Source organism: Poeciliopsis prolifica, unplaced genomic scaffold (assembly GCF_027474105.1).
Source record: "Poeciliopsis prolifica strain line A6 unplaced genomic scaffold, Auburn_PproV2 SCAFFOLD007, whole genome shotgun sequence".
Lineage (NCBI taxonomy): Eukaryota > Metazoa > Chordata > Actinopteri > Cyprinodontiformes > Poeciliidae > Poeciliopsis > Poeciliopsis prolifica.
This window is the reverse complement of record NW_026562382.1, coordinates 9,718,285-9,778,795: the sequence shown is the minus strand read 5'-3', so window position 1 is coordinate 9,778,795 and position 60,511 is coordinate 9,718,285. Positions and strand designations below refer to the sequence as shown.

The window sequence follows — 60,511 nt, the reverse complement described above, 5'->3', positions numbered from 1 at the left end:
AATGACCATCGGACCATTCAGTGGTCCAGTTGACCTTTAAGTGACCTCTTCCTGGAGTGTTTGAAGATGAGCTGGGTCCTGTGCAGACTGGCAGAAAGTTCATGGAGGCTTCTTCTGCCTATGGTGCTCACGATGAAGAGGCTTTGTGTTGGAGAGCCCCCGGCGACAAGTAATTAAGACTTTCTGACACAAAGGAATGTTGCACTCAATGACAGTTCAGGATAAAAAAAAAACAATCCCTCAATATTTTTGTTCCACTGACAAAGATCAAAAATGTACATGTAGGGCTTTTTGTAAGTATTTTTCTGTTCCTTTGTAGGCATCAATGAATTACCACCGATATTTTTGTGGTGGCAACATTCAGCCTTGTTTGCTATAGTTCCAGGTCTTGTATTTTTTCATAAGGGGTTATGTATTTTCCAGGAACATAGTGCCATTCTGTAGCACAATTAAGTAACTATGTTACCCTCAGTTGTGCTGTGTAAATCAAACATGATCTTGAAAGACATTTTACTTCTCAAATGGACAAAATTGCGCTTTTGTCTCTTTAAGAAGCTCCTGTATTTACGGACACAGTATCACAAAAATGTTCACCCAATAACAATATAACATGATATATAACTCAGACACATTAATTCTACATAATACCACACATTCGAAGCTCCTCTGGCAGAGGAACATTCATGAATGTGATTTTCCTTTAAGACTGCGAATATTTGTAAAGTTTCTTATCCAGGAACAATGAATCATACTAAGTGGGTGTTCTATTCCCATTCTTATTAAAAAGTAGAAATTAAATAAAAACATATCGTGGTACAAAAAATATGAGAAAGCATTTATTATGTCTAAGTTAAGTAAACATTCTTTTTGAACGATATATATTTTTTTATTAGGAATTAGTAAGAAAAAAACACTGTCATATACATAGTGCAGAGTTTCAACCTATAATATGGCGAAGTTTTTGATTTAAGTCCTTCTCCTGTGTCAGCAGGTTGTTGCTGTGTTCCTTGTAAGCATCAAACTCCTGTAGAAATACCACACAGTCAGCACTTTGTTAGCCTTAAATTAAAGCTTTGTGGTAAAACCAACCTTGTTCAGCTTCTGCAGCTCTGCCAAGGATTTGTCCAGAGCAATCTGGAGGGACTTCACTCGTGTGTCTGCATCCACTGCTTTTGCATCTGATGCAAACCTGAGGACAGTTAAGATTACATTAATAAACACACCTCAGATAATAGAGATGGAACCATAATAATATGAGGTCTCAAAGATGATTACATATTATTTCTGGTTTAACAAGATGGCATGAGAGTCTTCATATTGAGAGGATGTATTGGGAAATTCTATAAAGATGCAAAAATGGGATTCCTCTCTCACCCCTAAAGTGTGGGCCCCTGCAGCTCCTCTAAATATGCCTCTTGGCTGCTTTTCTGATTAATGCTCTCCTTTAGTCAGTTTGGGCAGACAATCACATCTCTGTGGGTTTGTGTTTGTGTTTCTTCTATTTTCAATGAATTAAATACAGTCTGACTCGGCTTACTCATTTATTTTCTACTACCAGTTGTATACACTTGGTTTTATTTAGAAGTTACGGAGGGATGAATACATAAAGTTTCAATAAAATTAATTGCAATTTGTGATTTTATTGTGAGAAATGCTCACATAAATACTTTTGCAGGGCACTGTATAGTACAAACACAACATTAACTCACTTATTTCATTGATCTAGTGATAAACCAGTGAACTTCAGCAGAGTGGAAACACTGAAATGAATTTTACCTTTCCAGTGCTTCAATTTTGGCTTTTTCCTCATTTTTCCATTTGGTTTCCAGCTCACAGATTTTTTCCTGCTTTTGCTGTATGGAAGATGAGTTTGTATGTAAAGTGAACACTTCATGATTTTATTTGTTGCAAATATTAGTATTTTATTCATAACAAATAATCTTAATTTACCTGGATTGATTTGCCTCTTTCAATAGAAATGTCCAATAATTTCTTTCTTTCACTATTTAGATGTGCTATGGTTTCTTTTAAGCTCGATTCCTTCAAAGCGTGTTCTTCTAGAGCTTCTGAAAGTTTTAGCTTCAAATCTGGACGTTTAGACAAAAACAAACTTTATACAAGTACTGTTGCATTGCTTGGACTTTAAAAATGAACAGAGTTATGTACCTTTACAACATTCCTCAGCATTTTTGTGCTGATTTTGAGAATCAAGCAACTGTTCTAGAAGAGACATCTCTTTGACTTTATGCTGGATTGCTTGTTCTTTCAGGTTTGACTCAATTTCGGCGATTCTCTCACTTTAGATTTAAGATGATATGTTCAGGGATAGCAATAAAGAAGAGCAGGTCAAATAAAAACAGCATAAAATAGATGATGAGAGCTTAAATTATTATTCCCCCCCATCAAAAAAAACCCAGTTGTTTAGTTGTTAGAAACTACAGACCATAATGAATTAAGTCAAAGGCTCCCTGTTTTCATAAATCCACATATTTTACCTTTGCAATGAGAGAGAAAAACATACATTATGCTTTAGTAGGCTGGGGATGCAAATCATTGATATATATTTTATGAATCTGATTAATTTAATGAGAAACAAGCAAAAAAAAAATACCTGAATTCCTGTTCATCAGAGGTACATTTATCGCTCAGCAGCTTATTTTCTTGTAGCAGGTTTTTAACCAACATTTCTTTATCATGTAGTTTCTGTGAGAAGAGTGAATCATTTTCCAACTGCAGCCGCTTGTTTTCCACCTTTAGCTCCACGTTCTGGTTTTTGTGCTCCTCCATGAAATGAATGATTCCCTGATTATTGGCCGCCAGATCTGTGAATCTACTTTTTAACACATCTGCTCTTTTTCTTTCATCCTCTAGTTCTTTCTGGCAGAGGGCTAGTTGGTCCTCAAGTTCAGAGTTAATTTGCTGAAGTGCTTGATATCGCAGAAGCGTTTCATCGGCTCTTTTTTTCAGTGAGTAGATCAAGGTAGACTGCTCGTCTATCCTGGACCACAGCATTTCACTGCTGTCTTTGACGTCAGAATTTTGTGGATCTGTATTTGATGGCTGATTACCGTCTACATTCTGGGGAAAATAAGAAAAACAACCCTGGGTTAAAAACATGTCAATAGTATCCACATTCATGGTGATTCATCTAAAGACAGACTATTTAATTATTGTTGTTACTTTTCCAAAAAGCACTGAAATTTGCATTCTTTAGTAAAACTACACATCACATTTTTCTCTTTTGGCTATTGTTTTAAGTCTAAATAATTTACACTTAAAGAACTGTGGAAACAAAATGAACTAGGATAGAACAGGGACTTATTTTATTAGGTGCTGCAGACATTAAAAACAAGGGGACCTGAGGAAAAATATAGATTTTATTGATGCTCGTTTGTTTTCTTTTGGTGTTATTTTTGCGTTTTTAATTGATATGCTGTTCTAATACAGAAAATACTTGTACTAGATGTTCTAACTGAAAACAACATCCATTTTCCTTGTGTGGTGTTTTCCCAACAGCTCTTTTTGTTTTGTTTTGTTTGTTTGTTTTTTCTTTCAAGTTATACACTTGAACATCCCCACAGATAACGTTTAAAACACACTCAGTTTGGAAGATAATAATTTAATCCAATATTTGATATTTCCAGATTTCACAAACACAGGAAAGATTCCCAGGTATCTTTAACTGAAGAACTGCTTTGGCAACTGTTGCTAGTTGTCGCTCACTGCTCATCAAACTACTGTTCGCTAATATTGGTTTGAATGGACCTTTTTACCTACCTCCATATTGATTTCGCTCTTCTCTAAGACGCCTTTCGAGCTTTTATGAGGACTCGTCACGATATGCTCCTGAAAAAGTCTAATTTTATGCTAGATTTTCCCTCAACTGGACTACAGCGAGTTCACCAAGTGCACGGTTGCTGGTAGCAACCGCTCTGTTTTGTTTTAATGGTAGATTACAAACTGGTTTGGGGAAATACCGCCACCTGTCGGACCCGAGAATGTAGGGCAGAATCTAACGCGTCGCGTCACAAAAATATCAATCCTACAAAATGTAATTTAAAAAAAAAGCCGGAATTAATTCAGTTTTCATGGTAACTTCAACCTCAAGACTATATAGAACCAAAGTTGTCGACAGATGGAGAAATTATCCCGTGAAAATAAAATAATCCAACTAGTTCATTCATTCTTTCTTAATTTCATCCGTCCTTTCGTCATTTAGTTGCAGCGGTATTTCCCAGGTTCCCTTTTGTACTTCTCATCTTGCGCATAACCAGTTTATCTGGACTTGCGTTATTGTTCCCATCAGATTAAATATTTTTGTTCATTTTGTCCCATTGTTCAAAATGGGACGTGAACTTTCCGCGTGTCTTCTTATAGGCTCCGATCCAATGTCTTTAAATGTAAGTATGTACATCATTTTACCGATTGCTTTAAAAATGTTCTGTTTCTTGAAGAGAATGTCAAAAAAATTTAAGAGTTGTGTTAGACAAAACTATTGAGAATAATTATTCTGCATATTTTTGACATGTTATTTTTGTCATTAATATATTAAATTACTGTATTACAATTTTTTATTTTTTTTATTTTCCCCCAAAATTATACATATTTATTAGTTTTTTTTTTAGCAGACATAAAGCATCCACCAGGAGCGCGGATGATTTGTTTGTTGGCTTTGCCATTTGTCCGCACGGTGGCGACGTTGAGCTTCTTACGATTAATCTTAGAAACAGCAAAGGGCCGAATTTACTTCCTCTTGGGTTTAATCGTATTGATTTGAAATTTTGTTGTAAGGATTTATTCATTTTCGTTTCTAATTGTGAAATTAGAAATCAATTTAATAAAATAATAATAATAATAATAATAATAATAATAATAATAATAATAATAATAATAATAAACATTCACGTTAATTCTGGTTGTTTTGTTTATCCCCAGTTTCATTTATGTGTTAATTCTGGCTCCTCAAGTTTGTTTTCCCAAGCATGAATATACAGACCCTCTGTTTGTTCTCAAGCGTGGGGCAAAATTATAACAACGACGACCCGCTGAGAGTGTAAAATCACTGGCTCTCAGGAAAGCTCGGACCTGCATGGCATTATGCAGCTTCCAGGGCCTACAAGGGATTTATCCAACGTGCCGAGGGCTGGGCTGGTAGCTGGGAGGAGGAGGAGGAGGAGGAAGGGACGGCGGTCCTGGCCTTTGTGCACGCCCCTTTTCATCAACTAGCGGGCCGAGAGGGACAGAGGAAAGCTACAGCATCCCAGCCTCAGTCCTTACAGCTCCTCCATCTGCAGCGCGGAGCTGGACGGGCCAGCCAGAATGTGGAGAGCACCGCCGCTTCAACTCCTTTTCTTCTTCATATGCTCTGTTAGATGGTGCCATGCTGAAGGTGAGTTTTCTAACTCTGTTGTTCCTGCTACTTCCAGTTTCTGTGTGATTTAGTTGAATGAGGACCTGGAGAGTTACATGTGACTCCTCAGCCTGTGCACTTGTTGCTCATCAGTACAAAGCAGAGGAATTCTAGCTCAGCAACTAAATACACACACACCCACAGAAACACAAATTGGGCTCAAGGATTCAGCTGCCACATAAATATACACGCATATGTATTCGATAATCCTGCTACATATCAAAAATATCTATAACAGGATTATTCAATTTTTGTGTTTTTAATGGAACCACTTCCAGACATTTAGAGCTGCAGGTTTTACCTCTTGGTTGTAGTTTAAAGGTTGAGTACAAAGCCTCTCTCAGGCAGATTGGAGAACTTTTGCCTGAGCTTTACTGTTGCTAGGTAGCAGAAAAGAGCATGTGACTTACAGACAATCTGTGAGGACTGAGAGACTGCTGGTACAAATCTCATTCAGTGGAGCAGCCCACCTAAACTTCACCAAATAATCTCTGCTTTTTCTCGCATATAAAAGTGAGAAAATGCCAAGAAGCCACTCTGTAAATGTGACAGCCTCACACTTGTGTATGTTGTTTGCAGCACAGCTAGATCCTGCTTCTCGGATTGTAATCTGCTTTCTTTTTGCTCAACTCTTAGTATGTAAGCTCCTTAGTGTGAATCAAGCAACTAATTACACTGCAGCTGCTGCAAACTGGAATCATTTCTACCTAGGGGCGTGCTCAGAGTTGAGAAGGGTCACTTGTATTGCTTGTTTTAGCAAAAAAAAAAAAAAAAAAAGAAAAAGAAAAAAAAAGTTAATCTATTTCCTCAAAGAAAATGTGTCAGATGTAAAGGGAAATATGTGTTGGCTCGCACTTCCCTTGGCATTTCCTTTGAAAGTGGGCAGTTACAAAACTATAAATGAAATTTTGCTGATGGCAGCTGAAGGTTACAAAGTGATGACTGAAGTAAAAATATCTGGATATCATCTGGCTTTGTCAGCAGATTTACATTGATTATTAACTTGATATTTATCCCTAAAGAGTGTACTAGTTGTAGCCTATTTAACACTGGTGCTTCACCTCATATTCATCTTGGTCCTGAATTCTGAATATAGCATTTAATTACAATAAATGCTAAACAAAGCCTACTAACATTTGTAAGCGATTCCTTGAAGCTGCATGACTTTTTCCTTTCTACTGTCACCACATGGTTGTTCAGCATGAGGAATTGCTTCAAACTTAATACATCAATGGAGTCAGCTGTTCTCTGTTGCTACTTGGATTTTCAGGAGGGTTTCCTTTGATGTGAACGTTTTATGAACTTGCATTATAAGCTTGAGTGGATTTTTTTAAGACTAAGATCAAATTGAAATGCAGGTAGCTAACTTTAAATTGGTCGATGTAATTGGATTCAATTGACTATATAACTTTATTTTAGTTTATTTGTCCTTGTTTTCAAATTATATTATGACTCAACAATCCCATGTTGCTATAATTGTTTTAGCAGGTGATCATGATACATTCCAACATCTAGAAGTCTTGTACCCCAGCATATATGTACAAGACCCCACTTATATCTCTCGGTACCTTGAATGATATATATATTTTTTTCCCATTTGGTCTCTGAAGAAAGCAAGGGGTGTTAGTTGTTGCCATCCCTGCAGGTGGAGTTCCAATACACTCAAATGTTGTGAATTAACTAAGACAAATGAACTAAAATTATGTTCTTGATGCTGTAAAGAATAAAATTTTGTGTTCTTTTCTTTTTTTTTTCTATACCATTTTCCCACCATTTTCAGCGAGCTTTAGCATCTCAGCCCCTAAAAATATGCATCTGGTATCATCAAGTATAAATAGATTCTGTCAAACTGGTCAAATATTGATAGTACTTATATATCATCCCAATAAAAACTGCATCCAAGCAATCCACTGCAGTTGTGATTTTGCAAACACTGAAACTGAAACGATGAATGTGACTCGATATATATATATTTGAAGAATGTAATTTTAAAAAAAATCAATAAAAAAAATTCTTTGTCTACTATTTCATAATAGAAATAGTTGTGGCAATTCTTACTTACCTAAAAGAGGAAAGGTTTACTTTAATGGGTATTTGTCTTTTTTAAGTGAATATACATAAATATCTGGTTTCATCTTTAGGTCAGGTTTAATAAACTGCTGCTGCTTTATGCTATTAACCATAGAAGCAAGGTAGTTTCTCTAATATTCTCTATTATCCTCCACAGAAATCCTTTAATTTGATAGTTATTTCTTCCTTGTACTTTATGCTGCCTGCTTAACAGGCTGTCAGACTGATGCTGCTACTTGATGCATACCTTGACCTTAATGGCTAATGTGACACTTCTTCTAAGTGTCATGGTACTGAGTTTGTAATCATCCTCTGATGGTTTTGCTGATGTAGACATGTTTAGTTAGTACATGAACTTGTTTTCTCTGGTAATCATTTGCTAGGAGGATCTTAAAACCCCCCAAAAAGTACACAGTAAGTGCATTTTTATGCACTCATGTGGAAAAACAAAAACCTAAGCAACATCTTGGTCCGTGTTTTGCACTAGTGTGTTAGAAAGCAGCAGGTTAAAACCTGACTTGTACAACTAAATGTTTTTGTTTACGTCTGAGCTTTTTCTAGGCCGGCACATTCATAAATAAAACCCTGCACATGGCAGCTTCTTTCCGGAATGAAGGCCTAAAATCCTTGTGCAACAGTAACGTTTCACTAAAAACTGAAATACGTTTGGCTCACTTTCTCAATTTGTGAGTAAATCCTTTTGTAACCTCACCAACATCCCCATAGACCCACCCCCGTTCATATTAGTTGAGCTTCGAGTCGCTTCTGGTAAGCTGTGACTCACTGTCTTGAGGAAAAATTAAGTTGTACAGTATCCGTAGTATTGCGTTCTGACATTACATTCATGTTTTTTTTCCCTCCATTCATTCTTCTGCTCCAAACTGTTGAGCATTTCTCCCTCCTAACCAAGCCTCGGCTCTGTTCTTCTATTTATGCCTCCCTTTTGCTTCCAAGCTGTTAGGTTTTTTTAGCAGCTTTTGAGTGTACTACTGAGAGCCAAAGTCACTTGTTTGGCAATTGATGGCATTCTGCTGCATTGATTTCCATATGAAACAGGCAGCAGCACTTTGGTCTGACAGCGTGGACGGGTCCTGCGTCTCACGCTGCCAGCAGCCGTCCTCGTAACTTTTCATCGCACACATTCAGTCCAAGGCGACAGCTGTGCCTAAACAAGACGACATTGATGAAAGCTTAAAAACATCTTTTAGTTCCTGTATGCATGCCTCGAAAGGCTTTCTTCACTTTAGTTTTAACTAAACTACACAACGAGTGTTTTAACTTAAATATCTTCTACAAAATTGTTTTATTTTTACATTTTGCTTGATGGCTTTTGTAGTTGTAATTTTGAATCTCATCTGACCCATTTTGTGCCCAATTGTAATTTTCTCAGTAGGCCAGGGTTTAAGAGAGTTTGGGTGCCTCATTCTAATGCGTTTCTTTGTTGGTATGAACTTCTTTTCTTCACTTACAGATGGAGCTGAGAAATCTCCTGCTGTGAGTTTAAGTTGTTAACGAAGGAACAGGAAAACATTAATTTCTTAAAGTACTTATGTTGAAATCATTATCAGTCATTTTTGTTGTTGGTTGCACTGATATTTATTGACATAGTTTCAGGTTAAAGGCAGACATCTGACGGGCTGGCCCGTCCAAAAAGGACAATCGTCTAGAAATTGGACTATTAGATAAATCCTTTAATACATTCATTGAAATAAACTTTTAATTCTTTAGTTTTGTTCTAATATATGCTTTTATTTCTTTTTTTAATTTAATTTAAATTTTTTTTACATGTAAAACTACTTTGAAAAAGAAAACTGGGAATACTCAAAATCAGAATCTATGGATCAAATGGCAAAGAATCAGTGTGGACCAGAAATAAATCCTGGTCGGTGCATGAAAAGCCCTCACATTATATAGTGCCTTTTAAAGGTTCAGCTTCCGAGTGCTGGATCTCCCACCTTTCCCAGAGGTAATGGTGTCAGGGAACACTGTCTGCATTTAATCCCTTCTAGCAGATTGTTTTCCCTTTGGCAGAAATGCTGAAAGCTGTCAACCTAGGTCTGGATGTACAGTGTAAAATGTTTTATTCTCATTTTCATTGAAACATATGTTTTACTATAATACTGAGCAAACTGCAGATGGGAGATGTCTGTGCAGTCATTTTCAGACCTTTTTAGAGATGATCACATTAAAGTCTGGACTCTGGCTTTACCACTCCATGACATTCACAAAGTGATTTTGAAGCCACTTCTTTGACATTGCTCTGCTTAAAAATGAGCCGTCACCCCAGTCTGACACCAGCAGCACTCTGGAGCAGGATTGTATCTAGGATTGGCCAGTTTGCCCTGTACCATGATGCTGCTACCACCATGCTTTACTATAAGGATGGTATTAACCTGGTGATGAGCTGGTTTCCTCCAAACATGATGCCATGTCATTCACACCAATTTTTATCTCATCAGGTAAGATAATTTAGTTTTTTATGGTCTGAGAATCCTCCAGGAGCCTTTTATTAAACTCCAGACAGGTTTTCATGAGCCTTTTATTAATTAAGAAGTAGCTTCCCTCTAGCTTCTTTACCTTTCAGGCCTGATTGGTGAGCTGCTGCAGAGAAGGCTCTTCTCTTTCTCCACAGAGAAACACTTGATCTATGACAGTGACCATCTTGTTCTTGGTCTCCTTCCCGACTATGGCTCTTCTGGCCTGATCGCTGAGTTTAGATGGCCAGCTGTAGGAAGAGTCTCGCTGGTTCCAAACGTCTTTTTAATAATGACGGCGACCACTGAGCTCAACGGAACCGCTGATTTTTTTCTGGATCTGTTACTCACGGCAATCCTGTCTCTGAGGTCTGCAGATAATTAGTTTGATTTCATTCTTGGTGTTTGACCTCTGACTTGCAGTGGGACCTCGTATAGACAGGTGTGTGGCTTTCCAAGTCAAGTCCAATCAACGTATTTTACCACAGGTGAACTCCATTTAAGGATGATCAGAGGAAACGCTTCAATTCTGAGCTTCATATGTATAACAAAGGCTGTGAATATTTGGTCTTGTTTATTTAGTGACTTTGCAAAAAATAAAAAAATAAATATAAAGAGTTTTCAGGGAAGAGATTAATTAAACACAACTTGGAATTCGGTGATAAGATGTCACAATGTGAAAAAAGTGAAGCACTGTTAATATTTTTTGGATGCACTCTAAATATGCATCTTAGTTTCCTTGCACAACTTATGTCATAAAAAAAAGTTTTTGGATTTTGTTCTCCTATTTCTGGCACTATTCAGGTAAATTCACATTTATGCACAGAAAAACCCTCATTCAGTAAAAAGGAGTAATCCCAGCATTTAGCAAACTTAGAAATGGATTTTATCAAAAAAGAATTCAGAAAAAGATTAATTAGTAGAGGCAGGCAATTGACAGACAATGGACCCCAAGCCAACACAACTGTATTCTTCCTGTGGAGAATGCATGTTGAAATGGCTCTTGTACCACCTAGTACCACTATTTATTCCAATTACATCCCAGAGCGGACAGGGGCAGCACACACCATAAATCAGGCTGTCAAAGAGACCGTCAGAATTGCACATTCCTCTTTGATTGGGCCTGATTGAGTGCCCTCCCTCTGAACTGTGCTGCCTGAATCAATCTCTGCTGGATAACATCAGGGAAGGTAGAGCGGTGGTACCTTATCTCAACAGATGCCACTCTCTGGAAACATCAAAAGAAAGCTAAAGAAGAGTGAAGTGCTGGTTGTAGAAATGTCTGGGGGGTGGCTGGCACGCTTGTCTCTGAGGCTTGTCAATGCTGTTAACAGCATGTTTCCTCAGAGGAAAGCTTCCTGTCCTCCCCTGTTTTCCTCTAAGTTCTTTAAATAATCTTATTTTAAGGAGTTTGTTGCTTGAAGTAAGCAATTTGAACTAGTGTGAGAACAAAAGGGAAGGAATTGAAATGTGAAAAATCTGTAATTGTGTGCAGGATGTGAATTAGGGCAGTTTCGGTGTGGGACGGGTCGATGTATACCTGAGGAGTGGCACTGTGATGGGACATCAGATTGCATCGATGACACCGACGAACACGACTGCCGTAAGTTGCGGTGTATCACTATATCTATAAACAGGATTAAAATATTTAGCTATTTAATTGCTTAAGAATGTTTTAACTGTATATGTGTCGCACTCAGGCGTGGTAAGTAATGATACGTCTGTGTGTAATCTGACAGCTCAGGTAACATGCGATGACAGTCATTTCCAGTGTCTGAGTGACGGCGAGTGCATCCCAGATGTATGGGTGTGTGACAATGAGGAAGACTGTGAGGATAGCTCAGATGAGAGACACTGCCGTGAGTACACTTTCCTGCCGTCATTTATCATTCAACATTTGCTATAAGTTCTAACCACATACATTGTTATTTTATTAAGATTTTATGTGATCGATCAACATAAAGTAGTACAAAATTTTGCAGTGAAATGAAAAAGCTATGTTATTTAATTAATAAATGAAAGCGAAACAAGTTGACTGTAAAAGCCTGCTGATGGCGAGAAAACAGAGTAAAAGGTCTCAGAGGTTTACTAGTATGTTGCTAAATAAGTTTTCGGTTGGGTCTCAGCTGGCAGGACATGCACCAGTGGCCAGTTCAGCTGCAGCAACGGGGCATGCATCCCGGGAGAATACCATTGCGACCACCTGGCTGACTGCTTAGATGGATCTGATGAGAGAAACTGCAGTAAGTCTGAGATATTTTTTCTTCTTCGTTTTATCTTGGGCCCCTGTGGCATTTTAATCAATTTGTTAAGATTAAGAGGCTCGCTGACTGACACAACAGGCCACAATATGCTTCTTGTTGTCAGAGGTTGATTGCAGATTCCTTGGTGGATTAGTCAAGCTGAAGTTCTGCTGCTATGCCATTATTGTGCCGGCATGCTAGTCTCACAACAAAACAGACTGTGGTAATCTCACAATTGCATAAAGATTGCTGTGGCAACTGGTGCTGTTATGGTAGTGCTTCTGATTTTTAGTCTGTTATCCTTTCCATTCACAAGGCGTTTCACGTGTTAAGAGCTGTGAAGGGCACATTTGTAAGGTTAATTTCAGTGCGCAATGCTGGCCTGATGATGGTTTAATCTTACAGATTACCCTCAGTGTACAGAGATGAGGTGTGCCAATGGGGCCTGCTACAACCGGACCCAAAGATGTGACCATTTACTGGACTGCCGAGATGGCTCTGATGAAGCAAACTGCAGTAAGAGATCCACTTTTCTAATTAATGCATGTAGTAGAATTTGACTAAAGCATCGTCAGGGAAAGCATTTCTACCATTTCTGTGTTCTGTTTTTATTAGCACAGCACTGCAACACAGGGTTCCACCAATGCCACAATGGGCTATGTGTTCCTCAACGCTACGTCTGTGATCACGACGATGACTGTGGAGATCGGAGTGATGAAATAAACTGCAGTATGTGCAGCCATTCCTCTCTTATTCTATGTTTTTAGCCTGAGATAGCCTGAGTTATGTTTTTTCCTGCAGCGTATCCTGCTTGCAGAGGGAATTACTTCACTTGTCCCAGCGGCCGCTGTATTCACCAAGTCTGGCTTTGTGATGGAGAGGACGACTGTGAGGACAATGCTGATGAAAAAGGCTGTGGTATGTATACAGTGGCAGGAATTCAGTCCTGATATATTAAGTTACTTTGTGATTTTGGAGCCAGAAGGCCTGGATATTTAGCAGGTTAAATAGCTCTAAAATAGGCAGGAATTGAAGCCGCGGAAACCTGATTCATCTTTGGTCTCCATGGTTGGTTTGGTTTGTCAAGACGCTATGCCTGTGCTCCTTTAAGTGTGTTATTCAAATGCCTCTTTGTGGCACAAGATTGTGCAGCCCCCCAAAGGGGCTTTTGAATCCCTCCACATGGCTGGGAGGACTGTGTGTTTTTAAAGGAAGGGCTGCAGAAGCCTCTCAAATGCCCCCACTGCTCCAGTACCCCTGCATCAGTTTAAAGTAACAATGTCTTAGTCACAATTTTCTTTAGATCAGGATTCCTGTGGAGACAATTTAGCATGCTCTCAATACGTGCCACAAAAGGATGCTAATTGTAATTTTCAGTTGTTATACAGCAAACCTGAAACTTTCTGCTTTTATTCATTCTAGGTTTTACATTCCTTTGCTTGTCTTGGGAATTAGTTGTTAACCATTTTATGTTACCGTATATATAATTCTAGATAACAATGATATGGTTTGGAAAAGCATTAGAACTCTCCAAGTATTGCATTCATAAATTCTATTTTGTGTGAAGAAAAGAATATTGTTTTTAAATTATTTCTAATTATTTTAATTACAGTTTCAAAGTTATTTTATAGTTATCAGTAATCTTAGCAAGTAAAAGTTAATTTGTTTTTATTTTAGCTTGCAGCTATTTTAGCAATTGTTATATATCTAATTATGTTTTCATATTTTTTGTAGCCATAGTTTTAGGAATTAACAATTGTAATTTACTAAAAGGTTTATATTTTATTTGTCTTATTTATATTTTTAGAGTTTTTTCTGCATATTTATTGATTTATTTTGATCCCCACTAAACCACATGGTTGTTTTTTTTCTCAGATCCTCATACTTTAATTTTTAAAAAATTTATTTATATGTTTTGTTTGGCATGGAAGTGCATACTTAGTTTTATTATTACTAATATGTCTTTTATTTTTGTTTGCCTGTTTTAATCTTCCGTAAAACCTTCCGAACTACACTTGTCTTCATGCTAAGTGATCCAAAAACACTTTTGGTGTTGATTGATTGATGTGTTAAAAATAAAAGATGATTTCTTTTTAGATAATGTACCACGGGAGTGTTACCCAGGGGAGTGGCCCTGTCCTTCGTCTGGGCTGTGCATCCCTATGGATAAGCTGTGTGATGGGAAGGCTGACTGTCCTGATGGAGAGGATGAAACTAACACCACTGCTGGACACAACTGCAGTTAGTTCCTTTACAGTTATTGTTCCTTTCTTCAAATTGCTGGTAGAATTGAGGTAGAATTCCCATCGACAGTCTGATTTCTCCATTATTCAGGCATCTGGAAGTGTGCTTCTTTGAGCTGTGAGCATCACTGCCACACCTCCCCTGATGGAGGAACATGTGTCTGTCCTTCTGGCTATGTTGTCAACAGCAATGACAGTCGCTCCTGCATAGGTATTTACCCCTTCCTTACTTTCACAGCTAATAATGCAAAGCAGCAGCCACATTTTCCAGGGTGCCTCATATCCTCACATGTTTTTTCTGAAGGGAGAAAAAAAATTTCTTACAGAAGAGATACAGTTGCTGTGGCTTTCAAAAGTATTCTTACCTTTTTCTCTATTTAGTTATGTTGCAACCACAAGCTTGATTATTACATGAGACAACAATATAAATAATTGTGAAGGGGAAGAAGATTGTTATATGCTTTTCCACAATTTCAAAATGTGACATGCATTTGTGTTCTGCCCCTTTTATTCTGTTGCTTTTGAGTAAAATCCAGTACAGCCCACAGAAAATGCTTGTGTGTAATTTAACATCTATTGTGAAATGACATCAGAACGTGGCATTTTATGTAGAATTTAAAAAAAAATTTTGTAAATTTTTCAGCATGGCTTTCCCTGTTTCTGATCTTGTTTTGTTTTAATTCCATCTCGCTGAAGACTTTGATGACTGCTCCATGTGGGGCACCTGTGATCAGCTGTGTGAGGACCGGATCGGCTCCCATCGCTGCAGCTGTAGAGAGGGCTACACTTTGGAGCAACATCGATACTGTAGAGCAGACATCTCCAGTGAGTGGCACTTTCACGGCTTGTTTTATATACCCTACATTCAGTTTGGGAGCGTGTTAGTGATCCATCCAAATGAAGTGCTTTGGCATGGTCTGTACTCTGGCTTTTTGGCTTCCTCTGTGTGGAGGGCGTGTTTTTCTTTCTGGTGCATTGTTGCATGTTAAATGTTGCTTTAGTAAGTCTCTTGACTTTGTTACACATAGAGCGTTTTTACACAAACAGTGACCTCTCTGAATTTAGCTCTGGTAAAAGAGGGCTGGAGTGGTGCTGAACAAAATCTTTATGTCTCCTGTTGTCTGAGGGAGGAATATTGTTTCTGAGTGACAATTCTAAAGTTTCAGCGAGAAATGCATAATGTTAAACAGAATACTGCTTTTTGTTGTTGTTGAGGAGCAACAAAAGATCATAGATCATAAACCTAATTTATTCATGCCAACTTTTGTCTTTCTGTGAATCATTTTCCCACTGCAGCTGGAGTTCCTTCCTTAGTTTTCTCTAATGGCAGAGATCTGGTAATAGGCGACATCCACGGCAGCAACCTGCGCACTTTGGTCAGTTCACAGAACAGAGGGATTGCTGTAGGAGTGGACTTCCACTATCATCTCCGTAGGGTCTTCTGGACAGATACCATCCAAAATAAGGTGATTTTTCTTTTCTGTCTTCTCAATCATTTTGTTTCATCACAGGCTTCACATATTGTAGTAAGTTGGCCAGTTTTTTGTTTTTATAAATTCTTGCTTTAGATTCCCAGTAGCCAAATTCTTTTGGTTATCTTTTAAAATATCAGCAATGTTGATACTATAATAATGGAATAGCTAGTGGCCCCATGGTGGCTGGCCCATAATGAAGGGAAACAGAGATGTAACAAAATCCAACTGGCTTAATCTTGAAACCTGTCTGATAGGCTCGTATGATGTTCACATACCAAGACCTAATTTTTGTAACTCGATCTCGTCCGAACTAATCATGCTGTATTCATTTTCATTGGTGCCGTCCATTTATAAGCATTCTTTTGCAAGCTAAAAGGGCTTTGTTCTGGTCAAGTCTGGGTTTCTTTTGGTTCAAGCTACTATGGTTTGGCTAAAAGGCTGGGACATACCTCTGACTAGGTATTTCTGCATAATTGCCACGCCAATGGCAGCATCTCAGATTAAAAGTAGAGACAGCACAAACAGGGCATGCGAATGCAATAGGAACTATTCAGAGGATAGTTCCTCTGAACTATCAGGAACTATTTCCACATCTTTGGTTTCTCTTTAAGCAAGTCAGTTGAAAACCCTGCTTTTTAGATGTCTGGATCTGGTTACAAAAAAATAGCAGAGCCGCTAAAAGCACTTCCTCTCAGCCAGCTGCATAGTGCCAAGGCTTGCAGACTGAGCAAACGATTCCATCGCCGTGATACAGCAGATAATTCAGGAGCTGAACACCTCAGTGTTTATGCTAATCCTAGTGAGGTTTTTGTCATTTTCAAATCTATAATTAGCAGTTATGAGGTTGCTCTTAAAAGTACATGATATGTGTCTCCCAGTTTCCCTTGTCCTTGTTTAATATGCAGTATTAAGCATTTTACTCAAAAGTTGCAGTAATCATAGGTATGGGCTGCTGGGAGATTCTCACAGCATGAAGAGCTTGAGTGAAAATGTTTTACAGTAACAAAGTAAAAATGCAAGGCAAAACTAAAACTAAAATTGTTGAAAAAAATCTAATTGATATTATACAAATGAAAATGAAACAATAATTCACAGTGCTGATGAAAATCATGTGCCACTGTGCAGACCTCAATAATAAAAACTGTAGCTTTAAGTCATGTTGTATTTAAAAAAATACACTAAATCAAAAGTATACAATGAACACTTGCTAAATTTCATATGATTTTTTGAGTTCTGATTTTACAGAATATTATAGTTTTAGCCATTCAATTAAATGTCTTTCTTTTATAGCAGTCCTGTTTCCTGATAGGAAGTACACAAACTCCCACAGCCACTTTTTTTGATCATTTGTAATTGACTCATGTTTACTTTGCATGTGGAGATAGCAGTCACAAACAATTATTAAATATTCTAGATAATTAATGTTCTAAGCTTTTATTAGAAACCAATGTAAACCTAAGGATGTAAGTTTATTTGTTCTAGGCTTAAACTTAAGTGATTTTCTGACTAGGAATAGCCACCAACAGACTAGTGAGGTTACTACAATGGCATCTTTTATGTACAGGTGTTTTCGGTGCAAATGGATGGGTCCAACATGCAGGTGGTTTTAAATGTATCAGTTGACTACCCTGAGAACCTGGCGGTGGACTGGGTGAACAATAAACTGTATGTGGTGGAGGCCAGCGTCAACAGGATTGACATGGTGGACCTGGATGGAAGCAGCCGGGTTACACTCATCACTGAAAACCTCGGAAACCCTAGAGGACTGGCGGTGGACCCCACTGTTGGGTAGGCACATGTCCCTTTCTTCATCATTTAATTAATCCCACCATCCCCAGTCCCCACATTCTGCTGTGCTCCATTGGCATGGAATGACGGGGGTGGGTTGTTTGAGATTAACAGATTGCCATAGGGAGATTAGTGAGGAGCAATGTAAGTGATGACCCTCATTGTAATCCTATAGTGTGTAGTTCAAGAGAGAAGGACAGCCAGGTGGCTCCAGAGGAACTGCTTATCTCAAATTATTGCACAGCTCTTTGGTGGGTGCAATGCCACCCACTTAGAGACACATTGTCCTTCTGTGGATGCCTAATTAAAAACGTGAAGCGCCTCTGCTAGTGCCTCTTTAAATCAAGCAGATGTTTGAGGAGTAGACTTCATGGGAGTGAATTGAGACCTTATTAAACTTCTTTCATTTTACAGGTACATGTTTTTCTCAGACTGGGAGGCAGCAAATGGACAGCCGGGTCTTGAGCGGGCCTTCATGGATGGTACCAATCGTTACGGGATTATTAGGAGTAAACTCGGTTGGCCCGCTGGCATCACACTTGATATAGAAGCCAAGCGCATCTACTGGGTTGACAGCCGCTATGACTATATTGAAACTGCAACCTATGATGGTCTGCATAGGTAGTTTATGTTTTTTATTCTTCTTTAACCCTGAATTCTTAAAGCCTTAATATAAATACTACATTTTAAAAGTTATTTGAGATCCATGTGTGCTTGCGACTACCTTTTTTTGTTGCATTTTCCTTCTAACAGAAAAACTGTAATCCATGGGGGGACCGTGGTACCACATCCTTTCGGAATCAGTTTGTTTGAGCACAATGTTTATTTCACGGACTGGACCAGGATGGCCGTAATAAAAGCAAACAAGTTTACTGACAGCAACCCGCATGTGATTTACTCCACGTCTCACACTCCTCATGGAGTAGCAGTGATACATCAGTTAAAGCAACCACAAGGTAAGCCCGTATCACCTTGCAGTTCTTGAAAGAGATTCCTTGAAAAGATATGTGTGGCCCATTGGACACACCTGCGTCTCTGGAGGTATTTAATGAGAGATGTTGTGACTTTCAACGTCTTTCTGTTCCTTGATTTCCCAAAGCAAGAGTTGTGTTCAAAATTCACAAAGTACAACTTATTGAACTTCACTAGGGTCACCACTGTTAGCGATCCTTGTGGTGTTCATGGGCAAGATTTCAAGTTGAAGTCTTGGAGAGGAGATTATCCAGCTGAGGGAACCTCTTCTTTTTGCAGTAGTTTTTTGGCTCTGTTGGATGCAGGAGTTTAAGTCTTTATGTACGGATTGTGATTGTGGCATTGAGTGGGAGATGGACGGAAGAATCAGGGGTCTGTCTGCAGTAATTTGCACTTTGCTCCGGTCTGCTATGTAGAGATAGACCCAATCCAAAACGGGAAGCTATAAGTGATTCATCTATGTTTTAACTCTCACCAATGGTTAGTTGATTTGGATAATGAGTGAAAGATCAAAGAATAAGCTTCCTCCATCCAGTGATGAATATAGGCTTAGAGAAAGGATGAGGATGGTGCTCTTGAAGTACAGAAACTACTCCTCCATATCAAAAGGAGTCAGCTGAGGTGGTTCAAGCATTTCATCATGATTCTTCTGGATGGATGGCTGGGTGGATGGATGAATGGATGGATTCCAGCTACATAGATTCAGCCTGTCAGTGATGCCCACTGCTGATACAGATTTTAGTGATGCTATGCCTCAGTGTTATAGAAACTGCTTGTTTTCCTGATATCTTGAAGCTGTAATTAACAGGCTTAAAAATATGTCTTACTAGCTTCCTGTGAGTGATCAGCAATTGTTTGAAAGCAGTCACTGTGAAATAGAGCTTTATTATTTTTGAAAAAGAGGACAAAATGATTTAGATCTTATATTTTAATCTATCTTCAGCATTTTGTATTAGCATGAGTAGTCATACTTGCTTTACTAATTGTGAATAACAGTCTGTCTGCATGTCTATTCATCACTGAATGTAGAACATGGTACTCTGAGATTTCCAAAAAGATTGTTTCAAATCCAACATGTTTTATGAGGTTGAATGCGCAAACAGAGCAATTTTCCGGTAAAAGATAAAACCTTCTTGTTATCTGCTGAAAGTCATTTATCGCACTTTCTTTCAGCCTCACTGAACCTCCTCTGGCTTCGTTGTCAGTCAATATCTGCTGGGTTGTTTTGCTCGTTTATACATTCAACAAAACCTTTCCAAAAGGATACAAATCAATGACTTTCGGAAGACAGTTCCTTTATGTGCCTGAAAAGTTGCGCTCAAATGACTAAAACCGCAAAAATATGAAACGGCAAGAAGTGACAATTGTGTCTGATTCTCAAATCAGCCTGAATGTCTCTGAAGAAAATATGATTTTCTTTTAAATAACTTCTAATACTGCTTAAGCTGTCCCTTTAAACACCCAATCAATGCTAGAACTTTGAATGTTCTTCACTCAGTATCAGCGTCCATTTTGAAGAGTGTTGTCAGCATATCCTACTAGTGAGTAAATGGTACATTCACCGACCGAAAGAGAATTGGTGTTTTTTTAGTTTGTGACCTGGGGGGCTCTGACTAGCAGATTACTTAGCACATCTGTAGTTTTTCTTAACACCTCTTAAACGTGCCATTTAAATTTTACAGCAAATTTAAGGAATATATTTTAAAATAAGCATTTGTCTCTTATTTTGGATTTTTGTACGATTTTTCTAGTGCCAAACCCTTGCACTTTGGACAGAGGTGGATGCGAGCAGATTTGTGTTCTCAGTCACAGGAGCGACAATGGAGGACTTGGTTATCGCTGCAAATGTCGCATTGGTTATGACCTTCATGCTGATGGTAAACGCTGTTTGGGTAAGTGAAGGTTTCTCTTCATTATTTTTCTGAAACTTTCTTATTTTTCATTTTTTTCACAAAGCTCACTCTCTTTGGCATAAATATCTGTTTGGCTCATGGATTCTTCTATCGTCTTTCTTACAGCTGTGAGGCAGTTTCTGCTTTTCTCCAGCCAGCTGGCTGTGAGAGGAATCCCCTTTAACCTCTCCTCCCAGGAGGACATCATCCTGCCCGTCACCGGATCGCCCTCCTACTTTGTTGGAGTGGATTTTAGCGCAGAAGATGACGCTATCTTTTTCTCTGACACAGCAAAAGATATTATTTACAAGCAGAAGGTGGATGGAACAGGTGAAAATCTTTTTTGCTTCTCTTAATATAACATTATAATAACATGGAGTGTAAACTTTCAACACACACAGTAATTTTGCTGCCATTTTTGTTCTGCTGTACTATGCCGCTTACTCAGATATTTTGGAAGTTAAGGGAGTATCATGATGAGGCCAGATAGAAAAGGAATCATCTTCCATTCCCTAAAGTGTAGAAACAGCCATGTCTGTGGTTGATGTGCATGTATTCAAGAACAGAAACACCTCTGCTCTGATCATCAGTTGTTTTAAGAGTTGCTCTAGTTCTTCTGTCCGACCCCTGAGAGGAAAATGCAAGCTGACAGCCTATTTATTTAAATGTGTTCCTCTTTCATCTCTGAGTAAAACAGTCCTCTGACTGCTTTGATCTGCACAGGCAGGGAGATACTGGCAGCCAACAGAGTGGAGGGAGTGGAGGATCTGGCTTACGACTGGATTTCCAAAAACCTCTACTGGACTGACCCTCGATACAGGAGCATATCTGTCATGAGGCTCGCAGATAAGTCCAGGAGGGCCATTATTCAGAACCTGAACAACCCCAGGGCCATCGTGGTGCATCCTCTGATTGGGTAAAACATAACAATCTCCAGAACATTTTCTGAAATGTCGGTAATGAGGTCCCAGACATGTCCACTACATAACTGTGTAATGTTGTAGTCCTGCTGAGTTCACCTAAAGGATTACACAAAAAACAGCATTTTAAACGAATGTTTAGATTCAATATAGATCTTGATCCTGTCATTTTCAACTTGGGTGGTTGAAAATGTTCAACTTCAGTGTTATCTAGTCAGCTTATATCTGCTGATTGATCCACATTTGTTACACAATGCCTATTGAGTTTAAGGAGATGACTGTGTACAAAATCAGCTTTTTATATTATGTTAGAACAAGCAATTATTTCCTACAGTCTTAAAGCCATTAGGCCTTTGAGATTAGCTCTGTATGAAGGCCAGTATTGAAGTTAACACTGAGAAGCTGGCTTAAATGTGAAAGCTCCACATCTCAAACATGTTGAAGACAAAGTTAAAATTAATAATACTGTTAGTATGAAGATTTATTAAATCAAATATTCAAATAAGACTTTTTTTTTTTTTACTAATTCTCTTTTACCAGGTATATTTTTTGGACTGATTGGTACCGTCCTGCAAAGATTATGAGGGCTTGGGGTGACGGGTCACATGCCATGTCTATTGTAAACACCACCCTGGGCTGGCCAAATGGATTAGCAATTGACTGGAGGTGAGCCAAATGTTTTATGTCCAAGTATCCAGGACAGCTGCACCACAAAACAGTTATAACATTTTTTCACTTGGATAAAAGAAAATACTGTTTTTAGACATGAACAGAAAAGGTAACAGTCCCAGTCATGTTTCTAGTTTTTGGTGCTTCCAAACATCATCTGAGTTTATTATTATTATCACATAATCACAACTTATACTCATAAGTCTCCATTTTCTAAATGTAACATTATACAGTAATTTATTATAGCTAAATAAGGATCATATGGATCTGTTTTTCTGAATCGACAAGTTATTTCTAAAAGTGTGCACAGTGGACACACTGTACATGAGACAGAACGTTGTTGTTGCAGAACTCTGCTGTTTGAAAGTGTATTTCTAATATTTTGAATAAAACAAGGTAATTACAGAGTCAACAATATAAGCTGTTTTTAGCATCTCATATTTCATATTACTGACTAGTATATTTAGACTAATTAAATGCATTTTTCCTGTTGAACGTTACCTGAACTTAAACGTCTGAAATAAAAGTCAGGCTAGACTGAATTTGTCTTTACATCATGCCTGAATGAAGCTATAAAACCCATGTCATCTGATGTGCTACAGTAAAAAAAATACAGATTCTTCTCTAGTTTTTTCAACTTTTGTGTTCAAATGAGATATTTTAAAAAAATCACTGAAACTGACAACTGCTAAGTTTAAGTTTTCTTTCTGCAGTTAGAACTGCCACTCTGAAGAGGGCTTCATAGGTTGTTCACTGATTAGAAATGGTTGGATTTTCATATCTGGAAGGTCAAGAAAAGTTATAGACATCGTCAAATGTGACATCAGTCGATTCTTGTTATCAGCTGACTTTTTTCTGTGCATCTCTAATTGTTATAATTAGAAATCATTTCAAATTAGCATCCCTCCTCTTATGATACTTATTTTTTAAATAATTTATAATACTTTATGTCTCTTTGTTTTGATCACTGCTCAGCTCAATGCGTCTGTATTGGGTAGATGCCTTCTTCGACAAGATTGAGCACAGTAACTTTAACGGACAAAACAGGCTTTCCTTGGACCGCATAACCCAGATCTCCCATCCTTTTGGCCTTACCATTTTTGAAGGTAAGTTGTTTACGTCTCACAAGCTTGAATATTTTTTCTTTAGCTTTTATCATAATCATGTCAAAGAAGTAATTGCTTTTTGCAGGAGGCGATGAAAGATACTGTAGCATATTTCATGCTCTGTTGCTCCTTTCAGGCTTTGCGTATTTTACTGACTGGCGCCTGGGTGGCATTGTCCGTGTGCGAAAGACCGATGGTGGGCAGATGGTAGTTATTAGGAGAGGAATCAGCCACATCATGCATGTCAAGTCTTTCAACTCCAACTCTCAGATCGGTCAGTAGATTCATCTTCTATTCCTCTGACTTTCTTGTTCATGCTTGACTTCACCTTGCTCTCATCAGTCATATTCCCAGTAATTACCCCTGACTCTCCCTTCGCAGGTGCTAACCTCTGCAACAGGCAGACAAATCCTAACGGAGACTGCAGCCACTTCTGCTTCCCAGCTCCAGACTCTCAGAGAGTGTGTGGCTGCCCGTACGGCATGAAGCTGTCGCCAAACCAGCAGACGTGTGTCGAGGATCCCTCCAACGAGCCTCCAACAATGCAGTGTGGAGCCAACTCCTTCTCCTGTGGCAACGGCAAATGCGTCCCAAACACCTACAGATGCGACGGTGTTGATGATTGCCATGACAACACTGACGAACTCCATTGTGGAATAAACAGTAATCTGACTTATTGAAATTATTTTATGTCATTTTTGGGTTGGTGTTGGTTCATAGAAAGACCGTCTTGTTTCTGACTTGTAGACACTACTTGTTCCCCCTTGGCCTTCACCTGTGCCAGTCAGCGCTGTGTGCCAGCAGGGTGGCGCTGCGACGGGCACAATGATTGCTTTGATAACAGCGACGAGATCAACTGCCCCACACGGGCGCCAGGAACGTGCCCCGCCAATCAGTTCACATGCGCCAACCACCGATGCGTTCCGCATACGTGGCGCTGCGATACAGATAACGACTGCGGAGACGGGTCCGATGAAGCACACTGCTGTATGTATCTTTGAAAGCCCCCATCACAGTTATTGCCACCCCCATTAAACATGTGTAGAAACACTCACTGTAAATTAATAGAAGAAAATTGAAGAAACTTCCAACGGTTCTTGAAATACAGCTTAGAAAAATATAAGATAATCATTGGCACCATAAAAGTTTCTGTAGCAAAAATGTAACAGAAACTTTTTTAATTGTCAGCTCAATTAAATTTTAATTAATAAGTATTTGCGTTTGCCTTTGGAAAACAGATAAGACCGAATATCTACAGGTATTGTATGTTTTTTTTTATTATAATCCAACATTAAAATAGATTAAGCTTTTCTTGTTTAATGTAATTTAGGATGACCAAATGGATCTATTTTTACAACATACTAAAATAATGAAATATTTTTAAAGAAATTTTTACATTTCTGAAAAAGTTTCCATACACTGATGTTACTATAGATATAATAGTTTTGGGGAAGCTCAGATTATGGTATTATGGCTTTGTATAACTCTGATACATTAATTAGTCTTTAAGTATAATTGGAGGCACACTTGGATATATTTGAAAACCTCAAACACTCTCTTTCCTTGTATTGTGTTACAAACAAATTTAACAAAAGGGCTAATATTTGTGTTTTACAATTATGTCATTCAGACCTGGGTAGTACATGCCACCCAGGACAGTTTCAGTGTCCTGACCACCGATGTATAGACCCCAACTATGTCTGTGATGGAGACAGAGACTGTGTGGACGGAGCAGATGAGCAGGGATGCAGTGAGTAGTTGCTGATTGTGTGTTTCAATTATTCAAAGCACGTAATATTTCCCATTTTCAGCATAATTATATATTTAAGCAGATTTCACTTTAATTTACTCAAATCTATAAACCCATTAAAGGACATTCTCCCTAAAGCTTTCTCTATAAGCCTTGCATTCTTTTATTGGATCAGAAACACATTTGCAGAATAAATTGTAAAAGATCAGTCCCTTTGCACACTTCAGTATCTGCTTTTTAACCTCTGTGAGATGTATTAAAGAGATTAATTATCAGCACTGTTACGGATTTTTCAGTCTACAACTGCACTGTGAGTGAGTTCAAGTGTACCAGCGGCCACCAATGCATCAACTCCTACTACCGCTGCGATGGGGTCTTTGACTGTAGCGATCGCTCTGATGAGCAAAACTGTCGTAAGTGTTTTGATTCTCCTAGAAGCCATAAATTATCTTGCTGAGTTATTACTCAGTGTTACACATTTATAAGAATATCCTGATCAAATATTTTTTTTTAATCACAGATATTGGTCCCTGTCATTCATAGACAGACTGTTAAAGAATCCACATGACAATGCTTAATCAAGTCAAAGCTAATAAGGATGTAATGGGATATTGCTCTAATCTCATGAGTATTAAGTGATGCCACTTTGTGTTGTGATTGTGAAGTTTTAATATGGAACCCTTAGTCAAACATTAACATGTTTAATCTTTATTTTGGTATAACTCAATAACTATTTTTTCTGTGCTGTTCCAGTTAATCATGTGTACTCAAAACTTACTCAAAAAGATGCTCTCTTGCTTCATTAAGTTGGTATTTTTGGTTAAAAGTCTTAAAATCGAATGAAAAGATGCCCTCCTGCTTTCTGCTGGAGGACATCTGAGCAGCTGAGAGTTGATTAAATTACATAAACTTTATTGTCTTCAAGGGGCAATTTGCTTTGCATAGAGGAAGAACAATTGCAGATGATTACATAACAATAGTACAACATCTACGTAGCACATAGTACTATCACACACCATAGCAGTTTGTTTGGCTCTTAAATGATTAATCAGGCCGACACTAATGGGGATAAATGCCATCATCTCTTTTAATAGTAATGTTATTACAAAAGGTGAAAAATCCTTAGATTGTAAGGGGAAAACGCTGACTCTGACTCACAAAGATGTTGTTAATGGTTTGAAAAAATCTACTTTCTATGACACAAACATAGCCAGTGACCCAACCTCAGTTAAAAGAGTTGACTTTTGTCCAGGAACTCCAGTACCGATCGTTTTAAAAGCCATAATCTGGACGTCCTGCCAAAAGTTGGCATCAATGTTGGAAATCTTACTGTCAAACAATTTTGACCCATATCTTTGCTGCGTGTCCTGATTTGTTTTAGCTACCAGGCCCCCAGGGATGTGCCATCACGAGAATGAGTTTCAATGTCAGTCAGACGGGAGCTGTATCCCGTCGTCATGGGAATGTGACAGCCATCCAGACTGTCAGGATGGCAGCGATGAACACCACGCCTGTCCTCCCCGGACCTGCCCATCTTCTTTCTTCCGCTGTGATAACGGAAACTGCGTCTTACACAGTTGGATTTGTGACGGAGACAACGACTGCAGAGACATGAGTGACGAAAGAGATTGTCCCACGCCGCCTTTCCGGTGTCCAAGTTGGCAGTGGCAGTGCCCGGGTCATAGTGTTTGTATCAATATCACCACAGTGTGTGACAACACACCCAATTGTCCCAATGGCGCTGATGAGTCTCCGCTTTGCAGTAAGTTGCATCCTCAGCTTTTTTCACCTTATACACAACAATGATTTTTTTGTCATGTGTCATGATATTTCATAAGCTGTATATAACATTAGTAGTTGTATGAAAATTTAACATTTTAGAACTAACGTGTTAAATGAAAATATAGAAATCATACGAAGAACTTCCAAAAAAATTCACATCTGATGGATTTTGTTGGCGTTTTACTAATTTTGTTGCGATCTGGCTGTGTGTCAACATGTTCGTGCTTAGTTATGGCACACTCACTAATTTTAGTTTTGACCAATAAACCAATTTTGATTTCTGGATGCACTTTCAGTACTGATTTATTTTACACTTAGACTTTTTTTTGGCTCAGGGTAAGCCGTTTGTTGTTGATCTAATTTTTAATAACAATTTTAATAATAATTCTTGTTTCAGTTTGAGAAAGTCACAAAAGTCTTGTTTAAAGAAACCATTGAAGTATTTTATTTCTCCTGAGTGAATCTAATTAATTCTGTAAGTTATATGCCAAAGCAACCATTTGTCTGTCCAGCCCAGTTAAAACTAATCACATCCTCTCTTTTAGCCATAATTTGAAGCCATTTTTAAACATGTGATTGCTTGTGCTTATTTAATCACAATGATTGCTTCATTATGGAAGAATGACCTAAAATATAATTCATATTCTATCTATGTTTTTGTGCTCATTTGACACAATAGTTCTTTGACTGAAGATGTTTCTGGTACATTAAGACATGATTGTTTTGTTTTTCCAGTAACATTCACCTACGTAATGACAAACTCAATAACAACCTACTTTAAGCTGATTTTGTTTAATTTGACACTTTTCTAATTGTTGTAATATTTTAAAAGCAGTTGGTTCATATCACAGAAAAATTGTGTTCAATGTCACTTGCTAATGTTTGTGTTCTTGTGTTTAAATCAAGCATGTCTGATTTGTCCTGCACTGACCTGAAAATTATCTGTGATTCCCCCCCCACTCCCTCCTCTTGCCTCTCTTCCAACTTTCAGACGAGCCTTTACCAGGTAGGAAGAAACTCTCAATCATTGGTAGAAATGCTGCCAGTAGCTATGATTCGTTTTTAACAGATGCAATGTCATTGGTAATCAGTTATGTCACAAATTTCCAACAATCACCATTTATAACCTAGCTTTGGCTCAGGACAGCAATTCTAAGGATGTGCCATAGTTTTTGCTTTGTTAATGTTTTTCCACCATCGTTAGTGCAGCATGTACTGAAAAGTCATAATTTTAAGATGGTCTCTTCTTAATCATCCCTTTCTTGCTTTTAGACCAAGAGAGCTGTTCTGATAACAACGCTGGCTGCACTCATGGTTGTATACAGGGGCCTTTTGGGGCCCAGTGCACGTGCCCTGTGGGTTATCAGCTCAGCAACGACTCCAAAACGTGTGAGGATATAGATGAGTGTAATCCCCCAGGACTGTGCAGCCAGCACTGCTTTAACGAGAGAGGCTCCTTTCGCTGCCACTGCCAGGATGGTTACACTCTTGAAGCTGACCAACGTACCTGCAAGGCTTCAGGTGAGGGGAGAAATGTCTCTGACCTTTGGAGTATAGAATTTCTTCATCCCTTAAGACTTAAATAACTTGAATAATTTCTTTATGAAAGGAAACATCAGCTCTAGTGTGAGCTTGGTTTTAGCATTTTTCACCAATCAAACATGTATCTGATTTCTACACTCGTCCAGCTGGGGGGGGGGGATAAGAGGAACTTGGCCCCGAGGCCTCCAGACAGACACACTGTCTTTCTTCTTTCTTGTGTTTCTTTGCTGCTCAGATTTCAAAAGATAAGGCAAATAACATATATGTCAGTCACTGGCCATCGCTGCAGTAATTAGGACATAATCACAAACAAAGGGCTGTTTATAAAGGGAGCGTGCCTGACATGAACTCTTCTTCCCTCACAGATAACTGACTGAAAGCTTTTGCAATACAATAGGACATTATTTGGACAAAAGTGCATTCCCAAAGGACAGACATTTGAGTAGGGTCTAGTTAAAAGTTTTCTTGTGTGGCTGCTGTCAACACTCACTCACACACGGAATCTGATAAGTGCTTTTATTTGCATTCAATAAACATACAAAGGTAACTGGATTTGGTTGTGTGTGTGTGTGTGTGTGTGTGTTTTTTCTAGATTCTCGTCAAGCCTTTCTACTTGTGGCCAGTCGAAATCAGATCATCCAAGATGAAATAAGCGCTCAACCGAATGTGATCCGGTCACTGATTCGAGACGGACGCAACGTCGTGGCTATAGATTTTGACTCTGTGTCGGACCGTGTGTACTGGTCCGATACAAGCCAGGACAGGATCTGGAGTTCTCACATAAATGGCAGTGAGAGAACTGTGGTAAGTCACATGGAAATAAAACATACAATAAAGTCTGCAAAACGATAAATATGTAAAAACAAAAAAGAAAAATTGGGGGAATATTTTTATTTTCAGATTTTATTCCCTGTTCTTTCTCTTCTTCATTTTTTGTGTCCTGCATTACTGTATTTCATAAGAAGTAAAAGTGAAACCCCTTCAGCCAGATATCTTAGAATCTTAGGCTATTTTATCTAAGAAATATGTAAATTTAAGATTATATGTTATGTACAGATATTTGACAGTGGAGTGACTGTGACAGAGAGCCTTGCAGTGGACTGGGTGGGCAGGAATTTATACTGGACTGACTATGTCCTGGAGACAATTGAGGTGTCTAAACTGGACGGCACACACCGAACTGTCTTGCTTAGTGAAAATGTCACCAACCCTCGAGGTCTTGTGGTGGATCCCAGAGACAGGTCAGCAACTCATATTTTGTCCTTAAACATTTTTACATTTTGTCACACCACCAACACAGACATCACACATGACATATTTGTGAAGTGGAAGAAAATCAAAAATTTAGGCTAACAAAAATGGGATTTGAAGTTGTATTCAGGCGATTCAATGGTACATTCTGCACAACTTGACATAAAATTGTATTCTTTGCATTATTTTTTTGTTATTTTGGCCATTTCTCATTTTCTGCAAATAAATACAAAATTTTTGCCTGGGATTTCAGAGACATGTTGTCAGTTGTTCATAAAATAAAATAACAATGTTCATCTTACTCAAACATATACCAATGAAAAGTGACTGATAATTTTGCAGTGGTCTCTTAATTTTCCAGAGATGTATAGGTGTGACAGAGTAAACGAGGTAAATATATATGCACTTACTTTTCATTTGTAAAAGAGTTTCATTTTATTTGTGAAATAAATTCATAAGCTGTTCATAATTTTCCTTCTACTTCACAGTTATGTGCCTCTCAGTGTTGATCCATCACATAAGCCCCCACCTAAATATTGCTGAAATAATCTGAAAATGTCAGAAGTGTACAAATATTTTTGCATGGCACTGAAAATATTCAGCTTTACAGCACAGAGAGAGTCAGCAGTAAAAGATTGTTCCTGTTTTGCAGCGCTCACCTGATGTTTTGGACTGACTGGGGAAGGAACCCCCGCATAGAGAGGGCAAGCATGGATGGGAAACTCAGGACAGTCATTATAAGCAGCAAACTGTACTGGCCCAATGGTTTAACCATTGACTATCCAAATAATTTGCTGTACTTTGCTGATGCCTATTTGGACTTCATTGATTACTGCGACTACAATGGCAACAACAGAAAACAAGTCCTTGCCAGCGACTTGGTAAGTGTAAGAGGTCATAGTCTTTCTCTTAAGGGGAACATGTGCAGAATACACTGAGCACATATTTGAATAGCATGTGTAAGACACCTTTTTTTTTCTTTTGCTGCTCTCTGTGAAAAGGTACTGCAACATCCCCACGCAATTACCATTTTTGAGGATTTTGTCTATTGGACCGACAGATACATCAACCGAGTGATGCGAGCTCATAAGTGGCATGGGGAGAACCAGACAGTGATGCTGTTCAACCTCCCTCAGCCAATGGGTCTAGTGGCAGTGCACCCAACCAGGCAACCAGCAGGTATGGCAACAATGTCCAACATGCCGCTTAAACCAGATGTGCGCTTTCCTTATGATGTCATCTGTTTTGAGAATTGCACCAACGCAACACCATGCTGCCACAATTGTACTTCACAGACGTGAAATGGCTTCTTAGATTTGCTGTCTTCCCTCTTTCTACTCGAAATGTAACAGAGCTGATTATAGCGAGACAACTTCAATTTTTGTTTTATCACACAACAGAACATCTCTCCAAAATGTGAAGCTCACTTGTGTATTTGCAAAGTGCAATTTACTTTAGAGTAATGGCTTCTTCCTTGCTCAGTGGTTTTACAGTCCATGTCAGTAGCTTTCCTTTAGCTAATCAAAACATTTTCAAGCCATCCTAGACATGGCTGAACTTTGCTAGGCTTTCTCTGCTTGGACACACACACCCAGCTTCAGGTGTCTGGAATCTGTATCTACCTAACTAGATATGTGGATATCAAAATTGGTGAGCCTCTGTATAACTCATATGGTGTTTATTAATCTATCAAAGTCTTGTCAAAAATTGATGGAAAAGAAAATATTTGATGGTTAAAATGACAAATCACTTCAAATTTTGTTGGATGTGCTTTGGTTTTGGATAGATTTTTTTTATGTTTCTGCTGTGATTTATACTTAAAAAGTTATATGTTTTGATTTTTTTATGTATTACAGTGATTTATGAAGGTGTAATTTAGTTTAATATAATGTGTAGGACAGGCATAACTATAAATCTTGTGCTCCCGTCTTTAGCTTTTCGGTCAAGTTGTTTGAACTGATATCGTTTTTTGAAGTGTGGATCAATTATTTGATGAAATCAATCAAATACGAATCTTACAGAGCTGTAAGACTTGGGCTTTCCCAGATCGCTTAACAGCAAAGAGATTCTGAATGCAATCTTCTGATTTTGAGGTGCATAATTAAAAGTATGTCTTAATTATTATTATTTTTTTAATTATTGTGTCGGTTAGCAAGTAGAAATATTCGTAAGACTGTAGGCCTTTCTCATGTAAAACAGGATTTAGATTAGTCTTAAACTTAATATCAGACAGTGGACAAGAAAAGGATTGTGTGTGCCTTTTTAAGTAGAGTATGTAAATATCTGCTTTTGACTGCATCGGCTGTGCATTAATGCTATGACTACGTATCAGCTGTAGCTAATATGTCTTTTAACTTGCGAGAGCCAGCTAAGATCACTCTCTTCAATTTGTAGGGAGAAATCACTGCTTGGGGAGCACCTGCACTCATATCTGCCTACTCTCTGCTGTGGGACCAAGATACTATTCATGCGCCTGCCCCTCCGGCTGGACTCTGGCAGCGGACCAGTTCACCTGTGCCAGAGGTATGCAGGCTGCCAACAGGAGGGAAACACTCATCACTTAAATTGATAAAAAAGGAAGTGTGGTCAAATGTTGCTGATAAGTTGAAATAGTCATCAAGTATTCATCTCAGCGGTGATTACTCTCATGAGAAAGCAAAACTCTTACTCCCAATTTGATTCTTGCAAGCTTTCTGTGCATAGAGCTGTCTTAGTATTTGTAAGAGGAGAAATCTTCTTAAACAGCATATCTGCAGCATAGATTGAATCAGGTACCTGTCAACAACCTCCCATTTAGGCTTTCTTGTAACCTGCTGCTCAGGTCATAAATATTAAGACTGATATGAGGATGTCTTTTATGGTCTCAAGAGGACAAGGGACCCTTAATGCAAGGTCCAAGGAATCCACCTCAGGTCAGCAGCTTAACTCATCTCAGGTTTCAGCCCCAACAAGCCAAGCAGACTGCAATCTCTCCCTGAAGCCAATGATTATCCAAGAATGAAAATGCCCTACAACCATTCTTTGACTCTAATCTCTGATGACAAAGCAAATCAGATTGTGGAACAGGCTTTCACCAGTCAATCCTCTTTATAGATAAAGGTCCTCCAGCTTTAGATCCCTAATTTGCACCGAATATTTATTTAGAAAGCAACTGTACACCTATACAGAATTTTACTAAAGGATATGATTAGTAACTTTTTTTTCAGCTTATTTCTTTTTGCACTTAAATTGTGTTCTTATTTGTGAATAAATGTGCATCTTTATAAATATTATTTCTGGCTGAAAAGTTTGAGTAATTGTTTTGTAATAGTTTTTCAACACAATCCTTTTGTTCTAGTTATAGTCGACTGACATCTATAGTCACTTGTTTTAATCTTGTTTCTGTCAACTAGATTTTAAATTTTAGCAGTCTTAGATGTGATGCAACATCACATTAGACCTGTTTTACCTGAAAAATGAATATAAATACTTCCAGTTTTTCTGTGACTACCATATTGGTGCTAAATATTTAAATGTATGTAGTTTTTGTCTTGTTTTCTTCAGGAAAAAAAAGGTTGTGGTGACAAATTTTTGTTGACAAAATTAACACTAGTTTTTATTTTCTGCTAGTGGAGGATCCCTTTCTGGTGGTTGTGAGAGACAGCATCATCTATGGTATTCCACTAAACCCAGAGGACAAGAGCAATGATGCAATGGTTCCAGTAGCAGGTCTTCACAACGGCTACGACGTTGACTTTGATAACAAGGAACAGACCATCTACTGGGTGGAACACCCTGTGAGTTTATCTCAATCAACATGACAGACTGAAAGACAAACCAAAGCATTTTCTGTTCATTTGCTCAAAACATGCTGTGCTGTGGTTATATTCTAGCCTGATCCAAGCAAGCCATTAATGCTAAGCGATTGATGAGGTTAATATGTCTAATTTTGTCCAACAGGGTGAGATCCACAGGGTGAAGTCAGACGGTACAAACAGGACGGAGTTTGCCCCCGCAGCCATTCTCGGCTCTCCTGTTGGCCTGGCCCTGGACTGGATCACAGAGAATCTGTACTACACCAATCCAGCTACACAGTCTATTGAGGTGAGATTAACGTATGTAGTCATTCATTCATTTGTTTATCTGTCTTCTTACTTGTTTGTTTTGGCTTGGCCAGGTTTTAAAGTTGAGAGGAGATGTACAGTACAGGAAAACTATAATCACAAACAACGGCTCTCCGACCGGCGCTGGCAGTCCTGTTGGCATCGCTGTGGATCCAGCACGTGGGTAAGCCACATTTAACACCATCCTGGCACTGCCGCTCAAATCCACTGCTACTGAGCCCTGACAGCCTCCATCTGGTCAGCTTCAGGAGACATCTTAACAAGACTTGCTGCCATCTAAATCGCCACAAGCTTATGGTCAAGAAATAAGAGCTTTCCTTTCTCATTATGGGTTAAATAACAGGAGGAAAATGCTCATATCAACATGAATCATTTTTCTTTAAAACTGAACATATCAAATTCAGGTATGCAGGTGTGAGCAGATATGATAAAGCAAAAACAACTCAGTGTCACAATAAAGGAGCATTAACACACTACACATTAACGACATAGCATGCTGATTATTCCAATTATAATAATACATAACATTTATTTACTTGAAAATGTATTTTGACACTTAAAATATAAATATAGAATAAACATATAGATTTTGCCTTCCTGGACTTTATAGATCAACACTGGGAGTCTTACTACTTATTAGATGCTTTATTAAGTTTTCTGCATGTGTGTATAGCTGTGGACAGTCAGCTGCTTTATTCACATGATGTTTGTAGTTTTAGAGGAGTATTACCTTAAGTGTGAAGGTGAGAATAAGCAGCCAAATTGATTTGTGGCTGCTTGGAAAGGGACCAACGGAAAGGGAAAACACGAGTAGTTCTCCACATGTTTTTGTAAGAAAATGTGTAAATCGACCCCAGGACAAGAGGGAATAGTCATTGTGAAAATGTTGACTGAGTATGGAAGAATGTCAATATCCACTGGAAAAACAAAATTTCTTGTTTGACCAATCTAAAGTAACAAACTCTAAATTTATTTTAATGTTATCTAGCAAACTTTACTGGACAGACCAGGGAACAGAAAGCGGCATCCCTGCCAAGGTGGCAGCTGCAGACATGGATGGCATGAACCCAGTGACGCTCTTCACCAACAACCTTGATCACATTGAGTTCCTCACTGTGGACATCCAAGAGAACAAGCTGTACTGGGCTGTCACAGGCACTGGGAAAGTCAGTTTTTATTCAGTTTCCTTTCTCTAAACTTTTTATAAACTGTGCTTGGTACTTTTACTTTGACATAAACACCCATTGAAAACATTTTACCTGTGTTTTTGATCAAACTGCCATAGATTGAGCGCGGGGATCCAGATGGAAGTAACCGCATAACCATAGTGACGGGTCTCTCCCATCCTTGGGGTGTGGCAGTCTACCAGAACTACCTATTCTTCAGCGATCGTGACTTTGAGGTCATCGAACGAGTAGACAAGTCCACTGGTGCCAACAGGGTTGTGATGCGAGACAACCTGTCAGGACTTAGAGTCCTAAAAGTCCACTTTAGAGATAGTGAGTGACACACTCTGTCAGTTTATTTCTCAGTTGAAAAGAGATGCATTATAGTTTTGTGGCTGATTTCTGATTTTGTGTTTTGGAAAGCTTTAACCTGCTAAAACACATTTAAACCCGATTTATTTGTATAAATTTGTATTGTGACAAAAGAACTTCTTTCTGCACACTAAAATGTTTCATATCATCAATCAAGGCACTTTATTTCTAAGATAGTGCCTTGGATAGATCTTTTCTCTTACTAATTTGATTCACAATTTGAGAAAAGTTTCCTATTTTTGCACAGGTTATCACATCATGTGTGAGAGAACAGTCACTGTAACAGTTCAGATGAAATGATTATGGAGTCAGCGTTTTAAGCTGTCCTTAGCAATTAGTGCGATGAGCATTATTAAAACGATGCATTCCTTAAACCCTTGCCCAGAGATTGTCAACTTTTCTAAATGCTCCATATTTCATCAAAAAAGTTTAAGGCTCAAAAGGACAAATAGTTACCTTGATGCTGAAAGTCTTGCTCTCTCTCACTGTGTTGCAGCCTGTGATGATGCATAAAGTCTATGTCATAGGAAAATCTCCCTTTACATTGCTTCTTGTATCTGTGTACTTTGTCTGATTTCATTGTTAAACATCTCATTAACTGTAAAAATAGAAAATCAGAATAGTGCATTCACTAATTTGAAAAGTTGTCTGATTCTTAACGAGCTGATATCTCAGTGCATCTCTATAGTTAGTATTTGATTGGAATGGCATTTTGTCTGTGGCACAATTCTAATATTGTGTGTTTTTTTTCTAAACTCAGCGTCTGCAGGCACATCTAATGGCTGCACCGACAATATGGGAGCGTGTGAGCAGCTCTGTCTTCCTCGACCACGAGGTTTTTTTACCTGTGCATGTGCGACAGGTTTTAAACTAAAGGCAGACAACCGGACTTGCGCCCCTTACAACTCCTATGTCGTCATCTCCACTCTATCCGCTATAAAAGGCTTCAGTCTTGAAGGCTCAGATCACTCTGAGGCAATGGTCCCTGTGGCTGGAAGAGGTCAGCAACTTTCATCATGTTGTGAACATAATGTGTGACCTGCGCAATGTGCTTTAATTATTCTTCTATTAAACAACAACTGAATTGCTGAATATTGAAATCTCTCCATACAGGTCGCAACGCGCTCCACGTCGATGTGCACATGGCTTCTGGTTTCATTTACTGGTGTGACTTCAGCAGTACTGTGATGATACAAAACGGGGTCAGACGTATAAAGCCAGACGGTTCGGGATTACACAGTGTGGTCACATCTGGAATAGGACACAATGGGATACGAGGCATTGCTGTGGACTGGGCTGCAGGTAAGCTGCTGTGTTATAATTTGCACCTGGCACCCTTTCTCAGATTTTCTGTTTCTTAAAATCAACTTCAAATTCTGTTTTACCTTAAAGACAGAGCTCTATTAAACTAGAGCACCTTTATTTACCTTATTTGTCCAGTTTTTATACAGCACATTTTCATAAATTATGACTTCTAAACCAATATTACCATAATAAATTTGAAACTTTCCCACTTCTTTCCCAAGGTAACCTGTATTTCACCAATGCCTTTCTGACTGAGACTTATGTCGAGGTTCTTCGTTTGAACACGACTTTCCGGAAGGTACTGCTGAAGACGCAGGTGGATATGCCGCGGCACCTTGTTGTTGATCCCAGAAACAGATACCTGTACTGGGCTGACTATGGTCAGCACCCCAAAATTGAGCGTGCACTCTTGGATGGAACCAACCGCACAATTTTAGTGTCTTCTGGGATAATCACCCCACGAGGCCTTGCTCTGGACTGGCATACTGGATATGTATACTGGGTGGATGACTCTCTGGATATGATTGCTCGCATCAGCCCTCATGGAGGAGAGACAGAGATTGTTAGGTACGGCAGCCGCTATCCAACTCCTTATGGAATCACAGTGTTTGAGAACAGCATCATTTGGGTGGACAGAAACCTCAAAAAAGTTTTTCAAGCAAGTAAAGAGCCAGGCAGGACAGAGCAACCGGCTGTAATTAGAGATAACATAAACATTCTGAGGGATGTGACTATCTTTGACCAACGTACACAGCCCACCAATGTGCAGGAACTGAACTACAACCCCTGCTTGGAAAACAATGGTGGCTGTGGCCACTTCTGCTTTGCCCTTCCAGACTCTAGTCAGGGCACTCAAAATAAAAAGTGCAGCTGTGCTTTTGGTGATCTTGGCACAGATAAGGAGAGCTGTGAGATGTCAAAGGAGGATTACCTCATCTACACTACTGAGAGCACAGTCCGCAGTCTGAGACTTGATCCTGAGGACCATGCTCTGCCTTTTCCTGTTGTCAATGTGCCTCGCACCTCCATCGCTCTTGATTTTGACCTTACAGACAACAGGATTTACTTCACTCAGAGCTCAGGTGCAGGAGCCAGCAAGATCAGCTATATCAGCCTGCCCTCTCCCACTGCAGCTCCTGTTGTAGTAGCTGCAGGTAAGTTCAGCGCTCCTATAGTTTGAGGATTTTTATCATGAGGTAGGAATTGTAGTAATTGTGTTGTGGTTGTGACAGATCTTGGGGCTCCTGACGGGATAGCCTACGACTGGATAAACAAAAGAATTTACTATAGCGACTACGCCAACCAGAGCATTAGCTCAATGTCTGTGGATGGTGACCAAAAAACAATAATTGCCCATGTGTCGAGGCCAAGGGCCATCATGTTGGACCCCTGCAGAGGGTAAGCATTACATAGCAAACCCTACTGATGAGTCTAACAGTCTCTACCTTTTTAAGCTGCTTCTTTCTTGTTGTATAGATACATGTACTGGACAGACTGGGGAACTCATGCAAAGATTGAGCGAGCCACCTTGGGAGGAAATTTCAGAACTGATATTGTGAACAGCAGTCTGGTGTGGCCAAATGGTCTGACTTTGGACTATGAAGAGGAGAGACTCTACTGGGCAGATGCAAGCTTGTAAGACCTCATAAAATCCACTTTTGACATTTTTAATTTGCATGTCTTGTTACTTTCAAAGTTTCTGCCATTGCCATATTTTTGATCTGCCATCAGACAGAAGATTGAGCGATCCTCTCTATCTGGAGCCAACCGTGAGGTCATTGTCAGCACAGCCATCTACCCGTTTGCAATGACTATGTTTGGTCAGTTCATCTATTGGACTGACTGGAACACCCGCAGCATCTATCGGGCAAACAAACACGATGGCTCTGACCAGAGGGTCATGATTCAGAATCTCCCATCCCGACCAATGGACATTCAAGTTCTGGCCCGCAGGAAGCAACAGCAGTGCGACAGTCCCTGTCAGCAGTTCAACGGAGGCTGCAGCCACATCTGCACTCCAGGTATAAAAGACCAATTTGAATTGTGGCAGATAAACTTTTAATTCACCTGAACCTCCGTGTAAATGTCTGGTGATCTTGCTTTTATCAGGACCTAATGGAGCTGAGTGTCAGTGCCCAGCAGAAGGTCGATGGTACCTGGCTGACAGCAAGTATTGTATTCCTGACAACGGGACTCGCTGCCAGCCAGGCCAGTTCACCTGCATGAATGGCCGGTGTATCCGACCCCAGTGGATATGCGACAATGATAATGACTGTGGAGATGGGAGCGACGAGCTGGAAAGAGTATGTGGTAGGTTCTTCAGAAAAGATCTTGAATTAAAAGTTTTGCTTGGTTATAACCCTCATATCAGAGTCTTTTCTGTAGTTTTAACTATTTATCATCACTAATACTAACAAATTAGTTATTTTTTTTCTTTAACAAATTGCTTTCTTAGGAGATAGACCGATCTTCAGCTATGCTGGTGTGTATTCTTGCACTGTGTGAATAAACTACTAATCCCCCGTTAATAGCAGTAATCAATACTAACATAATTTAATGTACTTACCTTTACATGCAGTCCCACAGCTGCTCTCTTCCTTTATTGCACTGTCAGGTAAAATGAGCTACTGGTGAAAATCGATTTCCTTTGCACTCTTTCTCTTTTGAGTGAAGATCTGACCCGTTGTTGATTCTGATCGGCAGCCTTTCACACCTGCGAGCCCACCGTGTTTACTTGTGGCAATGGGCGGTGTGTTCCCTACCACTACCGCTGTGACCATTACGATGACTGTGGAGACAACAGCGATGAAGTTGGCTGTTTGTTCAGACCTTGTGACCCCAGTACAGAGTTTGCCTGCAACAATGGCCGCTGCATTGCAAAGGACTATGTTTGCAACGGCATCAACAACTGCTTCGACAATGGGACCACTGATGAGCAAAACTGCCGTGAGTTTCTTTAACAAGATAATGTGACAGGCACAGTTGAAGCCAGATATTTACTTACATTACTGAAAAAGACTCACAAACTGATTTTTCCTGTCTTTGACCTTAAATCAGACCAAACATTTCCTAAACATGTAATGTAGAATGGCCAAAATTGTCAGTGGGTGAGAGCTGGGCAGGTTGCCAGTCCTTCACAGGGAAGCACAACCGCCCATACACAAAGTCATGCCCAATGCGCAATTTAAAGACGTCAATTAACTTAGCAGTCATGTTTTTGGACAGTGGATGGAAGCCATTGTAACCAGAGAGAACCCACTCTTCATTGGGAGAATACAATGAGAATACAGGATGCACCCCAATCAGGATTTAACGCTGGAAGCTTCTTGCTGCAAGGCACCAGTGTTACCAAATTGTCAGCAAGCTTTATCCTGCTGATAAATATATTACCAATATTTATCAGATAGAAATAGCCTATTATCTTAGCTGACCTAAAACAGGAAAGGTCTGGTTTGATATAATGTCAGAAAAAACAAAAAAGAAATAGTTATTCTTTGACACTGTGTACTAAAATTTCTTGGTTTTACTAAAAATACTCTGTTTATTTTATTGTGCTGACTGTGTTTGAATGTGTGGTGATTCCAGCTGAGAGAACCTGCCAGCCAGAGCAAACAAAGTGTCAGTCTACCAACATTTGCATCCCACGGTCATACCTATGTGACGGAGACAATGACTGTGGGGATATGAGCGACGAAAGCCCAACACACTGCGGTGAGCAACAGTTTTAATGCATGTTTGGTCATTCAGTGATCATTCATGCCTCTAATCAAAAAGTTGAAGTATTAAAGTTTTTATGAACACCAAGATACACTAAAACATGTAATCCAACAGCTTATCTTGTTGTATCTGCTTGGCCAAGGTCAACTAAATTATTAGAAGTAGCATCACTGGTTTGCTCACCCAAAAAATAAAGTTTACCTTTGATTTTTTTTTAGTTACATTGATTTCACAAGAAACCCTAACAATATATATGTATTAAATTTGTTTTTGTGTAAAAACAAATTTGCACAGAAACATTTTATATCCTACTGGCATAAAATTTTGATTTATTTAAATGTGTTTATTCAATGAATTAAAAAATGAGCAGTAAATCCAAACTGCCCAAGGTTCAAATCATTTGCATTAATGCGAGTCTTTTTACATCGTAAGCAGAATTTTGTTTTGAAATTAGCTATTGGATATTGTTGTATATTTTCAAGTATCACCTTTTCCAATTTCATTGTATTTTTCTGGATATAGCAGCAATTATAACAGACTGTTATATTTTACTAAGTCGAGTCTATTGGCTTTTAACACAATTTTTGGTATTTTGCAAGAATTTATTGTGTTCAAAAAGCTATTGTCACGTGAAATGATCTCTCCTATGCTATCTTTTATCTTTTTTCTGACCCGTTTCCTGTCTGAATCTTCTACACAGCTGCAGCCACTTGCTCCCAGAGTGAGTTTCGTTGTTCCAGCGGCCGCTGCATCCCTGCCCACTGGTACTGTGACGGAGGAGCTGACTGCTCTGACGGCTCTGATGAACCCCTCTCCTGCAGTGAGTGCTCCTCAACTCTCTCACACCCAGATTGTGCCAAAGCCCCACACGGCCCCACACCCCAACCTTTTATCAGCTGCTCACTTATTGTGTGAAGGTGTCTGTTAGCCAATCTGTGCAGTGTGAGAGACTCCTGTGAGTGATGTAGCGGAGAGTGTGAGTCAGTGGTGTATTCCTTTGTTGATGATGTGATCAGCCAGGCCTCCTATTGTGGGCTGCATTCCTCTGTGGTGACGCCCCTCAATGTCCTCAGACAAACAGCACCTCCCCCTCTCTTTATCCAACCAGGGTTACAGAGCCTCACTTTGGCTTTTGTTTAGATTGCTCACCATGCATGGGAATGTGGAGTTGCCATGACTATTTTGAAAGCTTTTCCAGTGCTGTATTGTGTCCCATTTCAAAAGTTAAAAAGCTACAAGAGAACTAATAGGAAAGATGTTACAAACAGACAGGATAGACACATCCTAAAGGGGATGGCATCAAGAGTAGATACAAATTGGATGGGATTTGGTGTATAACCTCTTTGTTTCTTGCTGTGGTATGTGACATCTAATATGTATTGTCTGTCTCTGCAGTCACACTGGTCAGAACCTGCAATACAGATCAGTTTCGCTGTGATGATGGCAGGTGCATTGCTTTATCATGGATTTGTGATGGAGACAATGACTGTGGTGACATGAGCGATGAAGATCAGAGACACAACTGTGGTATGCATTTCTTATATGTACTAATTTGCTCTATCTTTTATCACTTATAGGAATCAAAACCTGCAGAGGTGGGGTAATGTAGCCCCCATCCGTTCAGTTGATAAAAGCGAAATCATTTCAGTTTTTCTTTTCTTCCTGATTAATCTTTTCCAATTTGTGATGAATATGTAATACACTATTACCAAACTGGTAGTCAGTTGGTGCTTGTTGGTTCCCAACAAAAACGATAAAAACCCGGAAAATTTCACGTTATGCTGCTGACATTTAGTAACAACTCATAGACGGAAGTAAGAGCGCTGCCCAACACAAATAATGATCCTGCAGGTGTTATAACACCGGAACACGATTTGCTAAATAATAAAACATAATTTAGCGAAGCTTCAAGAAATTTTAATAATTGAGGTACTTGAGTGACTGGAGGAATCGTTACAGCGGTAGATTTCATACACTGATATTGCAATGATAATGACAGTTGGTGTTGCCGTCAGTGTGTGTAGCTTTATTCTTCGAGCAATGACACGTTCACATTTTCCCGGTATTGCAATGAATATCACAAACTGGAAACAAGGTGAATGTGGGTAGGAATGTACCAAGGGTTCTGGTTGCAGTACTTGTTTGCCATTATTGAGCTATTTGAGTTTTTTTTTTCACATCTTCATTAATTTTTTCTTTTATACTCCCCTGTTTTGCAATACTATTTGACTTTGCTGCCTCCTGCTGCCCACATGCCATTCCTTTTTAGGATTTTGGCATTCTTCAATCATAGTGTTGTTGGGGGAGATACTGGCAGCCAGTCCCAAGCATCTTAGTCTCCAGTGGATCTCCAGTCCAAGGAGCTAGCATTCCTGATTTCTCCTGCCTCACTCGTTACTTTGTGCTTGCCTCCTCTCGATGGCTTCCTGGCTCAGGATGGATCAAGATTCTTGTATGCTGCTCCAAAAATAAGATGCCTGAAGCTAGGGACTTTAGCAGAGCTTGAGCCTCAGCAGGAGACTCGTTTCAAACAATGCCATCACGCTTGTGCAGTTCGAAATACAGATTGGAATGTTTGGATTTCCAAAAGATGTCACCATTGTTGTCCAGGCTCTTGCAAATCCTCATGTCTGATTTTATTATTTTCTCCAGCCAATCGCACGTGTTCAAGCACAGAGTTCACTTGTGTCAATAACCAACCACCTCAACGGAAATGCATTCCACGTGACTGGGTGTGTGATGGAGATGCAGACTGTGCAGATGCCCTAGATGAGCATCAAAACTGCACCCGCAGATCCTGTGGCATCAATGAGTTCACCTGCAGCAACGGTCTCTGCATACGCAGCTCCTACAGGTTGGATTTATAACCTCAAAACTATTGACTTTGTTCTCTGACATTGTAAAAGTTGAGGCTAACTGATGTCACCTTTCAAATCAGATGTGACCGTCGTAATGACTGTGGAGACAGCAGTGATGAACAAGGTTGCACTTACCAGCCCTGCCAGTCACACCAGTTCACATGTCAGAATGGTCGTTGTGTGTCTAACGACTTTGTCTGTGATGGAGACAATGACTGCGGGGATGAGTCTGATGAGCTGCAGCATATGTGCCAAACACCTGAGCCCACCTGTCCCCCCGGAGAATTCAGATGTGAAAATGGACATTGTATTCCCTTTAGGAAAGTGTGTGATAGGAATGATGACTGCTCCGACAACAGCGACGAAAAAGGATGTGGTGAGTGTAAACAGACACTGGCAAAACTTCAGAAATCAGAGTCTAAGTTCAATGCCTGCAATTGTGTTATAACCAAGCTGAATGTAGAAAATCACAAATTCTGCTTTACTACTAAAGTCTTGTCAGAAGTTTATATAAACAATCAGAAGTGGGTAGAGTAGCCACAAGACTATTCTACCTCGTAAAAATAGAGTTACTTAAAAACATTGATTAATGCATTATGAAGTATTGAACAGAAAGAGAAAATTCTGGAATGCTGAAATGGAGAAATTAAAGAAACACTTCAGTGTAAATTTGACCAGTATGCAATTAAAAAAATCTACAATTTGAAACTTTGTGCCAAACTGTAGCTTTTATCACTTAACATTGAAGATGCATGTTGTGTGGCCACTACGCCCTGTAATATTGCTGATGTCGAGTGCAGGTAAATTTTAAGACACTTGCAGGAAACTGGAGGTAGTGTAGCAAAATTGACGTTGTTGGCCTCTTCTCTAACTGCAGGTATCAATGAGTGTACAGACCCATCCATTCACCACTGCGACCACAATTGCACTGATACACCCACCAGTTTCATCTGCACCTGCCGTCCAGGTTACCGCCTCATGTCTGACCGCAAAACCTGTGATGACGTCAACGAGTGTGCAGAGACACCCAGCGTTTGCAGTCAGATCTGTGAAAACACCGTCGGCTCCTACGTATGCAAGTGCTCTCCAGGATTTCTCAGAGAGCCGGACGGACGCAGCTGCCGTCAGAACAGCAACATCTCTCCCTACCTCATCTTCAGCAACCGCTACTACTTGAGGAACCTGTCGACAGACGGGCAGGCCTATTCTCTTATTCTGCAGGGCCTGACCAGTGTGGTCGCTCTAGACTTTGACCGTGTTGACAAACGCCTCTATTGGATCGATGTGAGTCGCAGAGTGATAGAGAGGATGTCTTTTAACGGCAGCAACCGGGAGGTGGTGGTCAATGGAGTTCTGCATGGAGAGGGCCTGGCGGTTGACTGGATAGGAAGGAAACTGTATTGGGTGGACAGCTTCCTGGATTGCCTCAAAGTGTCCGAACTGGACGGCCGTTTTGTCAAGAAAGTGGCTGAACACTGTGTTGACGGGAATAACACCTATTGCTTTGAAAACCCCAGGGGTATTGTTCTGCATCCCAAATATGGGTGAGCAATTCAATATATTCATTCATTCATCCATTCATTCAGTTGTGTTCTTTGAAGAACGTCAATTTGCTCCCACTAAAATACAGCATGTTGACTATTATGGTCATTACAAGTTTGCCTGCTTTTTGTAAGTATAAATAATTAGTGTTATACAACATATTGAATCACAATCATCAATCGGTGCAACAACAACTGTGTTGCACCTGTCCTTTGTTCCAGTCACAATATAGGATAGGATCATATTTAATATAATAATATTTAAGTTCCATGGTCAAAGATTTTGCAGGTCAATAAAAATGTTTTGATATTGGATAGACCTTGACTTATGCCCAGACTTATGATAGAACTTTTTTATGATTTTGAAATTGTACAATTTATATACATTTATAAATTAACCATACATTTAACCCCCCTAGCATCATAGCTTGCATTGTGTACAACACTCAAAGACACACCAAAGTCTCTTAGAAAAAACCATTGAAGCTGTCAGATGACTGGATATGCTGCATACCTAGCAAGCAGTTAGACATGTAAATATAATTATGACTCCAAATATGCTGCTATTAACAGTTTAATTTATGCATCGCAAGGGTGTAGATGTTCTTTAATTTATTGTATGAAGATAAAACCTCATACAAAGCAAAATATATATATTTTTTTGCTATAAGTGTTCAAAACCATTGAACTCATAATTGATGCCAATATATTTTTACCAGTCATACACATATTGATGGAGACTGGGTTTTAATATGTGTGCAGAAGTGGTCTAAGTTTCACTTTCTTCTGATTCCTGTTAGATATGTCTACTGGACAGACTGGGGAGAAAAAGCCTTCATCGGTCGTGTTGGGATGGATGGAACCAACAAAGCAGCAATCATCACCACCAAGATAGAGTGGCCCAATGGCATCACAATCGACTACACCAACGACAAACTCTACTGGTCAGATGCACATCTCAACTACATTGAGTAAGTTCATCAGGAAGTCGGTGAATTTTTTTCTCGTAGTCAAAAAATATTTGAAATTTCATTTTATTTTCCAGATATTCTGACTTGGACGGTCAGCACAGACACACGGTGTATGACGGAAACTTGCCGCACCCTTTTGCCCTGACTGTGTTTGAAGACACTGTGTACTGGACGGACTGGAACACTCGCACTGTGGAGAAAGGCAACAAGTACGATGGTTCTGGTCGAGAAGCCCTGGTTAACACCACACACAGGCCGTTCGACATTCACGTGTGCCATCCTTACCGCCAGCCGATTGGTGAGTCTTCACAAGCATTGCACTCATCACCTGCTGGTCTTTATTTACTAAGCTGTGGTCAACTGACCTTGTTTGTCTGTGGCTCCTGCTTTGACAGTAAACAATCCCTGTGCTGCGAACAATGGGGGCTGCTCTCACCTGTGCCTAATCCGTCACGGGGGGCGAGAACACACCTGTGACTGCCCCGACCATTTCCTGGCTGTTCAAATAGGAGGTGTGACCCGATGCCTGCCCATGTGCACCAGCACCCAGTACAGATGCACAAACAATGAACGGTTTGTCACCATTTCTTTAACGCGCAGCAGTTCTTTGAGAGTTTATGAGCACTTTAAATACCAGAGATCTTCTACCAAACTGAGTGGGAAACTACCAAAAAGGAGCTTTTTTTTTTAGATGTTTATGACACCAAAACCTCTTCTTCCCTACTTTCCCAACATTATTTTAAATAAAATTCCCCTGCAAACAAGAAATAGTTTAATTATTGAAGATAATTAAACTTTTTTATTTTTATTTTTTTTATTTTGTAGACATTTACTTCGATACAGATTTGATCTGATTCTGGTATCTCTTTGAGAACTGTGACCTGGTAAAATATAAAAACAAAGTATTTTTTTCTACTCATCCCGCTGTGATCAGTAATACACTTTTATTTGGAGCAAAGGTGACGTAGCACTTTGTGAGAGAAATCGTTTGAAAATAAAAGTTCTGAGTAATGGACACTAAAACCTTGTCAGACATATACTGCCAGTTTTGGCTGGCTATATAAGCCTGTTAAGCTGAATTAACAAAGGGCAACTTTTCCACCACCAATGAGGATGTACTTAATAACATGATATGACATATTTTCCCTTCAGGAAAAGGAACTAACTGATAATACCTTCACAGAGCTCGGACTAACCTTTCAAATCTGTTCATATTACCCTGTAGTTGTGTATGTTTCGGATGATAAAAGCAGAGCTTGTTAGTTTTGTGTTATTCAGTACGTTTTGGTTCACACTGGTTTGTCCTGCCTCAACAGTTGCATCCCTATTTGGTGGAAATGCGATGGTCAGCGGGACTGCAGGGACGGCTCAGATGAGCCCTCTACCTGCCCTGTTCGCCACTGCAGCCTCGGCCAGTTTCAGTGCAACGATGGAAACTGTACCAGCTCACACTCTCTGTGCAACAGCCACCGGGACTGTCCCGATGGCTCGGATGAAGATGTCGTGCTATGTGGTAGGTGGTTTAGCTGCTAGATGTACTACATGAGCCTGTTTATATTTTTGACTCTCTTGACTGGTTGTTGTTTGACTTTGCTCCTTCCAGCTACACACCAGTGTGAAAGCCATCAGTGGCAGTGTGCGAATAAGCGATGCATAAGCGAGTCTTGGCAGTGCGACGGTGAGGATGACTGTGGCGATCAGTCAGACGAGGACCCTGTCCACTGCGCCACCAGGACCTGTCGCCCAGGACAGTTCAAGTGCCGCAACGGACGCTGCATCCCACAGAGCTGGAAATGCGATGTTGATGATGATTGCGGTGACAATTCAGATGAGCCCCTGGAGGAGTGCAGTAAGTAGCTTACAAGAATTTACCTCGTTGCTTTGTCCTCTGTTTCACATTAGAGTTTCATTAGGATTTTATAAGGAAAGTGGTGCATTGTGAAGGGGAAGGAAGAGGTTTTAAAAATACTAGCAAGTGCAACTTTTTTGTGTCCTACATCTGGCTTGTGGCAATACAAATGCACACCTAACTTTTTATATTTTTATTTGTAAAGCAGCTTGAAAACCACATATTATTTCTCTTTCACCTTCACAATTAATGTATTTTTGTTATGTATTTAATGCAAAACTCTTAGGCCTTTATCTTAACTGTCTCTTGTTGGGGTTTTTTTTAAGTGGGTCCAGCGTATCGATGTGACAACCACACAGAATTTGCCTGCAAAACCAACTATCGCTGTGTCCCACTCTGGTCCATCTGCAATGGCCACAACGACTGCAGAGACAACAGCGACGAGCAGAGCTGTGGTGAGTCTCTTGAACAACCCGCCTTCCACAATGAGAGCTCTTCTTGAGTTCCCTGGTTTCTATTTTGCATTTGTTGTTGTTTTATCAATCTTAGATTACCCTAGAGCATTCTTTAGGAGTGAATAAAGGCAATTAACCAAGCAGTCAGCCTCCTGTGTAACTGGTGCAGGGAGGTGCTGATGGAGATCGTCTCATCACTCTTCCTCCCCCTTAATTTACCTCTCCCTGAAAGCACCGCAGATTTATGAGCTGTCCATTGGTGTGAGACAACATATATGTGAATGTGTGCTCTGTCCTTGCGTGGGGGCAGGGTTCATATATGTCTCTTTGTACTTGCTGCGGTCCAAATACACTCGGTTGCGGCCCTCCCGTCTCTTATCAGAGACCCTCACTCCATTAGTGCCATGCCTGCACAGGAGGGGAGATCTGCGCTAATCTTCCTGTAAGAATGCAGAGGATGGGCCAGGTGGAGGTCTAGGAGGCTGCGCTATCTTTGACCCCCCTCTCCACCCTCCGGCACTGTGTGGTAGAGACAGCTCAGACCAGCTCTGTTTCACTCCTCTGCCTTCTGTGGTTCTCGTCTCCGGCAGTCTTATCGTCCTCAGACGTACGCTGTACTGGCATGAATAGAGCTCACACATTTGTCTGTGGCATTCTGCCCTCCTCCCTTTTAGACCTTTGCGTTTTAATTAAAAAATAAGATGTCTTTCATTTCAAGCTGACACTTCTGCTGAGAGTACAAGCCTGGACTTTATTCTGACGTGCAACTTCCAGTTCATCGCTGAAGTCTTCTGTTAGCTCTGAATGATTTGTGAATATGAATGACATTTTAAGTTTTGAAATGTCTATTTGTCAGTGCTTTCTTAGTATAATAAATCACTAGTTTTCCTATAGTAAATGTAGTTACATTTTAAATTTGTGTGATTGTTTTTAATTTCTTCTGGCTTTTTTGGAGGAGTTTGTTTTTCTTTTAGTATTTTTTTTGTTCAAAAGTACATGTACCATTTATAAATTTCAGCACCTGTATTTCTGCCTCAGAAATACAGGTGCTGCAATGCTTTGACAAAGCTACGAAGTTCATGATATGTGGCAGAAAACAGCCCTGTTTGAAATAATTCAAAACATAAAAAAATTACTGGTAAAAAGCTGTAGCAGCCTTTTTTCAGCCAGCTGAGTGACAACGTGCAGCAACAGAACAAATTCTCTGTAGCACTTTGTATCTATATAAGACAGACTGAAGAGACAGTGCAATTTTAGCGGTTTAGAATATGGTACGTTTTAAAAACCTGGGTTCACCTTGATATTAGCCACTGGCCCAACTTTACATTCAAGAGACGGGAACCTCGCTTGTTTCTTTGTGGACTTGCTGGGATCAAAGTGGTTGGAGATCCAAAATTGTTTCTCTGATAAATTGTGTTTCTTGTTGACAGCTGAGTTTCATCTCACACGGTAAGTTTAGGAACCTTTTGTTATGCCTGAGGAAGTCAAAGGTCAGCTAAGACGCTTAAAACAACATTCCTCAGAAAATGTGCAGTTCTTGGCCTGAGAAATTCAGAGACAAATCCTTAAAAAAAATAGATGAAAAGTACATTTAATTTTTTAACTTTTTATTTAAACAGTGTAAATATGTAAGGAGTTGATGAAAATGCAGTACCATTTATTAAACAATAATATGATGAAAATGCAGCTGCCCGTTTTTTGTTTTTGTTTTTTTTTCTTAGTTCATCAGTATTTTATTTTTGGTTATTGGATTAAGTTTTATCTTTGTTTATAATTGGATTTGAGAAAACATAGGACAGTTCTAAACAATAAATCTCAGTGTGCAGCTCCCCCATGAGGCAAGTGCACAAATTTGCAGCAGTCGGGATTCATTTATAGTTTGCTTAGATCATGCTATAAACATTTTTGCCTCCCATTATCTCCACATGTTGTCATTCTCCCCATGTCAAAAGAAAGCAAATACATTCTCAAGATTGCAAAATTAATGTGGTAAACTTTTCAAGCAAGTCTAAATGTGGGAATCTAAAGAGCCCTTTGATTAGGGAAATAGTCATCCATTCACTCGTCCGTCCGTCGAGAGGGGCGAGAGGGGTGCAGGCGAGACATGGACATGTCACCCTGGACATGTCGCCAGTCTGTCACAGGGACATAGTCAAACAGTCATAATTTTCCATTTTTTCACAGAAATAATATCTATTCAGTGAGCTGTAATGGGCAGGAAAAGCAGCAACCTCTTCTGTCCTTTCAGAGGAAGTGACCTGCGATCCTACTGGGGATTTCCGCTGCGACAATCATCGCTGCGTCCCGCTGAGATGGAGATGTGATGGAGCTGACGACTGTGGAGATAATTCAGACGAACACAACTGCAGTGAGTGATTCTGTAACAAACACACACATTCAACATCATTTCGATACGTGTGATGGATCTTGTGGGGATCAAAGACTCTACATGGTCATATAAAGTCTAGAAAAGTACTGAATTTGATTTAGTCATTTTCCAAAACTTGATAAGTATATCAGCATGAGTTATGAAACTGGCTGAAAAAAGATTAGCATTCTAGACGTTGTTTCTTATTAGAATTTTTAAGAATAAGGAGACTTTTTACATTTTATTTAGTTTGTTTCCTACATCAAAACATTCAACCACCTCATTTACCTTTTTTAATTTTAAGAACAAACACAGGAATTCAAAGTACAAAAAAGTATATTTCACTGTTTTTTGTTTTTTTTTTACCTGCAGCTTGGTTTCTACATTTCATATTGTTTGTAGTTTTGTGTACTGATGCTGATAGTGTTTGCAAACTATGATAATCCAGTTCATATTTTCTATCCGTTATAAATTTTAAGAGATCTTAATGCAGATCCATAAATCAACCAAACAAAAGTTTCTGTATAGTATTGGCTCTGTGCTGTTTTATAATAAATGAGAGGAAAAGGGGGAAAAAAATCATCACTTTTTGAAACTTTGGCAATAAAATTTCCATTATCTCATCAAAACTTATGTAAAAATGTTATTTGGAAAATGTGCAGTTCTATAGCTCCTGCTGGGCGGATTGTTTGAGTGAGAAAGGATGCTAATGGCAAAGTACAGTTTTGCAGATATTTAATCCAATATCTGGGGAAGTGTTTGAAAAGGTTCAAGGAGTAGCAGCGAGAAAGGTGTCTTATCAGCACCTAGAGAAACAGGATGTCCTCTGTGTGTAAAAAGGAGGGAATGAAGGAGTCTTGTACCTTTTGTCCTTGGCAATGTTAAACAACCAGGCTGATAAGTCTAACACAGCTTTTTAAGTAAGGATGATGAACCTAAACTTGCTGCGATTGCAGGTTTAAGGTTTCCTTAGACTTACAATTAACTTAAAATATAGTAATTCAGCTCATTTGATGCAAGACTGAGTTTGAAGATGATGACAAAACTTGAAACGGATTTTTGCAGACTTTCAAAATGTTTTTTTTCAGGTTACTAAAGTTTTGTGGTGGCACGGTTCTGTTTCCTTGTTTTCTCCCAGCGCCACGCTCGTGCACCGAGAGCGAGTATCGCTGTGACAACCTGCGCTGTGTTCCCAACCGTTGGGTCTGTGACCATGACAACGACTGCGAGGACAACTCGGATGAAAGGGACTGCGGTAAGTGGAGGCTCTTTGTTTTGGCCCAGGATCCGGCTGTTTGTGAGTAACGGAGGGCCGCGCTAAACAAAGAAGCAATAAAACTTGGAGTCTGAAGGCCAGACGAGCTGGACCACCAACGGTCGGTCATTGAGGAGGAGATTATACAGTCTGCTGCAAAGCAAACAGACGTACTGTACACTGCGAAGGGGACAGAAACATTTCATCTCACATCCCAGGAAGTTTTATGGAGTAAAACAAAACTTAAACACACAGCTACAAAATCTATCTCGTCACTTTTATGCTTTTGTTTATGTTTTTGGTGAGCAGAGCTGCGGACGTGTCCCCCTGGCTACTTCCAGTGCGCGAGTGGACACTGCGTAGCTGAACGTTTCAAATGTGATGGCAACGCTGACTGTCTGGACTACACGGATGAGACATCATGCCGTGAGTGTCACATAACATTATTTCTTTCAGAATTGAATGCATAGTTTTAAAGTCTAGCAAAATTACTTTCACCACTTTCATATTTGTTCATGACTCAACTCCAGCCTGCAGCAGCAGAACCGCTTCATGAAATCAGACAAGTGAAGCTGTGTACAATAAAAAAAAATCTTTATTGGTTTTTGTACCAAACTTGACAATTAAGCAATTTTTAACTGGAGATGAGACTCCAGTTGACAGAAATAAGAAAGGTATAACAAAACAAGTACAAAACTAAAACAAAATAATAGACAAAATATTGCATTTATTCAACAAGCCAAAATAAAGCAAGCCTAAAAATAATATATTCTGACATTACAACAGGTATTGTGGTGTAACAGAAATACTCTTTCTTCCAGCAACCCGCTTTCCCAACGGAACGTACTGCCCGCCTTTCCTGTTTGAATGCAGGAACCACATTTGTGTCCAGCCTCACTGGAAATGTGACGGAGACAATGACTGCGGAGACAACTCTGACGAGGAGCTGCATCTCTGCTGTAAGAAATAACATTGGAAAAAGACAAAGTTCACCTCTTTGCTGCTTTTGAGTGAAATAAAACATCGCATGAAAGTTTAAACGTTTTTTTTTTATGCAGGTTGCAGAAATTATTTTATGTGCTGTTAAATTTAATTGGAGGTACTTTGGTTCTGTTTGTTCGTAGTGGATATCGAGTGCGAGGCTCCGTTCCGTTTCCGATGTGATAACAACAGATGCATCTACAGCCCTGAGCTGTGTAACTCTATTGATGATTGTGGGGACGGTTCGGATGAAAGACAGGAAAACTGTGAGTACGGTTTCATGACGGCTGGCATAGCTGATAACGTTATTCTTTTAAGCTACAATATTTAAATGTTTACATTCAAATGAAAATTGAAGTTTATACGTTCTTGTTTTTGTTTTTCCATTGCCTTCATGTAGGTCAAAAGCCCACACACGGTCCTTGTGACGATGAGGAGTTCAAATGCAGTAACGGAAAGTGCATCCCTCTGCAGTACGCCTGCGATGAATATGACGACTGTGGAGACGAGTCCGATGAACTTGGCTGCCGTAAGTTACAATATGAAATAACATAAAATGGAAAAATGCATTTATTAATTTTACATGCATTTAAGTGACATATTTATTTAATATTACATGTCTCATGTAATATTGCTACATGAGACAAGCTTATTCTATTTCTCTTTTGCAATTGAATTACGTTTTAGTGATGTTCATTTAATGAGATAACGTAAATTCATTTAATTACTTCGGAACGGTTGAGCAAAATAGAAATATTTTTTTTTCTGTTTTGCTAAGAGAAAGGAATCTTAAATTTCTTTCTCTTAGCAAAATGTGTCCATTTGATTTGCCATCAAATGTGTTTTAATTATGCAAATTCTAGAAACCTTTCTTGTTACTTGCTGGCCTCTTCATTTACCCGCCACACCTTTGGGTCATCTTTTTTCAGATGTAGATCATGGACACACATGCAGTGCAAACATGTGTGAACACAACTGCACCGACCTGACTCAGGGAGGCTTCGTTTGCTCCTGCAGACCCGGTTACAAGCCCAGACCCACAGAGAAACACACCTGTGAAGGTGAAGAAAACCTTCATATTTACTCAGCAGAAGTTTGAAACGTGAAGTTGTAGTTTTGACTCTTGCTATCTCCTCGTCTCTTGGGGCCAGATGTGAATGAGTGTGAGATATTTGGGACATGTCCTCAGGACTGCAGGAACTCAAAAGGCAGCTACGAATGTTTCTGTGCTGAAGGCTTTGTGTCTTTCGGTGAGCTGCATGGGACTGAATGCGCTGCGCAAGGTAAGCAATTGCCCAAAAATAAAAAATTTCTTGTGCTTTCTCTAATGATAAAAAAATAATTACCCCAAATCAATTTCTATGTAGGAAATCCTCCAGTCCTGCTCTTGCCGGACAACATTCGTATTCGACGTTTCAATCTGTCCTCTGAGCAGTATTCGGACTATGTGGACAATGCAGAGCACATTCATGCCTTGGATTACCTGTGGGATCCAGAGGGCGAAGGCCTCAGTAAGTCTGTTTATATACAACACTGGTCCCCAGCTTCAGTCCTAGTCTGTCACCGTCCTTCAGCGTTGACACCTGAAGAAGTGCTGGAGCATCAAACAGCTACTGAACATTCGCTCCCAAGGGCTGAAGTTGGATGCCTCTGCTTTTGAACATACAGTAAATACAAAGATCACAGAACCTCAGGAGGTAAAAAACATTTCCTTTGTGGTCTGTAGGTGTTGTTTACTGGACAGTTCTTGGTCGGGGTTCCCAGTTTGGCTCCATCAAGCGTGCCTACATGACTACATTCAATGATTATGGGAGCAACCCAGTGAAAGAAGTGGACCTGAACCTGCGGTACATTGCCAAACCGGAGGGCATCGCTGTAGATTGGGTTGGCAGGTAACCAAACATAATTATGATTGAATATTTTAGTTAGAGATGTTACAGTTTATCTTGTTTAAATATTCTGAGTGATCCTACATCTCTCTCCACAGACATATTTACTGGACGGATTCAGGGACCAACAGAATTGAAGTGGCGAAGCTGGATGGACGATACAGGAAGTGGCTGGTTCACACTGACCTTGATCAGCCAGCAGCTATCATTGTCAACCCGTCATCAGGGTAGGAAGTGTTTGCATGGCAGCAACTTGGTGTTCATGTCCACCTTGTCATCACAGACATGTTGTTTTGGGACTGTCTATGAGCAGGATGATGTACTGGACTGACTGGGGACAGAATCCCAAAATTGAGGCAGCGTGGATGGACGGACAGCATAGAGAGGTCTTGGTAAAGGAGGAAGACCTGGGATGGCCCACTGGGCTGGCTCTGGACTATGTGAACGGAAACAGAATCTACTGGTGTGACTCCAAAGAAAACATTATCGAGTCCATGAAGCCTGATGGGACAGACAGGAAGATTGTCATCTCAGGAGGTCAGAATAGTGAAGCTTGACTTTATTGATCAAATATCATAGCAAACTCAAGTTTACAAGATGAATATTTGTTTGTTATTTTGTTTTCTGTGTTCCAGATATCGGGAATCCCTACAGTCTGGATGTCTTTGAGGGAAACGTGTACTGGACAACTAAAGACAAAGGAGAAGTGTGGAAGACGAATAAGTTTGGGCAAGGAAATAAAGTCAAGGTCCTTACAATCAACCCTTGGCTCACTCAAGTCCGTATTTACCAGCAGTACCGGCACAACCAGTCAGGTGTGAATATCAAAACAAATATCAGCTTCTTACTCAACTTAAATGAGTAATATTTCTTTCTGCAAACCTAAACATGCTCCTTAAAGCTTTAAAATCTTATCACAATTTAACCAAAAATGTCTTTGTATTTTATTGAGTTTCTCTGTGATAAATCAGCACAAAGTAGCACATGAGTTCTGCTGTCGTTGTCAGTGTCCAACCCATGTAAGAACGTCTGCAGTCACCTCTGCCTCCTCCGGCCCGGGGGCTACACCTGCGGCTGCCCACAAGGCTCCCCTCCACTAACTGCTGACTCAACAGAATGCGACGCAGGTGAACATCAGCGCCCGGATTGCTCTCGCCATCCTCGGCCTTGTGCTCGCAGTGATGTGGCGTCTTATTTTGCATTCATACACCCATTCTTGACACGTGCCGCTTGGCTGCTCGTGTGTGTTGTTTCGTGTTGAGTCTTGTGATTCCATTGTTGTTCATCCACTGTGTGTGCTCGGCTTTTGCTTCTGCAGCCATTGAGGCTCCTGTTGCAATGCCTCTTGCATGCAGATGCATGAATGGTGGAACCTGCTACACCGATGAAGGGGGTCTGCCGAAGTGCAAGTGAGTTTAGCTGTAGGAGCCGTTTGTTTGTTTCAATAGGTTTTTATTAGAAATGTCTGGAATTAAATTGTCTTCAAATATGGATGGAGCTTTGTCCTTGACTATTAATTATTAATTGTGTTGTTTATTATCATTCATTTGTAGATGTCCATATGGCTATACTGGCAGCTACTGTCAAATGGGGAAATCTAGAGGTGCACCAGCTGGGACAGGTACAACAACACAATTTTCATTTAACTTTTAATATCATGTTTGCAGCTGTATGATATAGTATTAAACCTTGTTTTCTATTAAAAAGTCCTGCATTCAATGACATTTGGTGGGAAAGCTACACACGTACTGTTTCATTGACATTAAGAAATTATTCACTTAAAGCAAACTCCTATTCCTTGCCGAAAAGTTACTTAGAAGTTATTTTTGTCCTGTTTCAAGTGTACTAAAATGTTTACACTAGAAACTAGACCAAAATTACCTGGTAAGATTTTGTGGTTTTGCAAATATGCATTAATAAAGTTTGTGCTTTACTCATTATTCTACACGCTGAATCCACAAGGTTTCTTGGATTTGTGTTCAGGTTATTGAGCCAGTGAAAGCGAAGAAATCCTGAATATGAAGTATTTATTACTCTATAATCTTGTTTTTGCCTTTAAGCTGTGGCTGTTCTGCTGACCGTCATCGTCATCTTAATCACCGGAGCTCTAGCTGCTGGGGTTTTCCTCAACTACAAACGAACAGGATCTTTTATCCCCTCTATGCCGAAACTACCAAGGTACACATCATTTTAAGCTCCAGTTTAACCCCAGAAGTTTGCAGCAAAGCAACTGGATCAGAGTTCAGTTTCGGTTGTTTTGTTTTTGTCCAGCCTCAGCAGTCTTGTGAAGTCAGCTGACAACGGGAATGGGGTGACGTTTTGGTCGGGTGACAACGTGGACCTCGGACCGTCACACATCGGTGTTTCTGTTATCGACACAGCCATGCAGATGGTGAGCACAGGGGTTTAGTTAATATTGTTTCTGTGAGACACATTTTTACCAACGTTTAACTTTTTTAATCACTTTGTGGTGTTCATTCACACAGTTTAGTCTTTAACATCACCGTAGATCTGCTTGCATTTGCATAATTTGAATGACCAGAGTTTCAATTGGTGATGGTTTCATGTAGTTAATTTTGACCTCATGTATGATATTCCTTCAGGATGAGAACTTTGCCACCAATGCCCAGCGACAGCCAATCACATTTGAGAATCCGCTGTACGCCACTACACCTGTCTCTGGTGACCCAGCCGTCATTCATGCTATGCAGGTATTCAAATACATGGTTACTGTTTATTTTTGATTCATTCGTTCAACAGCCATTGAATTACATGACTCACCAACACACCACATATGATAACATTTATTTTTAATTAATTAAATGAATAGTTAAGTTTTTGTTTTGTTTTTTTATCAAGCAAGTATTTGTTGTACTCCAGATACTTTCCACCCAGGATGCCATTTCACGTGAATGTCATGTCTGCAGACAAGCCTGAAAATATTCATGCCTTTGGCAGATTTCAGTTCAAAATAATCTCTTAATTTCACCAGATTTTCTTTTTTGGACTGGAAATAATCTCTACCATTTGGCTTGATTCTGACAGAGAATCTGTGAAGGGAGCTAAATGTTGGTGAGATGGGAAGCAGGCCTTCGAACCTCAAACAGTTTGAGCTCATCAGCAAACTTGGAGAGATGCTGTCACATTTTCATTCAGAAAAAAAAAACTACTTGGTTGAATGAAGACTACAATTAAATCTTGATGTAGTATAAATAATTATGGGCTTAACTTTGACTTTGTTTTCCACAAGTAATAAAGAGTAAAATTGTTAACACTGTTGCCTGGCAACAGGAAGGTCCTGGATTCTCATCTCTGCATGCAGGATGAGAACATGAACATGAACGAGAACATGAATTGATGCATCCTGAAGATGCAAGAACATGAATTGATGCATCCTGAAGATGCAAGAACATGAATTGATGCATCCTGAAGATGCAAGAACATGAATTCATGCATCCTGAAGATGCAAGAACATGAATTCATGCATCCTGAAGATGCAAGAACATGAATTCCTGCATCCTGAAGATGCAAGAACATGAATTCATGCATCCTGAAGATGCAAGAACATGAATTCATGCATCCCTGAAGATGCAAGAACATGAATTCATGCATCCTGAAGATGCAAGAACATGAATTCCTGCATCCTGAAGATGCAAGAACATGAATTCCTGCATCCTGAAGATGCAAGAACATGAATTCATGCATCCTGAAGATGCAAGAACATGAATTCATGCATCCTGAAGATGCAAGAACATGAATTCATGCATCCTGAAGATGCAAGAACATGAATTCATGCATCCTGAAGATGCAAGAATCTTCAGGATGCAAGATTCTTGAGGAGACTCCTGTGGAGTGAGGGTGTTCATGTTGAACTCTGTGTTGGAGTTTCTTGTGATGGACAGGCGTATGCAAGTTAAGTCTTCAGTCATGCAACTTTTAGATGCATCCTTTGCAAAACCTTTGTCAGAAAAGCTGTGTGGAGTCAAGTCAAATGTCATGATGTAGAAAATGTAGCTTTTGTAACAACATCCTATTTTCTTTTTTTTTTTTTTTTGAGCCATATTAAAAGTTTGGATTTTAAAACAACAGTTGTAGACATCTCAAGCATTAACTGTTTCCCAGTGACATTATATAAATTCTTTGACATTTTCAGCATGGAGTGCATATTTTTTTTAATCTCCTAACACCTTAATTTTGTTTCCCGTTAAACAGGTGACAGTCAATGTGAGCAGTGAACAGCTGAACAACTTTGTGAACCCGACATACCGAGGAGATCAGAGCTCAGGTGTTGTCAGCACATCCTCTGTCTGCAGCCTTCCTGTTCAGGTAAAAGGCCTAAGCCATGTAAATCCTAATTCATTTATTTTATAAACTAGAAAGTGTGATTTTGACTTGAGTTTTTTCCAGATGTCAAAGTGGAGCTTGTTTAAACGGAAATTAAAACCAAGCACCACGTTTGAAAACCCTTCATATTCAGAGGTGCGTTTGAATCCAGGAATCTTTTACGAAAAAGCTCACTTAGAAACCTTTAATGCAATAAACTGCACATGGTTTTACAGATGAAGGATGAGAAACCCGGCGGAAGCAGCGAGGACACTTCTGCCCCAGAGCCGTCTCCATTCGTTCCTCCAGCAAAACCTCAGAGGAAGGATCGTCCCAGCACCTTCTCTCCGACTGAGGACAGTTACAAAGACACGGCCAACCTTGTTAAAGAGGACAGCGACGTATAACCCCTCACTCTGATGGAGGGATTAGAAGAAGAAACACACTTTGCACAGAATTTATTTTTATATGCAGCCTGTGTACAAACTCAGATTGTGTTGGGACAGAGAAACACGATAAAGTGAAGAGAAGATCTTCTGACACTTCTGCCTTCTGACACTTCTTATGCCAATTTTTGCGTTAATATTTGTTGTTCTTATTATGATGTACAATATGTATATCTTTGCACTGAAGCTGTTGATAGAAATGTTAATAAACATGTTGTAAAGTTGTAAATTTCAACATTAAGATTTTGTCAGAAATAGATCCTACGTTGTAAACTCACGGTAACCAATATAAAATGTGAGCTGCGTTGCAAATGTACAATACTTATATGATCAGAGATCGACAGAGAAGAATGCCGGAGAAAGCTGAAGGTATATACACTACACGTTGCAAATACTTCGTTTCAGGGATGACAAATTAAGAAAATTGGATTTCAACTCACCATTTATTTTTAATGACACACAGACCAGTGTAAACTGGAAGAGAATCGATTACACTTGATCGCCTTGTTTATAAGTCATTGATTATTCTAGCTTGGAATGGCTAAAATAGTTTGGGAACAGTATCTGAATGTATGCAGGTGTTGCACTTCAAAGCAGTCAAGAAAAACAACTCCTGATAAAGACTTTTTCTGAAACAAACAGGCAAATTGTTTGCTGGTTGATTTATTTTGTATTGTAATGAAGACAAACTTTATCTATGATTGTGAAGAACGTGCCCTCGTGAATTAAATTTTTGCTGCTGACACGTGAATGAATAAATTTCTTATTTTGTAAAATCGTCTCAATCCTTTTTTTTTTGTTCAGCCTCATTCACAGAAACGAACCATTCTTAGATACAAACTGATGTTGACTCATGAAATTCACATATTTGGTGCTGAAAATCTTGATCTTCAAAAAGAATCTTGCATTATCCTTCTTTGAAGGTAACTTTGATCTTTTGAAAATCAAGTTTGAAAAGGTGTCCAAGACGATTCTTGCTGTTTATGTCAGATCACAATTTTTAGGAGTTTTTAATCAAAAATAGCTTTTGTTGTTTCCATCCTGCCAAAGTGATGATTTCATTTGTGTGCAATAGCTTCTCTGTTCCTGGTTGCTGAAGTGCAGACTGAGATATTTTTGTCCTCCCTTTAAATGCACAGAATGTGCTAAATGCGTCAGTAGGAGGATGATGAGGATGGTGGTAGGACGCTCCAGGTTGCCTTTATCTCTCCCAGTGCTTAACTCTGACTGGCACCCTATCAGTGGGCCGCCCCCTGCTCACTTCACTCCCTCACTTCCCTTACCACTCGGGTGGTTGCTGCTGTCCAATCAGTCAAACCTCCCTC

The 60,511-nt window shown here is 39.6% G+C and overlaps 2 protein-coding genes across 3 annotated transcripts; one reads left to right on the top strand and one right to left on the bottom strand.

The window, feature by feature from the left end:
• Positions 1-857: 857 nt before the first annotated feature.
• zgc:172182 (coiled-coil domain-containing protein 89) lies at positions 858-3,947 on the bottom strand. The gene is made up of 7 exons (XM_055032083.1): positions 3,778-3,947; positions 2,612-3,078; positions 2,167-2,297; positions 1,951-2,087; positions 1,777-1,853; positions 1,090-1,189; positions 858-1,024 (listed from the first exon to the last, which is right to left on the bottom strand). The coding sequence occupies exons 1-7, from the start codon at positions 3,781-3,783 to the stop codon at positions 938-940; spliced, it is 1,005 nt and encodes a 334-aa protein (XP_054888058.1). The 5' UTR covers positions 3,784-3,947; the 3' UTR covers positions 858-937.
• A 1,270-nt stretch (positions 3,948-5,217) lies between these two features.
• Positions 5,218-59,962, top strand: lrp2a (low density lipoprotein receptor-related protein 2a). 2 transcript variants are annotated; one of them, XM_055031591.1, is made up of 80 exons: positions 5,218-5,389; positions 11,450-11,557; positions 11,694-11,813; positions 12,081-12,197; positions 12,603-12,713; positions 12,813-12,926; positions 12,999-13,115; positions 14,295-14,438; positions 14,532-14,651; positions 15,137-15,265; positions 15,737-15,906; positions 17,480-17,703; positions 18,118-18,324; positions 18,457-18,659; positions 20,427-20,567; positions 20,694-20,897; positions 21,291-21,483; positions 22,028-22,153; positions 23,132-23,262; positions 23,399-23,536; positions 23,644-23,925; positions 24,010-24,249; positions 24,893-25,012; positions 25,309-25,425; positions 26,394-26,774; positions 28,067-28,315; positions 28,929-29,140; positions 29,393-29,577; positions 30,240-30,468; positions 30,589-30,766; positions 31,982-32,110; positions 33,197-33,363; positions 33,527-33,670; positions 33,744-33,853; positions 34,679-34,856; positions 34,976-35,189; positions 35,989-36,228; positions 36,342-36,530; positions 36,755-37,687; positions 37,766-37,931; positions 38,010-38,168; positions 38,265-38,554; positions 38,643-38,843; positions 38,989-39,015; positions 39,112-39,147; positions 39,237-39,479; positions 40,119-40,244; positions 40,951-41,070; positions 41,646-41,777; positions 42,903-43,104; positions 43,189-43,484; positions 43,986-44,652; positions 45,450-45,620; positions 45,695-45,918; positions 46,016-46,193; positions 46,937-47,133; positions 47,224-47,469; positions 47,796-47,924; positions 50,173-50,292; positions 51,431-51,547; positions 51,857-51,973; positions 52,369-52,506; positions 52,672-52,794; positions 52,929-53,057; positions 53,458-53,589; positions 53,680-53,811; positions 53,896-54,039; positions 54,255-54,420; positions 54,516-54,644; positions 54,731-54,954; positions 55,053-55,232; positions 55,425-55,544; positions 55,736-55,826; positions 55,971-56,038; positions 56,478-56,595; positions 56,689-56,809; positions 57,021-57,128; positions 58,630-58,743; positions 58,825-58,896; positions 58,977-59,962. In XM_055031591.1, the coding sequence occupies exons 1-80, from the start codon at positions 5,320-5,322 to the stop codon at positions 59,145-59,147; spliced, it is 14,028 nt and encodes a 4,675-aa protein (XP_054887566.1). In that variant the 5' UTR covers positions 5,218-5,319; the 3' UTR covers positions 59,148-59,962. The 2 variants fall into 2 exon arrangements, with proteins under 2 accessions (XP_054887566.1, XP_054887565.1); XM_055031590.1 differs by lacking the exons at positions 38,989-39,015; positions 39,112-39,147 and having other exon boundaries at positions 5,223-5,389.
• The last annotated feature ends 549 nt before the right edge of the window (positions 59,963-60,511 follow it).

Coding starts and splice junctions, on each gene's coding strand:
- zgc:172182 (XM_055032083.1), bottom strand. Junction 2,088..2,166: donor TGCTGAGGAATGTTGTAAAG/GTACATAACTCT, acceptor CTAAACGTCCAG/ATTTGAAGCTAAAACTTTCA. Junction 1,190..1,776: donor AAAATTGAAGCACTGGAAAG/GTAAAATTCATT, acceptor AACTGTCCTCAG/GTTTGCATCAGATGCAAAAG.
- lrp2a (XM_055031591.1), top strand. CDS start 5,320: ATGTGGAGAGCACCGCCGCTTCAACTCCTTTTCTTCTTCATATGCTCT. Junction 43,485..43,985: donor CAGCGACGAAAAAGGATGTG/GTGAGTGTAAAC, acceptor CTCTAACTGCAG/GTATCAATGAGTGTACAGAC. Junction 54,645..54,730: donor ATTGTCAACCCGTCATCAGG/GTAGGAAGTGTT, acceptor GTCTATGAGCAG/GATGATGTACTGGACTGACT.